The 63,254-nt window shown below is 46.1% G+C and overlaps 2 protein-coding genes across 4 annotated transcripts; one reads left to right on the top strand and one right to left on the bottom strand.

Moving 5' to 3' along the window:
• Positions 1 to 28,854: 28,854 nt before the first annotated feature.
• Positions 28,855 to 37,220, top strand: LOC117194505 (kinesin-like protein Klp61F). Of its 3 annotated transcripts, none has more exons than XM_033399056.1 (5): positions 28,855 to 29,049; positions 29,109 to 29,175; positions 35,524 to 35,757; positions 35,863 to 37,064; positions 37,130 to 37,220. In XM_033399056.1, exons 1-4 carry the CDS (start codon positions 28,961 to 28,963, stop codon positions 36,418 to 36,420), a joined length of 948 nt encoding a protein of 315 aa, XP_033254947.1. In that variant the 5' UTR covers positions 28,855 to 28,960; the 3' UTR covers positions 36,421 to 37,064; positions 37,130 to 37,220. The 3 variants fall into 3 exon arrangements, with proteins under 3 accessions (XP_033254947.1, XP_033254948.1, XP_033254949.1); XM_033399057.1 differs by having other exon boundaries at positions 29,109 to 29,344; positions 35,693 to 35,757; XM_033399058.1 differs by lacking the exons at positions 28,855 to 29,049; positions 29,109 to 29,175 and adding an exon at positions 35,120 to 35,424 and having other exon boundaries at positions 35,484 to 35,757.
• Positions 29,257 to 37,535, bottom strand: LOC117194504 (kinesin-like protein Klp61F). Its single transcript, XM_033399055.1, has 5 exons — positions 37,428 to 37,535; positions 37,133 to 37,368; positions 30,738 to 30,802; positions 29,413 to 30,632; positions 29,257 to 29,347 (listed from the first exon to the last, which is right to left on the bottom strand). Exons 1-4 carry the CDS (start codon positions 37,514 to 37,516, stop codon positions 30,057 to 30,059), a joined length of 966 nt encoding a protein of 321 aa, XP_033254946.1. The 5' UTR covers positions 37,517 to 37,535; the 3' UTR covers positions 29,257 to 29,347; positions 29,413 to 30,056.
• Positions 37,536 to 63,254: the final 25,719 nt, after the last annotated feature.

Raw genomic sequence — 63,254 nt, 5'->3', positions numbered from 1 at the left:
CAGCTTGCTGTCCAGTACTGTGCCTAGGTATTTCACCTGTGATTTTGGAGTCAGCCTAGTTTGGTAAATTTTCGGGGGGGGGGTCCATATCGGTACCTTGTACCTCTTGGTAAAGAGGATGAGGTCCGTCTTGTCCGCGTTGATACTGAGTCCTACCTCTTCCGCCCACTCACGTATCTCCCTGAGTGTACGTTCCATTATGGAGCTGAGGGTCGATGGACATACACCCGTAATAAGTATGCTTATGTCATCTGCATAGGCTGTTATTTTTGGGGCCTTCCTTTCAAATCTCTTAATGAGGTCGTCGACCACCAAATTCCACAGTAGTGGCGACAGGACTCCACCCTGAGGTGTGCCTCTGTGTGCCCCCTTTACCATGGAAGCGGTGCCCCACTCCGATTGCACCCGTCTACAACTTAGGAGGTTTTTGATCCAGACGTTGATTGCAGGGTGTATGTTATTCGCTTCTAGGCGACTTGTTATTGCGGTTGTTGCCACGTTGTTGAATGCTCCTGAGATGTCCACAAATGCTCCCAAAGCATACTTTTTGTTGTGAAGGGCGCTCTCGATGGTGGCTACTAGCGAGTGTAGTGCCGTCTCCACTGATTTCCCTTTAGTGTAGGCGTGTTGGTTTATTGACATCAGTCCCCCTACCTCATTCCTGATGTGTAAATCCAACAGCTTTTCTAGTGTTTTTAGTAGAAAGGAGGTAAGGCTTATCGGTCTGTAATCCTTGGGACTCACGTGGCTGTACTTTCCTGCCTTAGGGAGGAAGACAAGCCTCGAGGTTCTCCATTGGATGGGGATATAGCCTGTACTTAGGCATGCTGAGTATATTGAGAAGAGCCTTGGGGTAATAACCTCTTTGGTCAACTGCATCATGGCTGGGAATATCCCGTCCAGTCCTGGTGCTTTTATGGCCGCGAAGGAGTCTATGGCCCAGTGGATTCTCTTAGTGGTTAACAGACCTATTGGGGGTGCTGTTCCTCAGTAGCTAGTTCCTGATGCTCCTTGGCGTCAGTGAGCTCGGTGCATCAAGGGAAGTGCGCCTCCATTAGTGCTGTTAGGGCTTCTTTACTGCCCTCTGTCCACTGTCCGTTGTCTAGTTTTAGTTGGCTCTGTACTGTGGGCTGCTTTGAGAGCAGCTTCCGGAGCCTAGCGGTTTCGGCCACTTTCTCAATGTTGGAGCAGAAGTTTCTCCACGGGTTCCTTTGTGCCTTACGTATTTCCTTCTTGTAGCTCCTAAGTAGGATTTTATATTCCTCATTGACAATCTCTTCGTTCGCTTGTTTGGCGATCTTGAAGAATTCCTTGAGGTTGTTCCTTTGGAGAGAGAGATCTCGGTTCCACCAGAGTGGCTTGGACCTCCTCTTCGTTCTCGAGGGTTTGCACGATGCATGGTAGGCGTTCAGTAACTCGTTGGATAGGGTCTTTAGGGACTTCTCTATATCCTCCGCGGATTTCACTGAGCCCGGATTCGCGAGCTTCGAAGTAACAGTCTTTTTCTCTACCTTTGGACGACACAAATTAATACACACAAAAACATATTCCAAAACGTGAGCACAAATTTGTTTAATATAATAACTCTACATACCCTGGCCTTTCTTTTCCATTACTTTGATTTCAGTTTTTGAACTTAGTTTCAATTTGGTAAGCTCTCAAAGTAAACAAACAGTTTCCCGCGTTTTTTTCTATCGATTGCAGCTTTTCAAACAGCTGACTTTAAAACGTTGCAAAAAGGCCAAGGATGCATTAAAACAAAAAAGATTTTTGATTTTTATACCCGATACTCAAAATGAGTATTGGGGTATATTAGATTTGTGGTAAAAGTGGATGTGTGTAACGTCCAGAAGGAATCGTTTCCGACCCCATAAAGTATATATATTCTTGATCAGCATCAATAGCCGAGTCGATTGAGCCATGTCTGTCTGTCCGTCTGTCCGTCCGTCCGTCTGTCCGTCTGTCCGTCTGTCCGTCCGTCCGTCTGTCCGTCCCCTTCAGCGCCCAGTGCTCAAAGACTATAAGAGCTAGAGCAACGATGTTTTGTATCCAGACTTCTGTGATATGTCACTGCTACAAGAATATTTCAAAACTTTGCCCCGCCCACTTCCGCCCCCACAAAGGGCGAAAATCTGTGGCGTCCACAATTTCGACGATACGAGAAAACTAAAAACGCAGAATCGTAGAAGATGACTATATCTTCTAGAGAGCGAAATCTGAACCAGATCGTATAATTATTATAGCCAGAATCAAGAAAACAATTTAATTTTTTCTCGCCCTGTCTCTCTCTAACACACACGTAGCATAGCCGGCTTTGCTTAGAGTAAAACATTAGCGCCTAGATCTCATAGACTATAAAAGCTAGAGCAACCAAATTTGGTATCCACACTCCTAATATATCGGACCGAGACGAGTTTGTTTCAAAATTTCGCCACACCCCCTTCCGCCCCCGCAAAGGACGAAAATCTGGGGATGTTCAAAAATCTCAGAGAATATTAACGCTAGAGTAACCAAATTTAGTATCCGCACTCCTGTTAGATCTCACTATAAAACGTATATCTCAGAATTTCGCCTCACCCCCTTCCGCCCCCACAAAGGACGAAAATGAAGGACGAAATGAAGTCCTCAATCGACATACCAGCCTTTCCCGTAAACCGCAGTTTCCAATTAGCCATTATCTGGCTAACACGATCTGCCCGAAGGGATGAAGCGGAGGAACCTGTGGAAACTCCTGAGCCAACATTACGGGTTTGCCCCAAATTCGAGGGTGACGAACTATTTCCCGATTGATTAATCCCCGGCACTGGTACCTGTTCACTATTGGACAGCCGAAAAAGTTGCTCGATCGTTTGCTGTTCTAGTTCTGCTACCGGTTGCATCCGGGCTGCATTTATGTTCGGGGAGGGTACAGATGCCGTACTTTGAAGTCCATCGGAAATGGCTCGAACTAGCCGGTTAGTTTGATCAGCCATGCTGGTCGCCAAAATTCGGGTTTGCTCTACCATAGCTACTCTAATCGCGTCCACTATGGACTGCTGTATAGTTTTCGCCATAGTGGCCTGATTCTGTTGAGCGTCGACGGAGATTGGAGACCTGTTGGCATTCTCTGAGTTAGCCATCTCAAGAGGGCTTAACGCTTTAACTCTTTTGCTTTGACTTCTAGTCTGAAGGGACTGAGTAACAGATGGCATTCGTGCTCTAGACGTAGACGGACCAATGGGACTAAGATTCTCAGCTGAGGCCGATGTGATGTTCAGGTCTTGCTGACAAGTGGGACACTTCCGTTTGTTACCACTTTTAGCGGTGAAGCACACTCTGTGGAAGGTGTGCCCACAACTGGCCGACAATAGTTGTACCTGGTAAACGATTACTTCGGAGCAAATTTGGCAATGTTTCCCCGTATCTTCTGAGAGGGCTAAATTCTCCGTACTACGAGACACCACCATTTCGGTTTGGGCACCACCAAGTATGAATATATTAGATATATATAGCAAATGCAAAAAAAATAATACAAAAAAGTCACAGTCAATAGATATAGATATATGTAGATATCAAAACAGTTTAGGAGCCCAATCGTTTTTTGGGTAGGAATAGAGTAAAGCGGATTGCATTGTTTTCGGGTAGGGAAGGGAGAGGAATGGGGTAATCTACTTATAACTGAAATCTGCCTCACAAGTTAGGTCCGTGGCAGGATAAATAATCCCTCATCCAGCGAAATCTAAAAGGTCAGATCAGAAGTATTGGGGCTGAGAAAGGTGCTGGATTAGTTCCACTAATCATCAGGTAGTATGGGAGTCCGATGTCACCTAGGCTTACCGAGGCTTGCAACCTCAGTAATCTTCTCAGGGGTTCCTCGGGACAGCCAAAACCCAGTTAATTAGGGGCAATCTTCGTAGAATTTCATCCTAAACGATTTGGAATGCGCTCTCCTTTCCTGCAGTAGTGTTCTCGCTTAGCTCCTATAACAATCTTCGACTAGTTGATAGTCTAAGCTCGACCCACGGAGTTATACCCAATATAAGTTATAACACTTCCAGTGTATCGGACCTACTGCACGCCAATATACCCTGCACGATACTAGGCCCTGTAGGCCATGATGAGCTTACACGGATCCACAGTATCCACTGGATAAGTTGCAAAAAAAAAAAACGGTCTAGCAAGGATAAAAATCAGGTGTTACTTTTGACCAAGTTATTTCTTTAAATGGGGCAAGCCGGATCTGGCCCCACGTTGGGCGCCAAAATAAGATAAATGTAGCATATCACATGCAACGATTGTTGTGTGTGGCGGTGCCACTCGAGCTGGTCGGGGGTGTATCGGGCAGGACTGGTGCACGCGCTGGCTCCGGCTGTATGATCAGTAGTATGGGGGGGGGGGGGGGGGGGGGGGGGGGGGGGTCCTATACTGGTCCTTTCCTATACGTGCTCGCGTCGATGCCTTATCTTATTATTTTTGTTCGCGTGCAATACCCTGCGTATGACCGTACGACTAGTGTTAGGGGGTTGGGGAAGGAGGATGAGGAGGCTGGGGGAATTAGAAGGGACAAAGGAATTAAGGGGACAGGGAAGTGGGCTTCCGCGTTGCATATCCGAACCGACGGGTAGCTGTGCTGGTGTTGGATGCAACAGCCATGGCCCTCCCAACCTTGATCATCCTAATTCCGAAGAAAATATGGCTTATGGATGATCGCTTTTCTCGCCGGGGGTCATACCTCACTCTCCCTCATCGATCCCTGCATGGCTCCTAAACAAAAATCTTCTAACAAATCATTTCCAAATCATTAACAATATTTATTTTTAACGATAGTGCCTAAAGCTAAATACATGGGTAGAAAGAAAATGATATATAGTTATGGGTTGAGTATAAGCTAGGGCAATAAGAGAATTAAAACTATAGGAATAATAATTTTAAATAATAGGAATAAAGTATATGATCTCAAAAACAGATGGTAGGGTACTGGGAATAATTTCATGAATATTTAACTAGGAACTTTTGTAATTTAAGATTTCTTCATTTTCGTTATTTTCGTATTAATGCAAAAGTAAGGGTAACTAATCACCGTCGCATAGGTGTGAAGCACCTGCTGCCGCTGATCTGCGCTAAAGCTTAAAGCTTCCAAAGCTCTTGAGCTTTTCGTGGGCTTAAGGCCTCTTTACAACAAAAAAAAGCTCCAACACAATTTAGGGAAAAATCAAAGAATACGGGCGACCGGGCTCATGTATGGGTTTTTTTATACCCGATACTCAAAATGAGTATTGGGGTATATTAGATTTGTGGTAAAAGTGGATGTGTGTAACGTCCAGAAGGAATCGTTTCCGACCCCATAAAGTATATATATTCTTGATCAGCATCAATAGCCGAGTCGATTGAGCCCTGTCTGTCTGTCCGTCTGTCCGTCCGTCCGTCTGTCCGTCCGTCCGTCTGTCCGTCCCCTTCAGCGCCTAGTGCTCAAAGACTATAAAAGCTAGAGCAACAATGGTTTGGATCCAGACTTCTGTGATATGTCACTGCTACAAAAATATTTCAAAACTTCGCCCCGCCCTATTCCGCCCCCACAAAGGACGAAAATCTGTGGCATCCACATTTTTAAAGATACGAGAAAACTAAAAACGCAGAATCGTAGAAGATGGCTATATGTTTTAGAATGTAAGATCTCAACCGGATCGTATAATTATTATAGCCAGAATCAAGAAAACAATTTCATTCTTTCTCGCTCTGTCTCTCTCTAACACACAGGTTTCATGGTCGGTTTGGCCAATTGCAAAATATGAGTTCAAGGATCTCAGAACCTATAAGAGCCAGAGCAACCAAATTTGGTATCCACACTCCTGTGATATCGGACCTTGACCGTTTTGTGTCAAAATTTCGCCACACCCGCTTCCGCCCCCGCAAAGGACGAAAATCTGGGGCATCCACAAATCTCAGAGACTATTAACGCTAGAGTAACCAAATTTAGTATCCGCACTCCTGTTAGATCTCACTATAAAACGTCTATCTCAGAATTTCGCCCCACCCCCTTCCGCCCCCACAAAGAACGAAAATCTGTTGCATCCACAATATTGCACATTTGAGAAAACTAAAAACGCAGAATCATAGATAATGACCATATCTATCAGATTGCTGAATCTGCGCCAGATCAGATAATTTTTATAGCCAAAAGGAACAAATTAATTTGCACTGGCTTCGCAGCGCCCGACGTCACGCTCAGACTGATTTTCTGTCTCTCTCGCACGCACTCCTTGTCGTGTCGCTTAACATTAGCTGCGTCTGCCGGAGGAGAGCCATACTGACTTAGTATCGGGTATAACTGTAGAGTTGCGGTGTCCGCAGCAACTCACAACGTTCCCCCTCGTTTTGTCTCTTTATGTTAAAAGTTTATAAACGTTAACTGGGAGTTCGTTCACTTACGTACTTTCATGTTCCGGCCACGTCCAAAAGATCTTTCGGCGAGGGGAATACCTGTAAGTTTTAGAGAGAGAGCACACACGCATGGACACGCATGACCACGGCTAACACCAGATTATCTTGATCTTCTTTTCTTTTTCTTTTTGTTTAGGGCCTTTTTTTTTTTGAGCATATATAGTTCATAAATCAAATTATTCCATCTTTAACTTCTATATATTATACTATTCAGATTCGTTGGGGTAGGTCTTGATACATAGACCAAGGTGTGGGCGCACGGAAAAAGCTCCAAGCAGCTGGTTTCGTTTCACGGGCACAAAGGGGTCAACGGCCTAACAAGCGCACATTGTGGATGCAACAGATTTTCGTCCTTTGTGTGAGCGGAAGGGGGTGGGACGAAATTTTGAGATATACGTTTTATAGTGAGATCTAACAGGAGTGCGGATACTAAATTTGGTTACTCTAGCGTTAATAGTCTCTGAGATTTGTGGATGCCCCAGATTTTCGTCCTTTGCGGGGGCGGAAGGGGGTGTGGGGAAATTTTGACACAAAACGGTCAAGGTCCGATATCACAGGAGTGTGGATACCAAATTTGGTTGCTCTGGCTCTTATAGGTTCTGAGATCCTTGAACTCATATTTTGCAATTGGCCAAACCGACCATGAAACCTGTGTGTTAGAGAGAGACAGAGCGAGAAAGAATGAAATTGTTTTCTTGATTCTGGCTATAATAATTATACGATCTGGTTCAGATTTTGCACTCTAGAACATATAGTCATCATCTACGATTCTGGTCCTCTTTTTGGTTTTCTCGTATCTTTAAAATTGTGGATGCCACAGATTTTCGTCCTTTGTGGGGGCGGAAGTGGGCGGGGCGAAGTTTTGAAATATTCTTGTAGCAGTGACATATCACAGAAGTCTGGATATCAATAATGTCGTTGGACTCCCTTTCCTTTGTGACACACTTTATTCCCAAATTCCAGAGTGATACGAGTACTTTTTTTTTTTACCAGTGTTATAGTATATACATATGTGAGCTCCATGAGAAGGGGGAATAAAATTCCACTCCAGACTCCGTATACTCTGTGATTTCGACTGGTTTCCGTAGATGAAGCAAATGTTTAAGAGTTTAAGGGAAATTTGTGTTTTCCGAAGCTTTTCGCAATAAGTATAGATTACCTTGACTACATCAATATTTCTGAAAGTAGTGCTCTTAATTGCTAGGGTCAGATGCGACTGAGAGAGGAGTTGCTCACTTTTGAAATCGTTTGCTGTTAAGTTTTCTGTTAATTATTGTGATATTACGCCATTCTGTCAAACGATGTCTTAGTAAGACTTTGGGTCGAGCTTCAGCTTGGACAAACAATGAAATTGTTTGTCAATTGCTTGGGCAAATACTCGTACTCAGGTGGAAAAACAAATACCAGAATGGGGAAGAGGTTAAGATGGGAGACAAGAAAATATCAAATAAAGGGCCAATTAAGGAAGGTGATTGTGCGATTCTGTTTATCTTATCAACGACAAATTTTGACCCCAGGGGCGTCACTTACAATCCTCAATTTGTTTGCATACTAAAGCAACATTAGCCGAAGAGCTACCTACAAAAGAGAAGACGATGTTTCCTGATTCCCAATTCGTAGGCTATTGATAAACAATCAGTGGGGGAATATTCAAATTAGCCAGGTCTCTCACACATTTCAAGCATCAAAGCAGACAGCAGACAGAACGGAACAGAACAGAACAGAACACAACAAAGCGGAGAAGACGTTGAGCTGACGGCTGGAGGGATCAGATCCCACAGAAGAAGCCGCCTTGAAATTTACGAAAAGAGCCGCCTATAAATCGCAAGATTTCAGCACTGCCCAGGGCTTTATCTAAAGCTCCATTCGGAACAGTATTCGAAGCATAAAGCGTAACCAATTGATTGCTAATTGACATTGATGTGTCGATTATTTTATTATTATTCTTTATGATCGTTAAATTTTGATATACCAAAAGGCGAGCGAGATCGAACACCAAACTTGATTCAAATTTGTAGATCACTTTGAACAATCAAGCCACTCCCTGAGTACTTCTCAGGCCTTATCTTACCTTGTCTTCAGTTGGATTGTTATAATTTAATAACTACACGGGAGGGCAAATTAAGTCTGTAGTTCGGGTACCACAAAAACCACTTAAAGACGCTTTCTTTAATTGCCCCCAAAACGAAGATTTGGTTTTTGTTTTTCGAGAAACCTGTGGGGTAGCTTTCGTCTGCGGATGTGGCTGTGACTGTGGCTCTGACTGTGGCTCTGCCTCCAGCTGCTGGCCAGCTCCATGGACAGACAGTCATTTGTGTGAAAATCATCGTAGCATGTAGCGTTGTCAAATACCGTTTGTTGCGGGGGTCGGTCCACTCTCATGCTTTTGTTTCGGCCATTTCAAGGTCTGTACAGAAACCGTCTGTTGGGTCAGACCTCCCTCCATTGACCAGAGCAGAGCTCTAACAATGCGGGTTCTGGCATCATTTTCATAGAAACGGCATTAGAAGTTACTCATACGCAGCGTGGGTTGGATAAGATTAACGAAAGCCCACATAGACATAGCTCATCCTCCCCATTCTCACTTGACTCTTTGCAGACAGCAGAATGAGCTCTAACAACTGCGGTTTCATCGATCCGCAGGGCCAGTTGAGCGCAGCCCTCGCTAATCGGGACATACGGGAATTCCACACTGCCCTGGACAGCGGTGCCCAGGCCAATCGCCAGGACGATCGAATGCCTCTCAGGTGGGCTCCTGCATTCAGCTGCTGCTCGAGTACGGAGCCTCTCCGAATTTGGTGGATCAGGGCGAGTTCACGCCCCTCCACCATGTGCTGAAGAATAGAAAGATTGAGGCAGGCACTAAGCTGGAGCTGATCCGACTTTTCCTGAAACAACCACAGTTGGACATTGACAGCTATCGGAACGGGCAGGTACGCCAGATGCTGAGGGATCAGTATCCGGAACTGCCGTTGCCGGAGCTGCGCGAGGCTGGAGCAGAGATCGACTGCGAGCGACTCCTCCGCACGCTGCGGGACGGAGACGAGAACCAGTTCGAGCAACAGTTCGCGGAGTACCACCAGAACGTCAGCGGAAACGCAGACAACCAATGCAATGCCAACCAGGAGGAGTATCAGTCCCTGCTGGCGGAGAGTATCAAGCGGGGCAAGCAGCGAGCCTTTGAGGCCATCCTCGAGACGGGCATCAACATTAATCCTTCAAAATTGAGCGACATCAGCCCCGTGGAGTTGGCCGTAATCTGGGGCAACCACAGGGCGCTAGAGAAGCTGTTGAAGCAACCGCAGCTGAGGCTGACATCGAATTCCAAGCTGCTGAACGCGATTATCAGTCGCCTGGGTGAGCAGCCGCTGGACGACTTCTGTGACCACCAGCGCTGCTTCCAGCTGCTGCTCGAGAGCGATCGTGTGGACATCAATGAGGCGGACAAGGCTGGCCTGGTGCCACTCTCCTATGCGGTCAAGTATCGCAACACAAAGGTGGCACAGGAGCTTCTACGGCAGGGAACGAACATCGGGGCGAGAAGCGCGTTCGGAGATCTTCCCATACAGGAGATGGACCCGAAAGTGCTGGAGGAGCACTTCGATTCCTGCATCACCACCAACGGGGAGAAGCCCGTTGACCTGAGTTTGGAGATCATCATCAAATACAAGAATCTGATGAGACGCCAGCGAGAGCCCGGGCAGTCGGATAAGCGGAGCATTGGCCATCCTCACCAATTGGAGGACGAGATGACTCCAATCGCATACATCGCCGATTCCAAGGAGCTGCGTTACCTGCTGCAGCACCCGCTAATCTCGAGTTTCCTCTTCCTCAAGTGGCACCGCCTCTCGGTGATCTTCTTTCTGAACTTTCTACTTTACTCTCTCTTTACTGCCTCCATTATCACGCATACGCTCCTTAAGTTCAACGAAAGCGACCACACGGGCCTGACTGCCCTCTTCGGCCTGTTCTCTTGGATACGGATTGTGTATCTCATGATCCGAGAGGTCATACAGCTTGCCATGTCGCCGCTCCTGTACTTCAGGTCCATCACGAACCTGATGGAGGTGGCTCTCATTGTCTTGTCGATCCTAACCTGCATGGAAGCCAGCTACGACAAGGAGACGCAGCGCATACTGGCCGTCTTCACCATTCTGCTGGTGTCCGTGGAGTTCTGCCTGCTGGTTGGCTCCCTGCCAGTACTCTCAATTTCGACGCACATGCTCATGCTGCGCGCCGTCTCCAGCAGCTTTATCAAGAGCTTTGCTCTCTACTCGATCTTTGTGCTTACGTTTAGTCTGTGCTTCTACATACTGTTTGGCAAGCCCCAGGTGGATTCCTCCTCTACGAAGGACAGCACGCCAGAGCTAGCAAAGGAGGGAGAAGATGATGGTCACTTCAACACATTCTCCGTGCCCATCGAGGCGCTCATCAAGACGATTGTGATGCTCACGGGAGAATTTGATGCCGGTGACATAAAGCGCACATTGTGGATGCAACAGATTTTCGTCCTTTGTGTGAGCGGAAGGGGGTGGGACGAAATTTTGAGATATACGTTTTATAGTGAGATCTAACAGGAGTGCGGATACTAAATTTGGTTACTCTAGCGTTAATAGTCTCTGAGATTTGTGGATGCCCCAGATTTTCGTCCTTTGCGGGGGCGGAAGGGGGTGTGGCGAAATTTTGACACAAAACGGTCAAGGTCCGATATCACAGGAGTGTGGATACCAAATTTGGTTGCTCTGGCTCTTATAGGTTCTGAGATCCTTGAACTCATATTTTGCAATTGGCCAAACCGACCATGAAACCTGTGTGTTAGAGAGAGACAGAGCGAGAAAGAATGAAATTGTTTTCTTGATTCTGGCTATAATAATTATACGATCTGGTTCAGATTTTGCACTCTAGAACATATAGTCATCATCTACGATTCTGGTCCTCTTTTTGGTTTTCTCGTATCTTGAAAATTGTGGATGCCACAGATTTTCGTCCTTTGTGGGGGCGGAAGTGGGCGGGGCGAAGTTTTGAAATATTCTTGTAGCAGTGACATATCACAGAAGTCTGGATATCAATAATGTCGTTGGACTCCCTTTCCTTTGTGACACACTTTATTCCCAAATTCCAGAGTGATACGAGTACTTTTTTTTTTTTACCAGTGTTATAGTATATACATATGTGAGCTCCATGAGAAGGGGGAATAAAATTCCACTCCAGACTCCGTATACTCTGTGATTTCGACTGGTTTCCGTAGATGAAGCAAATGTTTAAGAGTTTAAGGGAAATTTGTGTTTTCCGAAGCTTTTCGCAATAAGTATAGATTACCTTGACTACATCAATATTTCTGAAAGTAGTGCTCTTAATTGCTAGGGTCAGATGCGACTGAGAGAGGAGTTGCTCACTTTTGAAATCGTTTGCTGTTAAGTTTTCTGTTAATTATTGTGATATTACGCCATTCTGTCAACCGATGTCCTAGTAAGACTTTGGGTCGAGCTTCAGCTTGGACAAACAATGAAGTTGTTTGTCAATTGCTTGGGCAAATACTCGTACTCAGGTGGAAAAACAAATACCAGAATGGGGAAGAGGTTAAGATGGGAGACAAGAAAATATCAAATAAAGGGCCAATTAAGGAAGGTGATTGTGCGATTCTGTTTATCTTATCAACGACAAATTTTGACCCCAGGGGCGTCATTTACAATCCTCAATTTGTTTGCATACTAAAGCAACATTAGCCGAAGAGCTACCTACAAAAGAGAAGACGATGTTTCCTGATTCCCAATTCGTAGGCTATTGATAAACAATCAGTGGGGGAATATTCAAATTAGCCAGGTCTCATGTGTGATTAGCCGATGTCTCACACATTTCAAGCATCAAAGCAGACAGCAGACAGAACGGAACAGAACAGAACAGAACACAACAAAGCGGAGAAGACGTTGAGCTGACGGCTGGAGGGATCAGATCCCACAGAAGAAGCCGCCTTGAAATTTACGAAAAGAGCCGCCTATAAATCGCAAGATTTCAGCACTGCCCAGGGCTTTATCTAAAGCTCCATTCGGAACAGTATTCGAAGCATAAAGCGTAACCAATTGATTGCTAATTGACATTGATGTGTCGATTATTTTATGATTATTCTTTATGATCGTTAAATTTTGATATACCAAAAGGCGAGCGAGATCGAACACCAAACTTGATTCAAATTTGTAGATCACTTTGAACAATCAAGCCACTCCCGGAGTACTTCTCAGGCCTTATCTTACCTTGTCTTCAGTTGGATTGTTATAATTTAATAACTACACGGGAGGGCAAATTAAGTCTGTAGTTCGGGTACCACAAAAACCACTTAAAGACGCTTTCTTTAATTGCCCCCAAAACGAAGATTTGGTTTTTGTTTTTCGAGAAACCTGTGGGGTAGCTTTCGGCTGCGGATGTGGCTGTGACTGTGGCTCTGACTGTGGCTCTGCCTCCAGCTGCTGGCCAGCTCCATGGACAGACAGTCATTTGTGTGAAAATCATCGTAGCATGAAGCGTTGTCAAATACCGTTTGTTGCGGGGGTCGGTCCACTCTCATGCTTTTGTTTCGGCCATTTCAAGGTCTGTACAGAAACCGTCTGTTGGGTCAGACCTCCCTCCATTGACCAGAGCAGAGCTCTAACAATGCGGGTTCTGGCATCATTTTCATAGAAACGGCATTAGAAGTTACTCATACGCAGCGTGGGTTGGATAAGATTAACGAAAGCCCACATAGACATAGCTCATCCTCCCCATTCTCACTTGACTCTTTGCAGACAGCAGAATGAGCTCTAACAACTGCGGTTTCATCGATCCGCAGGGCCAGTTGAGCGCAGCCCTCGCTAATCGGGACATACGGGAATTCCACACTGCCCTGGACAGCGGTGCCCAGGCCAATCGCCAGGACGATCGAATGCCTCTCAGGTGGGCTCCTGCATTCAGCTGCTGCTCGAGTACGGAGCCTCTCCGAATTTGGTGGATCAGGGCGAGTTCACGCCCCTCCACCATGTGCTGAAGAATAGAAAGATTGAGGCAGGCACTAAGCTGGAGCTGATCCGACTTTTCCTGAAACAACCACAGTTGGACATTGACAGCTATCGGAACGGGCAGGTACGCCAGATGCTGAGGGATCAGTATCCGGAACTGCCGTTGCCGGAGCTGCGCGAGGCTGGAGCAGAGATCGACTGCGAGCGACTCCTCCGCACGCTGCGGGACGGAGACGAGAACCAGTTCGAGCAACAGTTCGCGGAGTACCACCAGAACGTCAGCGGAAACGCAGACAACCAATGCAATGCCAACCAGGAGGAGTATCAGTCCCTGCTGGCGGAGAGTATCAAGCGGGGCAAGCAGCGAGCCTTTGAGGCCATCCTCGAGACGGGCATCAACATTAATCCTTCAAAATTGAGCGACATCAGCCCCGTGGAGTTGGCCGTAATCTGGGGCAACCACAGGGCGCTAGAGAAGCTGTTGAAGCAACCGCAGCTGAGGCTGACATCGAATTCCAAGCTGCTGAACGCGATTATCAGTCGCCTGGGTGAGCAGCCGCTGGACGACTTCTGTGACCACCAGCGCTGCTTCCAGCTGCTGCTCGAGAGCGATCGTGTGGACATCAATGAGGCGGACAAGGCTGGCCTGGTGCCACTCTCCTATGCGGTCAAGTATCGCAACACAAAGGTGGCACAGGAGCTTCTACGGCAGGGAACGAACATCGGGGCGAGAAGCGCGTTCGGAGATCTTCCCATACAGGAGATGGACCCGAAAGTGCTGGAGGAGCACTTCGATTCCTGCATCACCACCAACGGGGAGAAGCCCGTTGACCTGAGTTTGGAGATCATCATCAACTACAAGAATCTGATGAGACGCCAGCGAGAGCCCGGGCAGTCGGATAAGCGGAGCATTGGCCATCCTCACCAATTGGAGGACGAGATGACTCCAATCGCATACATCGCCGATTCCAAGGAGCTGCGTTACCTGCTGCAGCACCCGCTAATCTCGAGTTTCCTCTTCCTCAAGTGGCACCGCCTCTCGGTGATCTTCTTTCTGAACTTTCTACTTTACTCTCTCTTTACTGCCTCCATTATCACGCATACGCTCCTTAAGTTCCACGAAAGCGACCACACGGGCCTGACTGCCCTCTTCGGCCTGTTCTCTTGGATAGGGATTGTGGCTCTGCCTCCAGCTGCTGGCCAGCTCCATGGACAGACAGTCATTTGTGTGAAAATCATCGTAGCATGAAGCGTTGTCAAATACCGTTTGTTGCGGGGGTCGGTCCACTCTCATGCTTTTGTTTCGGCCATTTCAAGGTCTGTACAGAAACCGTCTGTTGGGTCAGACCTCCCTCCATTGACCAGAGCAGAGCTCTAACAATGCGGGTTCTGGCATCATTTTCATAGAAACGGCATTAGAAGTTACTCATACGCAGCGTGGGTTGGATAAGATTAACGAAAGCCCACATAGACATAGCTCATCCTCCCCATTCTCACTTGACTCTTTGCAGACAGCAGAATAAGCTCTAACATCTGCGGTTTCATCGATCCGCAGGGCCAGTTGAGCGCAGCCCTCGCTAATCGGGACATACGGGAATTCCACACTGCCCTGGACAGCGGTGCCCAGGCCAATCGCCAGGACGATCGAATGCCTCTCAGGTGGGCTCCTGCATTCAGCTGCTGCTCGAGTACGGAGCCTCTCCGAATTTGGTGGATCAGGGCGAGTTCACGCCCCTCCACCATGTGCTGAAGAATAGAAAGATTGAGGCAGGCACTAAGCTGGAGCTGATCCGACTTTTCCTGAAACAACCACAGTTGGACATTGACAGCTATCGGAACGGGCAGGTACGCCAGATGCTGAGGGATCAGTATCCGGAACTGCCGTTGCCGGAGCTGCGCGAGGCCGGAGCAGAGATCGACTGCGAGCGACTCCTCCGCACGCTGCGGGACGGAGACGAGAACCAGTTCGAGCAACAGTTCGCGGAGTACCACCAGAACGTCAGCGGAAACGCAGACAACCAATGCAATGCCAACCAGGAGGAGTATCAGTCCCTGCTGGCGGAGAGTATCAAGCGGGGCAAGCAGCGAGCCTTTGAGGCCATCCTCGAGACGGGCATCAACATTAATCCTTCAAAATTGAGCGACATCAGCCCCGTGGAGTTGGCCGTAATCTGGGGCAACCACAGGGCGCTAGAGAAGCTGTTGAAGCAACCGCAGCTGAGGCTGACATCGAATTCCAAGCTGCTGAACGCGATTATCAGTCGCCTGGGTGAGCAGCCGCTGGACGACTTCTGTGACCACCAGCGCTGCTTCCAGCTGCTGCTCGAGAGCGATCGTGTGGACATCAATGAGGCGGACAAGGCTGGCCTGGTGCCACTCTCCTATGCGGTCAAGTATCGCAACACAAAGGTGGCACAGGAGCTTCTACGGCAGGGAACGAACATCGGGGCGAGAAGCGCGTTCGGAGATCTTCCCATACAGGAGATGGACCCGAAAGTGCTGGAGGAGCACTTCGATTCCTGCATCACCACCAACGGGGAAAAGCCCGTTGACCAGAGTTTCGAGATCATCATCAACTACAAGAATCTGATGAGACGCCAGCGAGAGCCCGGGCAGTCGGATAAGCGGAGCATTGGCCATCCTCACCAATTGGAGGACGAGATGACTCCAATCGCATACATCGCCGATTCCAAGGAGCTGCGTTACCTGCTGCAGCACCCGCTAATCTCGAGTTTCCTCTTCCTCAAGTGGCACCGCCTCTCGGTGATCTTCTTTCTGAACTTTCTACTTTACTCTCTCTTTACTGCCTCCATTATCACGCATACGCTCCTTAAGTTCCACGAAAGCGACCACACGGGCCTGACTGCCCTCTTCGGCCTGTTCTCTTGGATACGGATTGTGTATCTCATGATCCGAGAGGTCATACAGCTTGCCATGTCGCCGCTCCTGTACTTCAGGTCCATCACGAACCTGATGGAGGTGGCTCTCATTGTCTTGTCGATCCTAACCTGCATGGAAGCCAGCTACGACAAGGAGACGCAGCGCATACTGGCCGTCTTCACCATTCTGCTGGTGTCCGTGGAGTTCTGCCTGCTGGTTGGCTCCCTGCCAGTACTCTCAATTTCGACGCACATGCTCATGCTGCGCGCCGTCTCCAGCAGCTTTATCAAGAGCTTTGCTCTCTACTCGATCTTTGTGCTTACGTTTAGTCTGTGCTTCTACATACTGTTTGGCAAGCCCCAGGTGGATTCCTCCTCTACGAAGGACAGCACGCCAGAGCTAGCAAAGGAGGGAGAAGATGATGGTCACTTCAACACATTCTCCGTGCCCATCGAGGCGCTCATCAAGACGATTGTGATGCTCACGGGAGAATTTGATGCCGGTGACATAAAGTTTGACAGCGTCTACACTTACCTGATCTTCCTGCTCTTTGTGTTCTTCATGACCATTGTGCTGTTCAATCTCCTGAATGGTCTGGCTGTCAGCGATACTCAGGTGGGTTTATATTTCCTTTTCTTCCTCGGCTTTATCCAACTGTTTTCTCTCCTCTCTTTTCCCACAGGCCATCAAGGCCCAGGCGGAACTGAACGGCGCCATTGTCCGCACCAATCTGCTGACCCGCTACGAGCAAGTTCTCACTGGCCGAGATGGACACGCTCAGACCTCATCGTCCCAGTTGAACAAAGGCAGTCGGTTCGCTCGAGGAAGACCATGAGCTAGTCACCGGTTCAATCGTAATTTTCTTCATGCTTTTCTTGAGTTTCACGCCCTCGTGGCTTTTCCCACACTTGGGACCCCACTAAGCAGAAAAGCGAAAGGAGAGAAAATCTTCACTGATGAATCGCCTGATCGGATCGGATGGGCTGTTATATACTCACAACACATACTCATTGGCCGCATTTGCGAATCGCTGGGCTGTGAACAAGCTTGAATTGAAAGAGTGTCGGCACTTCGGTGTGCCAAAGATACATATCTTTACCCCTTGAATCAGCTCGTGTTGATTTTTCTGCCGTGCATTGCACTTTTGAGCCCAGGTCCTAAACGAGAGTCACACACCACACACATGCACATTATTATCATTATCATCATCATTATGATAAAGACTGTGAGCGAACGAATGCTGATGAAGCCTCATTGTCAATGTCGAAAGTTATGGGATTGGTTAAGGAAACCCAAGGTGGGATATGAAAAGTATTGCGTTCTGCTCTGGCATAGGATCCCAGCTTTAATGTGTAACGTGTCACCTACGCACGTCTGTGTATTCCAGGCTAGCTGTTATTCAGCGAAGGGAAGCACACGCTTTGGGTTTCCGGCCTCTGCTCGTCGGCTATTGGAGTGATGTTCTTGCCCCCCTCCTGCTGGTGGCCTATACGCATTATACCGCGAATGAAGTAGCGTGCCACGACGAAAATGCTTAACCGGGAGACACTGTTTATCCCTGAATAGAATTGTGGATGTGTGCTGGAAAGGTATCTCAACTCCGCCTCTGGTGTTGTCGAGGTCGTGTCGCCCACCCTACCATGGCCATTCCAAACCGTTCGATTTAATGACGGAATGGCCCCTTTGTCCGGGGCGTCCTACATGGGGAATTTGCCAGCGAAAGCAAAGCGCTAGATTAATACATTATAAAGTTTATTCACTTACTGGCTAAAACAATAACATTACCCGCAAATACCATAATACCATACCAAATCACCCACATTAAAAGAATAGCTAAATGAAATATGTATAAAATTCCTACAAATACTTGGCTATGTGTCATACAAACGATACACTAAACAAGTCCGAAATGGACAAACTAACTTGCTTGCTGACTCCGTAATGTTACGAAACCAATTCGAGTGGGCACTTCTCCCTCTCACTCACCGACCGGCCCTAGTTCCCTTGTTTCAAGTTGTAATTTATCAATAACAGAATTTAAGTCCACTCATACCTTTTCTCCAGTTTATGGCTCCATCGGCGAAAGCGCTTTCCTCGATGAATACCTAAAGCTGCTGTGGTGGAAGAACACTTAAATGGGCACAAGGTTGGGGGAAATCATATTTGCAGATCGGCGAGAGTCACGAGAAGCCACTACCGAAATCAAATCTAATTCTCTCCTAATTAACTCCGCACAGAAATCATAATTAATTACACATTTACAAACACGAATATAATTACTCCGTCAATCCGTTGCTTCCTCTTTTTTTTTCTTTTCTCTTTCTCCCGACTGTTATCTGTGTTTCCTTTCCACCTCCTGGGCGAAAGGGAACAGCACAAATTCTTTCCCCTGCTTCTGCAGGTGAAAGGTACGCGAAAGCAAAGAGAAGGCCAAACGGCCAATCTCCGACGGTGCTAGATTAACACTTTCTCTCCGCCGATCTGCTCGCGACCAAGGGACGGGCCCTCCTTATCTGCCGCGTCGCGCTCGACTACTAAAGTGCCGACGCCAACGCCTAGGGAAGCTAGCCGCTTCCACGCTCGCTTCTCCGATGGCTGAGCGGTTTCCAGACAGTCCCAAAGGCTTAAACGCCACTTTGTTAGGCTTGCGGCTGCTGTTGTTTGCTGGCTGGCTTTCTTGGACGATCGAATCCGCACTGATTAACTCGATATACTAAGCGCCAAGACTACAAATGGGACAACTCTTTATTCTCCTTTAGCCCTTCTCTTCCCGCAGCACTCACCCCAACCGGACTCAGCGCTATACGGCTTCTGACGACTGAATAGCCCACTCGCCTTCAACCAAGAATCTCGCAGTCGAATCTTGGATTTAGATATTTAGATTCCCTAGAGTTTTTCTCTTCACTAAATTCTTGGTTTTTCCTTTCCGTCGGACCGATACGCAACCGACTCAATTGACTTTCACGAGGGAATAGCCGATAGGGACGCCAACGTTCTGGCGGCAAATCCTCTAACAGGTCCCAGGATGCATTTTCAACAGAGATAGCCTGACGTTTTGACCTGTTACCGTCTTTTTGGTTTTCCCTTGACCTGTCGTTCGCCTGCCACTCTGAGCACTAGATGGCGCCACAAAAAAACTCAGCATTTCCTGCTACAAGCGCTACAAAAGCACCCCCGAAAGATCAGGCTTGGGGGTCACACTCCCAAGAATGATAACAGGACAGCTTGAATCAGTTGGTTTACTGACGAAGATCTTTCGCGTGAAACCGTCCTACGTAACGATCCTGCAAATCCTCTAACTCATAGTAGGCCTGCCCTATCTTCTTTTTGACCCTGGCCTTCAGAAAGGCCGGACCCAACTTCGCGCTGTACCCTGACTGAAAATTGCTCTGCCTGAAATTTCTTCGGAACACCTCCTGGCCGACATTGTAGGATATGTCTCTCGACCGTAAGTTATACTGCCGTTCATTCTTATCGTTCTGTTTTTTCATGACTTCTAGAGCCTTGCTTCGAACCAAGTCTAATGAATCCTCCCGCGAGAAAACTGCTGACCTGTCGTCCATCACCCGCAATGCTCTCAGAAGCTTGTATGTTGCCCCGGACGTGATGAAATGCTGTCCGAACACCATATAATAAGGAGTTGCATTCAGACTTGCATGCACCGCCGAACGCAATGCGCAGCAAATGCTGCTGAGGTGCTCGTCCCAGTCGGATTGTTGCAATCACCGAGCGATTTACACGTTCGGAAGCATTAGCTTGGGGTGCGTACAGGGCCGTGAGAATGTGCGAAACTTTATATTCCCGGAGTAGCTTTTGGAATGCCTCAGACTTAAATTGTGTGCCATTGTCGGATACTATTGTCTCCGGAACCCCGAAAGCATGGAAAAGATCTTGCTGCATGTATTTGACTACCACGTCCGCGGTCAACTTCTTCACTGCCTTAAGAAACACATATTTAGAATAGTGATCGAGGACGATAAAGATGCCTATATGTCCACTTCTTGAACGGGGATATGGCCCCAGGAAATCTACATATAATTTCTGGATGAAACGTTGTGACTCGGGCGCAATTCCAATCTTCGGTCTCTGGATTGTATTGGGGCCTTGGTAGTCTTGCAGACATCACGAACCTGGATATACTTCTTCACATCGGCAACCAAACCAGGCCAGTAATAATACCGCCGTATCCTTTCTAGGGTTTTGTGAATGCCTCCATGGGAAGCCAGTGGATTGTCGTGCGCGTTACGCAAAACGTAACCACTAACCCTTGAGGAATCCAGAGTTTCCAAATCATGTAGCACCTCTCCTGTTGCGTGATCTGACCTACGATACAACAAGTTATCTACAATTTTGAGATCTGGCAACTTATCAATATTGCCCCTAACCCTTTCTCCGATCTCCACGTAATCTTCTGCCTTGAATTCTGGCGATTCCAAATCCACCAACAACCCATTGCTCGCGTCTAGAGTCGCCACTTCCTCCTCATTTACGCGAGAAAGAGCATCCGGAACCACATTAAGCCTGCCGCTACGATGCTCGATTTTAAACGAGAAACTCTGCAGCTTTAATGCCCATCGGGCTAGACGTGAGTGTAAGTCAGTTTGTGACATGAGCCACTTTAAAAAGGCGTGATCAGTGATTACAGTAAATTCATGCCCCTCGATGTAAGCTCTGAACCTATTTATGCAAACTATTGCGGCCAGACATTCTTGTTCGGTGACCGAATAATTCTTTTGGGCTTAGCTGAGTTTTTTCGATACAAACGCAATCGGATATTCGTCCCCCTCCGGCGTCTTCTGCACCAGCACTCCCCCAACGCCTGTCTTGCTAGCGTCACAGTGAACATAGAATGGTTTGCTAAAATCAGGACTACGCAAAACTGGTGCTGAGCAAAGCATCTCCTTCAACTTTTCAAAAGCCTCCTGACCCTCTGGAGTCATTGAAAATTTCTGTCTGGGTTTGAGCAAGTTCGTGAGAGGCGCGGCTACCGATGCGAAGTTGCTTATAAACTTCCTGTACCAGCCTACCATTCCTAGGAAGCGACGCAGAGACTTTAGGGATTTTGGCAAAGGAAAATCGGACATAGCCGAAATCTTATCCGGATCTGTACGAATCGCCTACTATATGCCCCAAATACCGCTCTGACTTCATGCAAAACTTGCTTTTCTCCACATTCAGCGTTAACCCTGCCGCTTTTATGTAACTTGCCACTTCACTCAACACCCTCCGATGTGACTCAAAACTGTCCGACACAATCAAAAGGTCGTCCAGGTACACAAAAACTTCATTTCTTAAACTGGCCGGAATTACCTTGTCCATCAGCCTTGTCATGGTCTGCGAAGCATTAGTGAGACCAAAAGGCATTACCTTATACTGGTAGAGAGGTTTCCCCGGAACCGTGAACGCTGTTTTATCGCGTGAGCTCGGCTCTAAGGCAACTTGCCAATAGGCATCCTTAAGATCCAGGCTCGAAATAAACAACGCCTTAGGAAGACGTCCTAGAATCCCATCAATTTGTGGTAACGGATACGCGTCTTTTTTGGTCACCGCGTTAACTTTCCTACTATCTAAACATAGCCTCACCTTTCCTGGCTTCTGCACCAATACTACTGGTGATGACCACGCACTATCGGATTCCTCTATCACCCCTAAGCTGAGCATCCGATCTATCTCCGCATATAACAATTTCTCTACCGCAGGAGATACAGGGAAGTGTCTCTGCTTCACGGCTTTTGCATCACCTACATCAATTGAATGCGAAAGCAGAGCCGTCTTTCCTAGACCGGAAACGGAAAACGAAGGAAATAAATTGATGGTCGCTTGCAACTGGTCCATTTCCGCTCGGCTGAGGTTCTGCGGTTCATGAACTATCTCTGCCAGCGACATGCTGGGTGGTAATAAATCGAAACTTGACCAAAAATCGATCCCTAAATACAAGTCCTGGCTGAGCGTTGGAATAATGTGCAGCTCAAGGTCCTTCACTGCACCCTTATACTGCACCGGTGTCCGTAGTCGTCCCACTACCTCTTGCCTCCGTCCATCCGCAGTGGAAGCATTTACAACTCCTCTCTTAAAAGGAATTCGGCTTTGGATTACGCGTTCTGCTAACTTTCCGCCAATAACACTCATAGCTGCTCCGGTGTCCAATAGACCAAGGACCGTTTGATCCAACAGGCGAACTTCCGCATATGGACGCTTGTCCTTCTGCTTGTAACGAATGCAATTTATCGCTTTCGCCGCCTGCCGGAACGCTCTCATCCTTCTTGCACTCCTTGTGAGGGACTTATTACTGGGTTGGTCGTTGGTGAAAAGCGAATGGGATCTGGCATGGACTAGTTGTGGCCAGACTAAAGCTTGGTGTATGTCGGATTCTGATTTCTCAGACGGAAGCTGGGCGGTAGTTTTAAGTATCCCTACTGGGATTTCGCCTCTGCACTCGACTGCTTGCGCTGAACACTGACCGGCTGGCGAGGCTGGGTGTTCACTTTGCCGTTTTTTTGGCATTTGCTACACGACGGCTTATATTTATTAGGTGCTCCGCACCCAAAGCAAAAAATTTTCCTTTTGCTATCGCAATCGTGGTAGCGATGCCCCTCCTTTCGGCAGTTCCAGCAAATCAGTGCCATGGCTGCCACCTCGTCCTCTTCTTCTACATCCGAGAATTCGGAGGCCTCCTCTAATTGGGCTTCCTCTACCAATTCCGCAACCTGTTTCCGGAAAGGAATCAATTTCTGGTACCCATGACTCCGCCCAATGTCGTCGAGAAAACCCTCCCTTCTACGACAGACTTCTCTCAAACGTTCTACGGAGTCGATTTGGGCATTCAGGAGCTCATGTCTAATTTCAGGTCGCAAATTGCGCCGTAAAGTTTCCACAATCGCTTTCTCTGACATGGGAGTTTCAAATCATCCATCAGCTGTACCAGGGCGTCGTGGAAGGAATCGAAATTTTCTTTTTCTTTTTGCTTCCTGTCCCTTATCGCTTCTCTGATATACACATCGGTTCGAGAATCCCTAAACTGCTTTCTTAGGGCTTGGCATAACCGGTCCCATCTCATCGATCCGGAAGTCTTGTGGTAACGCCAATAAAAATCTCTGGCCTTTCCGTCAAAAAGCAGACTGGCGTTACTGCACAGAACTGGAAAATTTCCCTCGAGAGTCTGATGCGTCAAAGCCTCTACCCTATAGAGAAAATTATCAATGCTCAATCCTTCTTGGGTCCCATTAAAACGTAATTTCCAACTATTGAGGATATGGGCGACTTTGTCCGGTCGCTGACTCAGATCTGAGACTGCACTGCTTGGACGGTCGTAGCTCGGAAACTGTGCTGAATACTGACTATTCAGTCCCTGTCGGAATGTTTCCTCCACTTCTCTGTCCCTATTTTGTTGGACGGGTTATCCGCTTCCCCACGTCTATTCCCTTGAGGAATGCTATTGCCAGTCTCTTGGAAATGTGCTGCTATGCTGGACTGAATGATTTGAGCCATTTTGTCCGTGAGCTGGGCTACCACCTCGTTTTGCATCGTGCTGATGGCCTGTGTAACCATGCTACTAACTCTTTCAGCGGTTATGGCTGCTCGTTTTGCTTGGCCTGGGACCTGGTATTATGAGGAGTACTTCTATCGACGCATAGCGTCTTGCATGTGGGACAGGTAGTATGGGTCTTGACATGTGACTCAATACAAGTTTTGTGAAACTCGTGGCTGCACTTTGTTTTCAATGTAGGAGCCGAAGCCAAAGTTTTCCCACACAACTGGCATTTTGGCGCCGGAGCCGGTTCAGGCTCGTTATCGGGGTTCTCCATTGTACAAAAAAATAAATCAAACTTAATTCCTAACTGTCCTGACAAGAATATATCCCACAAAAACTACACGACAAAACCTAAACACTTACTTATCAAACGCAGACAAAACCAAAGTTAAAAATGTATTAATAGTAAAACTAAATTAAGTATTCTAGTTAAAAGTCAGATAACTTATGCTAGCAAACCTAAGATGACCTAAAAATTCAAAAATAATAAGTAATTGTACGTGAACTCAAATTGCAAAGAGAACTGATTCCTCGTGTTATAATTCATAGCTTCCTACGTTGCCAACTTAGGGTCAATGGCCCAGCAACCGCCACAGCTGTTCTCAAGTCTCGCTTCCCTTGTACAGCGAGAGAGCTAGCAAATCAACAGCCCTACCAAATAACACACATGGAATGTAAACCACAAGAATAGAACGCAAAGAATATGATACGATAAAATAAAGTCATAAAAATTTTTGCCTTACGCATAGCTAATCCCCATGCGAAACGGACCCTATGCTAATTGAGACCCCAATTCCTAAGCACAAAAGAAAATTAAAAGAATGTGTACGCGCGCAGACGCCTTGCACTTGTCGCTGTCTAATCAAAACCAACAACAACTGCATGCGCGAGCCGTGGCCAGCTGCTGCTTTGATTCGCGCCGCTGTCGTCCAAAAATCTCGGCTCGGCACTCTATACCTGAAATGAGCATGCTGCTTCTGATTTCACTCGTGGCCAACGGAATTCTATAATCAAGATTAATCCGAGTATGTCCAACGCGCTAAAACTCATCAGCAGCAATGGCTAAGCCTTCCGCACAGTCCTTCAGCCGTGGGCAGGGTTCCGTAAGTAAACGAGATTCCCTCTGCAGTCCTATGCGCCCGAAAGACCATGTTTAAGACTCCTGCCTCAGAAAAAGTAGGGTATTATTAAGATCGATGCACTTTTCGAAACGCTCCTCAGACGTGGCCAGAAGACGCTCCAGAAGTCAAAACTTCTACTACCGTTTTCCGAATCGTCTGACGGACCCTCTACTTGGTGTTGAGAAAAGAAGATATTCTTGAGCAATGACCACTTCCAGAGAAACAATTTTGGTCAATGCCGTCTATGCTGAATCGGGAAGTTTTAAAAACAACAAAAAGGATGTCACAGTGTTGATGGTGTCACACCTGAATAAGGTGTGGCCCCACGTTGGGCGCCAATTTTTAGTTATAATACTATATCTATGATTCATAAATGTAACGTGTCACCTACGCACGTCTGTGTATATAAATCCTGCCAGGCTAGCTGTTATTCAGCGAAGGGAAGCACACGCTTTGGGTTTCCGGCCTCTGCTCGTCGGCTATTGGAGTGATGTTCTTGCCCCCCTCCTGCTGGTGGCCTATACGCATTATACCGCGAATGAAGTAGCGTGTCACGACGAAAATGCTTAACCGGGAGACACTGTTTATCCCTGAATAGAATAGTGGATGTGTGCTGGAAAGGTATCTCAACTCCGCCTCTGGTGTTGTCGAGGTCGTGTCGCGCACCCTACCATGGCCATTCCAAACCGTTCGATTTAATGACGGAATGGCCCCTTTGTCCGGGGCGTCCTACATGGGGAATTTGCCAGCGAAAGCAAAGCGCTAGATTAATAAATTATAAAGTTTATTCACTTACTGGCTAAAACAATAACATTACCCGCAAATACCATAATATAATCACCCACATTAAAAGAATAGCTAAATGAAATATATGTATAAAAGTCCTACAAATACTTGGCTATGTGCCATACAAATGATATACAAAACACGTCCGAAATGGACAAACTAACTTGCTTGCTGATTCCGTAATGTTACGAAACCAATGCGAGTGGGCTCTTCTCCCTCTCACTCACCGACCGGCCCTAGTTCCCTTGTTTCAAGTTGTAATTTATTAATAACAGAATTTAAGTCCACTCATACCTTTTCTCCAGTTTATGGCTCCATCGGCGAAAGCGCTTTCCTCGATGAATACCTAAAGCTGCTGTGGCGGAAGAACACTTAAATGGGCACAAGGTTGTTGGAAATCATATTTGCAGATCGGCGAGAGTCACGAGAAGCCACTACCGGAATCAAATCTAACTCTCTCCTAATTAACTCCGCACAGAAATCATAATTAATTACACATTTACAAACACGAATACAATTACTCCGTCAATCCGTTGCTTCCTCTTTTTATACCCGATACTCAAAATGAGTATTGGGGTATATTAGATTTGTGGTAAAAGTGGATGTGTGTAACGTCCAGAAGGAATCGTTTCCGACCCCATAAAGTATATATATTCTTGATCAGCATCAATAGCCGAGTCGATTGGGCCCTGTCTGTCTGTCTGTCTGTCCGTCTGTCCGTCTGTCCGTCCGTCTGTCCGCCCCCTTCAGCGCCTAGTGCTCAAAAACTATAAGAGCTAGAGAAACGATGTTTTGGACCCAGACTTCTGTGATATGTCACTGCTACAAAAATATTTCAAAATTTTGCCCCGCCCACTTCCGCCCCCACAAAGGGCGAAAATCTGTGGCATCCACAATTTCGACGATACGAGAAAACTAAAAACGCAGAATCGTAGAAGATGACTATATCTTCTAGAGTGCAAAATCTGAACCAGATCGTATAATTATTATAGCCAGCATCAAGAAAACAATTTCATTTTTTCTCGCCCTGTCCCTCTCTAACACACACGTAGCATAGGCGGCCTTGCTTAGAGTAAAACATTAGCGGCTAGATCTCAGAGACTACAAAAGCTAGAGCAACCAAATTTGGTATCCACACTCCTAATATATCGGACCGAGACGAGTTTGTTTCAAAATTTCGCCACACCCCCTTCCGCCCCCGCAAAGGACGAAAATCTGGGGATATTCAAAAATCTCAGAGACTATTAAGGCTAGAGTAACCAAATTTGGTATCCGCACTTCTGTTAGATCTTACTACAAAACGTGTATCTCAAAATTTCGCCCCACCCCCTTCCGCCCACACAAAGAACGAAAATCTGTTGCATCCACAATATTGCTCATTCGAGAAAACTAAAAACGCAGAATCATAGATAATGACCATATCTATCAGATTGCTTAATCTGGATCAGATCGGATAATTTTTGTAGCCAAAAGCAAGAAATCAATTTGCAGTGGCTACGCAGCGCCCGACGTCACGCTCAGACTGATTTTCTGTCTCTCTCGCACGCACTCTTTGTCGTGTCGTTCAATATTAGCGGCGTCTGCCGGAGGAGAGCCATACTGACTAAGTATCGGGTATTACTGTAGAGTTGCGGTGTCCGCAGCAACTCACAACGTTCCCCCTCGTTTTTTCTATTCTCTTTCTCCCGACTGTTATCTATGTTTCCTTTCCACCTCCTGAGCGAAAGGGAACAGCACAAATTCTTTTCCCCTGCTTCTGCAGGTGAAAGGTACGCGAAAGCAAAGAAAAGGCCAAACGGCCAATCTCCGACGGTGCTAGATCGACACTTTCTCTCCGCCGATCTGCTCGCGACCAAGGGACGGGCCCTCCTTATCTGCCGCGTCGCGCTCGACTACTAAAGTGCCGACGCCAACGCCTCGGGAAGCTAGCCGCTTGGGGGGACCAAGCGCTCCTCAAATGTCTTCTCCCTCTGCTTCCACGCTCGCTTCTCCGATGGCTGAGCGCTTTCCTGACAATCCCAAAGGTTTAAACGCCACTTTGTTAGGCTTGCGGCTGCTGTTGTTTGCTGGCTGGCTTCCTTGGACGATCGAATCCGCACTGCTTAACTCGATTTACTAAGCGCTAAGACTACAAATGGGACAACTCTTTATTCTCCTTTAGCCCTTCTCTTCTCTTCCCGCAGCACTTACCCCAACCGGACTCAGCGCTATACGGCTTCTGACGACTGAATAGCCCACTCGCCTTCAACCAAGAATCTCGCAGTCGAATCTTGGATTTAGATATTTAGATTCCCTAGAGTTTTTCTCTTCACTAAATTCTTGGTTTTTCCTTTTCGTCGGACCGATACGCAACCGACTCAATGGACTTTCACGAGGGAATAGCCGATAGGGACGCCAACGTTCTGGCGGTAAATCGTCTAACAGGTCCCTGGATGCATTTTCAACAGAGATAGCCTGACGTTTTGACCTGTTACCGTCTTTTTGGTTTTCCCTTGACCTGTCGTTCGCCTGCCACTCTGAGTACTAGATGGCGCCACAAAAACTCAGCATTCCCTGCTACAAGCGCTACACCCCGTAGATGTTGTGCCGCTGCTGGCGAGACTGTGCCGCAATCTGCTGCTGGCGGCGATTGCGTCCTCCACTGCTGCGGTAGCCAAACTCCCTATCATCGTAGCCGCCGCCGACGCCCCGCCCCATGATGCGCAGCTCCGGATCGGAATGGGCATGCCCCATGGAGGGACCGAACCCGGAGTCATTGATCGCCGGAACGAGGGTGGCGGCTGGGAGCGGGCATACCGCTGTCCCCTCACCGACCGCTACCTGGAGCGGGCATTCCTCGGCCGCTTGGCCGTCCGCGTGCACACATAGCAGCAGATGCGCCAGTAGAGAAAACTATGAAAGAGAGAAGTGGTGTGGAGTGGAGTCATTAGCGGCGGAGTCACGCAGCTGTAGAAATGTCAGCGCGCAGAGGCTCACCGGAATGACGTGGCCATCACATCCCCAATGTTGGACAGGCAGATGAGCATCAGCGGGATGCCGACGATGGCATAGAAATCGTTGTCACCTTGCCCCAGTCGGATTTTAAGGTCTTTTAAGGCTTTATTTAGCTGTCACAAAGTTGAAAAGAGTAAACGTGTACATTTCCAAGTGCTGGAAACAAAAGTTTCACACCATATTTTGGGTGGCATCATTTTTACGCGCTAAAAAGTGAATTTTGAGTTTTGTGCTGTAAAATGGACACATCGAACAACGTACGCCTGCAACTTCAGCAGCAGCAGGCACGCAAATCGAATCAAAACATTCAGGTCTATGTGCGCGTTAGGTGAGTGCCCCATCTACGGGTAGTAGATCGCCCAATAAGTACGATTTCCATCCCTGCAGGCCGCTGAATGCACGCAAGCGATGCATACGCTCCGCAGCGGTTGTGGATGTGCTCAATCCACGCGAGATCCTCACACGCCACACCCTCGACTCGAAGTTGACGAAGAAGTTTACGTTTGATCGGAGCTTCGGCCCCGAGTCCAAGCAATGCGATGTCTATGCGGTGGTGGTGTCGCCCCTGATCGAAGAGGTGCTAAGCGGCTACAATTGCACGGTGTTCGCGTACGGACAGACGGGTACTGAACAGAACAGAACAGAAATAAGGTTAAAACTGGCACAGGGAGAGCTTTTGGTCGTGGCTCACCCAATTCCTGGCTCAGATGCTGCTTGGAGATTGCTGCTCCAGATTGTCCTGCATGCGATCCTTGAACTGATCGCAGGCACTGCGTATCTTTTCATCGGTGTCCCTTCGCCGTTCGATGGTGCCATGAAGCTGCTCCGTTTCATTGGTGGCCAAATCTGCCACGGTCAGGATTTTGTGCGCCTGCGTCGTGAGCGTCTCCTCCGTTTTCATGTGCGAAGCCACCAGCTGTTTCTTCTCCTTGTAGTAGACTCCCCTTGGTGTCGGTTAGGTGCTGATCCGTTTTCTTCAGCTCCTGGGTCTTCTCCACGAGACTCAGGCTCACCTCGTTGAAGGTCTTCTCCTTCGACTGCAGCTCATCTTTGAGGGCCTTCAGCAGCAACATCTTCTCGTTGAGCTCTAGATGCCATTCTTGTCTCGCGCTGCGAGGAGATCTCGCTTCAGTTTGTCAATCTCCTCGGTGTACTCCTTGAGGACCGTTTTCTTGGTTAGCTTCTGATTGACTTCTGGCTTATTCTGAATATTCTTCGCCCGATGCGCGTACTCCAGCGTGCTGAGTGTCTCGTCAATGTCCTTGTGCCCTGGCGAGATGGTGGCATTGATCGAGGTCTTTGTCCGGCCGCCCAGCGACTCCTGCAGCAGGCGCGTCAGCTTCGATTCGCGGTACGGGACATGGACATGGACACGGGATTGGGGGCCCGATCCACCAGAGCGGTAATCACACGGCCCAGCGTCAGGAGGCTCTGGTTGATTTTGACCGTCTCGCGCACGCGTATCCCCTTCTCGTTGCCCGCCTTGGAGACGTTCTCGCTGGCCGCCAGATCCACCAGATGGAGTTTTCCGATCTTCAGCATATCCTCGCCATCGATGCCGTTCTCACGAATGTGCACCACTATGGAGAAGACGGTGTGGCTGCGCGAGGACTGCGCGTTCATCAGGGTGGTCGCGGTCTTGCGTCGCTCCTTGCCCTTCTCCAGGAGCTTGTAGCCATCGTCCTTGCTCTGGACAGTGATCTCCTCGAGGCCCTGGATGATCACCGAACCCTTCTTTGTGCTGTCGTCGAAGATGCGTATCTTTGTGGAGTCATCGGTGGAGAGGAGGTCGCACAGCTCCTCGTTGTACAGCTCCAGGTAGGAGATGCGCATCGTAAACTCAACTTCCATCATGCGGAGTTCGTCGAAAAGGTGACTCAAGGCACGCGGTATGATGCCCACATCAGAGTCCTACAAAAGGGCCAAAGACAAAAGACAGGTAGAGCAGCAATTAACGTTTGAACCGCCTCCCTCGTTCGATTCTAGGAATTAGAAAACTGGTTCCCCTCTACTCACATCTTCCCAAGAGGACTTCAACTCCGCGGTCTCATTCCCCACCATCGTGTGCGTCTTGCCAGTACCCGTCTGTCCGTACGCGAACACCGTGCAATTGTAGCCGCTTAGCACCTCTTCGATCAGGGGCGACACCACCACCGCATAGACATCGCATTGCTTGCACTCGGGCCGAAGCTCCGATCTAACGTAAACTTCTTCGTCAACTTCGAGTCGAGGGTGTGGCGTGTGAGGATCTCGCGTGGATTGAGCACATCCACAACCTCTGCATAGCGTATGCATCGCTCGCGTGCATTTAGCGGCCTGCAGGGATGGAAATCGTACTTATTGGGCGATCTACTACCCGTAGATGGGGCACTCACCTAACGCGCACATAGACCTGAATGTTTTGATTCGATTTGCGTGCCTGCTGCTGCTGAAGTTGCAGGCGTACGTTGTTCGATGTGTCCATTTTACAGCACAAAACTCAAAATTCACTTTTTAGCGCGTAAAAATGATGCCACCCAAAATATGGTGTGAAACTTTTGTTTCCAGCACTTGGAAATGTACACGTTTACTCTTTTCAACTTTGTGACAGCTAAATAAAGCCTTAAAAGACCTTAAAATCCGACTGGGGCAAGGTGACAACGATTTCTATGCCATCGTCGGCATCCCGCTGCTGCTCATCTGCCTGTCCAACATTGGGGATGTAATTTTTGATTTGTAAACTTGCTCAGGGCACTTAGTGTGACCCTGAAGCGTACTTTATTAATGTTCTTATTACTAGGTGCAACATTATTTATGGAAACATTACAATTTTTTTAACATTTAGGTATTTTTTTTTTTACTTTACGGTAACATTGATAATAACAGACAGAAAAATACTAGACAGTTATCGATTATTGCTCTTGTAAACAAAAGTTAAGTTAAGTCTAAGTCTAAGCTAAGTCTTTTTCTGACTGAGGCATAAAAATTTTGTGACGCCGCTCCTGGAACCCTCATCCGGTGCGAAACGGAGGCTTGGACGACAGGGAGACCTCCAAGCATCGGCAACGCAAGCGCGGCATCGTCTCGTCCCTCCCTTCCTGGCCGAATCCAGCCGATGCCACTCTAAGACGAACGGCGACGCATATGCTTCTTTCTGTGAATGATATGAAACTCCTGGCTGATTTTAATATTATTTTATTTTCAGGTTTATGTTTTGTAGGTTTGGCGATCAAGCGTCAGGAATCCGGTTAGGTAATTTGTGTTGTTATATTTATTGGATTTTTAACCTTTGTTTTGACTGATTTTAATTATTTTCTATTTACAGGTTCGATTGGTCCATTGGGAGGTTTGCGTTGAGTTTGGTAAGTAAGTCTATATGTGCTTTTCCTTTGGTTAATTTTAGCTGCATTTTATTTGAAGGCTAAATTAATTTATTTAGAGGTTTGTGTTGAATGTGGTAAGTCAGTTTATTTCTGTTTTGGCTGTTTTTGATTGTATTTTAATTGCAGGTTTTGATTGGTTTGTTTGGAAGGTAGCGTAGTAAGTGAATTAATTTGTGTTTTGACTGATTATTGAATGTATTCTATTTGCAGGTTCAATTGGTTTATTTGGAGGTTTGCGTTGTGTTTGGTAAGCGAGTCTATTTCTGTTTTGGCTGATTTTGATTGTATTCCATTTGCAGGTTTTGATTGGTTTGTTTGGAAGCTAGCGTGGTAAGTAAATTAATTTGTGTTTTGACTGATTTCAATTGTATTTTATTTGCAGGTTCAATTGGTTTATTTGGAGGTGTGCGTTGAATTTGGTGAGCGAGTTTATTTCTGTTTTGGCTAATTTTGATTGTATTTTATTTGCAGGTTTTGATTGGATTGCTTGGAGGTGATTTGGTAAGCGGTTTAAGTTATGTTTTGGCTGCTTTTAATAAGTTTTATTTGTAGGCTTATATTTTCTGGATTTGGTGATAATGTGTCCATTTTTGCTGTGCCATTGGACCAAGTCTTAACCATTCGGCTGGAAGACGCCTTCCTCTTCATCCCCTCTGTGGTCTGGCACTATAATTCTTTGTATACCCAATGGTTGGCCCCTGATTCTTTCAAGTATTGTTTCCCTAGTGTATTTCCCCTTAGCATACATTTTTCTGTACACGTTTATTTGTAGTTCGCAGAATCTGTACGGGTTTTAGCCTTTTCCAGTCTTTCCTGTTCTTCATTTTCTAACCTCAGCAGAGTAGGAAGTCCTTTCCTCAGGATGGGTACATACTTCTCTACTATAACTTTGCGCTCAGCTTCGGAATAGTATCGAGTCGGATCCAGATCTGGATTTGGTTGTTCCTGACGTTGTCCATTACTACGCGTGAGGATAAACTTCCGGAGTTGATTGTCATATCTGTGGCGGCTAGATTTCGATCTATTAGGGACATGGGGGTTGGTCAGCAGTCTGGCCACTTCGGAGTTTGAGTGATCCACGAGTGAGTTAGCCGCTAGCTTTCTCGTAAACCTCCTGTCGTTTCTTGTGTATCTTGTGGCCCTAACTGCCCTCCTCACTAGTCTTCTCTTTTTTGGTTTGTGATGTGCACGGGAACAAAAGTTTGTCAAGGATGGGTGTGGGTAGTGGGTGTGGTGGAGGAAGGGCGGCACGGCACGGCACACGACAGACACCACAAAAGAACAGGGCAACACAGAAAAACGTCAATGGCGACACGGCAAAGAACAACGAAAATGCGACACGAAACGGCACGAAACGGTTATAGCACGTCCGACGATCGCGACCTCTCGAGCGGGTGGACGAGATGAGAGTGGCGGACGAGGTTCATGGTGGAACTCTCACATGTCCACCAACTCTCACACTCTCCCCCCCACTCGGGAGACCCGGTCGCCGATCGTCATTTACCGGTGCTCTCACCCCCGGTTCCACTTTCACTCACCCCAATACTGAGTGAGATGAAAGTAGTCCGAGGGCAGCAGCACCGATAAGTAGGCAATGGAGAATTGGAATGGCCGTTTGTTATAGTGGCTGTCTGTGTTGTCGTTGGTTAATGGCTAGTGTCTTATGTTCTTTGGCTCTGTGTATTGGCTGCTCTGTTGTTGGGGGATGGATGGAAAGGGAATGGGGAAATTTGCCTGCTCCCGTATAACCACCCGGATACTTTCAACTTCCGGATGTTACGATCCGGGCGCGTGACGCTCCGAAGAGTCGACCGCATAGTCAAAACACAAATTAATTTACTTACCACGCTAGCTTCCAAACAAACCAATCAAAACCTGCAAATGGAATACAATCAAAATCAGCCAAAACAGAAATAGACTCGCTTACCAAACACAACGCAAACCTCCAAATAAACCAATTGAACCTGCAAATAAAATACAATTAAAATCAGTCAAAACACAAATTAATTTACTTACCACGCTAGCTTCCAAACAAACCAACCAAAACCTGCAAATGGAATACAATCAAAATCAGCCAAAACAGAAATAGACTCGCTTACCAAACACAACGCAAACCTCCAAATAAACCAATTGAACCTGCAAATAGAATACATTCAATAATCAGTCAAAACCCAAATTAATTCACTTACTACGCTACCTTCCAAACAAACCAATCATAACCTGCAAATAAAATACAATCAAAAACAGCCAAAACAGAAATAAACTGACTTACCAAATTCAACACAAACCTCTAAATAAATTAATTTAGCCTTCAAATAAAATGCAGCTAAAATTAACCAAAGGAAAAGCACATATAGACTTACTTACCAAACTCAACGCAAACCTCCCAATGGACCAATCGAACCTGTAAATAGAAAATAATTAAAATCAGTCAAAACAAAGGTTAAAAATCCAATAAATATAACAACACAAATTACCTAACTGGATTCCTGACGCTTGATCGCCAAACCTACAAAACATAAACCTGAAAATAAAATAATATTAAAATCAGCCAGGAGTTTCATATCATTCACAGAAAGAAGCATATGCGTCGGCGTTCGTCTTAGAGTGGCATCGGCTGGATTCGGCCAGGAAGGGAGGGACGAGACGATGCCGCGCTTGCGTTGCCGATGCTTGGAGGTCTCCCTGTCGTCCAAGCCTCCGTTTCGCACCGGATGAGGGTTCCAGGAGCGGCGTCACAAAATTTTTATGCCTAAGTCAGAAAAAAGACTTAGCTTAGACTTAGACTTAACTTAACTTTTGTTTACAAGAGCAATAATCGATAACTGTCTAGTATTTTTCTGTCTGTTATTATCAATGTTACCGTAAAGTAAAAAAAAAATACCTAAATGTTAAAAAAATTGTAGTGTTTCCATAAATAATGTTATATGTTGCACCTAGTAATAAGAACATTAATAAAGTACGCTTCAGGGTCACACTAAGTGCCCTGAGCAAGTTTACAAATCAAAAAATCACATCCCCAATGTTGGACAGGCAGATGAGCAGCAGCGGGATGCCGACGATGGCATAGAAATCGTTGTCACCTTGCCCCAGTCGGATTTTAAGGTCTTTTAAGGCTTTATTTAGCTGTCACAAAGTTGAAAAGAGTAATCGTGTACATTTCCAAGTGCTGGAAACAAAAGTTTCACACCATATTTTAGGTGGCATCATTTTTACGCGCTAAAAAGTGAATTTTGAGTTTTGTGCTGTAAAATGGACACATCGAACAACGTACGCCTGCAACTTCAGCAGCAGCAGGCTCGCAAATCGAATCAAAACATTCAGGTCTATGTGCGCGTTAGGTGAGTGCCCCATCTACGGGTAGTAGATCGCCCAATAAGTACGATTTCCATCCCTGCAGGCCGCTGAATGCACGCGAGCGATGCATACGCTATGCAGAGATCCTCACACGCCACACCCTCGACTCGAAGTTGACGAAGAAGTTTACGTTTGATCGGAGCTTCGGCCCCGAGTCCAAGCAATGCGATGTCTATGCGGTGGTGGTGTCGCCCCTGATCGAAGAGGTGCTAAGCGGCTACAATTGCACGGTGTTCGCGTACGGACAGACGGGTACTGGCAAGACGCACACGATGGTGGGGAATGAGACCGCGGAGTTGAAGTCCTCTTGGGAAGATGTGAGTAGAGGGGAACCAGTTTTCTAATTCCTAGAATCGAACGAGGGAGGCGGTTCAAACGTTAATTGCTGCTCTACCTGTCTTTTGTCTTTGGCCCTTTTGTAGGACTCTGATGTGGGCATCATACCGCGTGCCTTGAGTCACCTTTTCGACGAACTCCGCATGATGGAAGTTGAGTTTACGATGCGCATCTCCTACCTGGAGCTGTACAACGAGGAGCTGTGCGACCTCCTCTCCACCGATGACTCCACAAAGATACGCATCTTCGACGACAGCACAAAGAAGGGTTCGGTGATCATCCAGGGCCTCGAGGAGATCACTGTCCAGAGCAAGGACGATGTCTACAAGCTCCTGGAGAAGGGCAAGGAGCGACGCAAGACCGCGACCACCCTGATGAACGCGCAGTCCTCGCGCAGCCACACCGTCTTCTCCATAGTGGTGCACATTCGTGAGAACGGCATCGATGGCGAGGATATGCTGAAGATCGGAAAACTCCATCTGGTGGATCTGGCGGCCAGCGAGAACGTCTCCAAGGCGGGCAACGAGAAGGGGATACGCGTGCGCGAGACGGTCAAAATTAACCAGAGCCTCCTGACGCTGGGCCGTGTGATTACCGCTCTGGTGGATCGGGCCCCCATGTCCCGTACCGCGAATCGAAGCTGACGCGCCTGCTGCAGGAGTCGCTGGGCGGCCGGACAAAGACCTCGATCAATGCCACCATCTCGCCAGGGCACAAGGACATTGACGAGACACTCAGCACGCTGGAGTACGCGCATCGGGCGAAGAATATTCAGAATAAGCCAGAAGTCAATCAGAAGCTAACCAAGAAAACGGTCCTCAAGGAGTACACCGAGGAGATTGACAAACTGAAGCGAGATCTCCTCGCAGCGCAAGACAAGAATGGCATCTAGAGCTCAACGAGAAGATGTTGCTGCTGAAGGCCCTCAAAGATGAGCTGCAGTCGAAGGAGAAGACCTTCAACGAGGTGAGCCTGAGTCTCGTGGAGAAGACCCAGGAGCTGAAGAAAATGGAGCAGCACCTAACCGACACCAAGGGGAGTCTACTACAAGGAGAAGAAACAGCTGGTGGCTTCGCACATGAAAACGGAGGAGACGCTCACGACGCAGGCGCACAAAATCCTGACCGTGGCAGATTTGGCCACCAATGAAACGGAGCAGCTTCATGGCACCATCGAACGGCGAAGGGACACCGATGAAAAGATACGCAGTGCCTGCGATCAGTTCAAGGATCGCATGCAGGACAATCTGGAGCAGCAATCTCCAAGCAGCATCTGAGCCAGGAATTGGGTGAGCCACGACCAAAAGCTCTCCCTGTGCCAGTTTTAACCTTATTTCTGTTCTGTTCTGTTCAGTACCCGTCTGTCCGTACGCGAACACCGTGCAATTGTAGCCGCTTAGCACCTCTTCGATCAGGGGCGACACCACCACCGCATAGACATCGCATTGCTTGGACTCGGGGCCGAAGCTCCGATCAAACGTAAACTTCTTCGTCAACTTCGAGTCGAGGGTGTGGCGTGTGAGGATCTCGCGTGGATTGAGCACATCCACAACCTCTGCGGAGCGTATGCATCGCTTGCGTGCATTCAGCGGCCTGCAGGGATGGAAATCGTACTTATTGGGCGATCTACTACCCGTAGATGGGGCACTCACCTAACGCGCACATAGACCTGAATGTTTTGATTCGATTTGCGTGCCTGCTGCTGCTGAAGTTGCAGGCGTACGTTGTTCGATGTGTCCATTTTACAGCACAAAACTCAAAATTCACTTTTTAGCGCGTAAAAATGATGCCACCCAAAGTATGGTGTGAAACTTTTGTTTCCAGCACTTGGAAATGTACACGTTTACTCTTTTCAACTTTGTGACAGCTAAATAAAGCCTTAAAAGACCTTAAAATCCGACTGGGGCAAGGTGACAACGATTTCTATGCCATCGTCGGCATCCCGCTGATGCTCATCTGCCTGTCCAACATTGGGGATGTGATGGCCACGTCATTCCGGTGAGCCTCTGCGCGCTGACATTTCCACAGCTGCGTGACTCCGCCGCTAATGACTTCACTCCACACCACTTCTCTCTTTCATAGTTTTCTCTACTGGCGCATCTGCTGCTATGTGTGCACGCGGACGGCCAAGCGGCCGAGGAATGCCCGCTCCAGGTAGCGGTCGGTGAGGGGACAGCGGTATGCCCGCTCCCAGCCGCCACCCTCGTTCCGGCGATCCATGAAGATGACACAGCGATCGGGCAATGACTCCGGGTTCGGTCCCTCCATGGGGCATGCCCATTCCGATCCGGAGCTGCGCATCATGGGGCGGGGCGTCGGCGGCGGCTACGATGATAGGGAGTTTGGCTACCGCAGCAGTGGAGGACGCAATCGCCGCCAGCAGCAGATTGCGGCACAGCCTCGCCAGCAGCGGCACAACATCTACGGGGTGTAGCGCTTGTAGCAGGGAATGCTGAGTTTTTGTGGCGCCATCTAGTGCTCAGAGTGGCAGGCGAACGACAGGTCAAGGGAAAACCAAAAAGACGGTAACAGGTCAAAACGTCAGGCTATCTCTGTTGAAAATGCATCCAGGGACCTGTTAGACGATTTACCGCCAGAACGTTGGCGTCCCTATCGGCTATTCCCTCGTGAAAGTCCATTGAGTCGGTTGCGTATCGGTCCGACGAAAAGGAAAAACCAAGAATTTAGTGAAGAGAAAAACTCTAGGGAATCTAAATATCTAAATCCAAGATTCGACTGCGAGATTCTTGGTTGAAGGCGAGTGGGCTATTTAGTCGTCAGAAGCCGTATAGCGCTGAGTCCAGTTGGGGTAAGTGCTGCGGGAAGAGAAGAGAAGGGCTAAAGGAGAAAAAAGAGTTGTCCCATTTGTAGTCTTGGCGCTTAGTAAATCGAGTTAAGCAGTGCGGATTCGATCGTCCAAGGAAGCCAGCCAGCAAACAACAGCAGCCGCAAGCCTAACAAAGTGGCGTTTAAACCTTTGGGATTGTCAGGAAAGCGCTCAGCCATCGGAGAAGCGAGCGTGGAAGCAGAGGGAGAAGACATTTGAGGAGCGCTTGGTCCCCCCAAGCGGCTAGCTTCCCGAGGCGTTGGCGTCGGCACTTTAGTAGTCGAGCGCGACGCGGCAGATAAGGAGGACCCGTCCCTTGGTCGCGAGCAGATCGGCAGAGAGAAAGTGTCGATCTAGCACCGTCGGAGATTGGCCGTTTGGCCTTTTCTTTGCTTTCGCGTACCTTTCACCTGCAGAAGCAGGGGAAAAGAATTTGTGCTGTTCCCTTTCGCTCAGGAGGTGGAAAGGAAACATAGATAACAGTCGGGAGAAAGAGAATAGAAAAAACGAGGGGGAACGTTGTGAGTTGCTGCGGACACCGCAAACTTACAGTAATACCCGATACTTAGTCAGTATGGCTCTCCTCCGGCAGACGCCGCTAATATTGAACGACACGACAAAGAGTGCGTGCGAAAGAGACAGAAAATCAGTCTGAGCGTGACGTCGGGCGCTGCGTAGCCACTGCAAATTGATTTGTTCCTATTGGCTATAAAAATGATCTGATCTGATCCAGATTCAGCAATCTGATATATATGGTCATTATCTATGATTCTGCGTTTTTAGTTTTCTCAAATGTGCAATATTGTGGATGCAACAGATTTTCGTCCTTTGTGTGGGCGGAAGGGGGTGAGGCGAAATTTTGAGATACACATTTTATAGTAAAATTTAACAGGAGTGCGGATACTAAATTTGGTTACTCTAGCCCTAATAGTCTCTGAGATTTTTGAATATCCCCAGATTTTCGTCCTTTGCGGGGGCGGAAGGGGGTGTGGCGAAATTTTGAAACAAACTCGTCTCGGTCCGATATATTAGGAGTGTGGATACCAAATTTGGTTGCTCTAGCTTTTGTAGTCTCTGAGATCTAGGCGCTAATGTTTTACTCTAAGCAAGGCCACCTATGCTACGTGTGTGTTAGAGAGGGACAGGGCGAGAAAAAATGAAATTGTTTTCTTGATGCTGGCTATAATAATTATACGATCTGGTTCAGATTTTGCACTCTAGAAGATATAGTCATCTTCTACGATTCTGCGTTTTTAGTTTTCTCGTATCGTCGAAATTGTGGATGCCACAGATTTTCGCCCTTTGTGGGGCGGAAGTGGGCGGGGCAAAATTTTGAAATATTTTTGTAGCAGTGACATATCACAGAAGTCTGGGTCCAAAACATCGTTGCTCTAGCTCTTATAGTCTTTGAGCACTAGGCGCTGAAGGGGACGGACAGACGGACGGACAGACGGACAGACGGACAGACAGACAGACAGACAGGGCCCAATCGACTCGGCTATTGATGCTGATCAAGAATATATATACTTTATGGGGTCGGAAACGATTCCTTCTGGACGTTACACACATCCACTTTTACCACAAATCTAATATACCCCAATACTCATTTTGAGTATCGGGTATAAAAAGAGGAAGCAACGGATTGACGGAGTAATTGTATTCGTGTTTGTAAATGTGTAATTAATTATGATTTCTGTGCGGAGCTAATTAGGAGAGAGTTAGATTTGATTCCGGTAGTGGCTTCTCGTGACTCTCGCCGATCTGCAAATATGATTTCCCACAACCTTGTGCCCATTTAAGTGTTCTTCCGCCACAGCAGCTTTAGGTATTCATCGAGGAAAGCGCTTTCGCCGATGGAGCCATAAACTGGAGAAAAGGTATGAGTGGACTTAAATTCTGTTATTAATAAATTACAACTTGAAACAAGGGAACTAGGGCCGGTCGGTGAGTGAGAGGGAGAAGAGCCCACTCGCATTGGTTTCGTAACATTACGGAATCAGCAAGCAAGTTAGTTTGTCCATTTCGGACGTGTTTTGTATATCATTTGTATGGCACATAGCCAAGTATTTGTAGGAATTTTATACATATATTTCATTTAGCTATTCTTTTAATGTGGGTGATTATATTATGGTATTTGCGGGTAATGTTATTGTTTTAGCCAGTAAGTGAATAAACTTTATAATGTATTAATCTAGCGCTTTGCTTTCGCTGGCAAATTCCCCATGTAGGACGCCCCGGACAAAGGGGCCATTCCGTCACTAAATCGAACGGTTTGGAATGGCCATGGTAGGGTGCGCGACACGACCTCGACAACACCCGAGGCGGAGTTGAGATCCCTTTCCAGCACACATCCACCATTCTATTCAGAGATAAACAGTGTCTCCCGGTTAAGCATTTTCGTCGTGACACGCTACTTCATTCGCGGTATAATGCGTATAGGCCACCAGCAGGAGGGGGGCAAGAACATCACTCCAATAGCCGACGAGCAGAGGCCGGAAACCCAAAGCGTGTGCTTCCCTTCGCTGAATAACAGCTAGCCTGGCAGGATTTATATACACAGACGTGCGTAGGTGACACGTTACATTTATGAATCATAGATATAGTATTATAACTAAAAATTGGCGCCCAACGTGGGGCCACACCTATTCAGGTGTGACACCATCAACACTGTGACATCCTTTTTGTTGTTTTTAAAACTTCCCGATTCAGCATAGACGGCATTGACCAAAATTGTTTCTCTGGAAGTGGTCATTGCTCAAGAATATCTTCTTTTCTCAACACCAAGTAGAGGGTCCGTCAGACGATTCGGAAAACGGAAGTAGAAGTTTTGACTTCTGGAGCGTCTTCTGGCCACGTCTGAGGAGCGTTTCGAAAAGTGCATCGATCTTAATAATACCCTACTTTTTCTGAGGCAGGAGTCTTAAACATGGTCTTTCGGGCGCATAGGACTGCAGAGGGAATCTCGTTTACTTACGGAACCCTGCCCACGGCTGAAGGACTGTGCGGAAGGCTTAGCCATTGCTGCTGATGAGTTTTTGCGCGTTGGACATACTCGGATTAATCTTGATTATAGAATTCCGTTGGCCACGAGTGAAATCAGAAGCAGCATGCTCATTTCAAGTATAGAGTGCCGAGCCGAGATTTTTGGACGACAGCGGCGCGAATCAAAGCAGCAGCTGGCCAAGGCTCGCGCATGCAGTTGTTGTTGGTTTTGATTAGACATCGACAAGTGCAAGGCGTCTGCGCGCGTACACATTCTTTTCATTTTCTTTTGTGCTTAGGAATTGGGGTCTCAATTAGCATAGGGTCCGTTTCGCATGGGGATTAGCTATGCGTAAGGCAAAAATTTTTATGACTTTATTTTATCGTATCATATTCTTTGCGTTCTATTCTTGTGGTTTACATTCCATGTGTGTTATTTGGTAGGGCTGTTGATTTGCTAGCTGTCTCGCTGTACAAGGGAAGCGAGACTTGAGAACAGCTGTGGCGGTTGCTGGGCCATTGACCCTAAGTTGGCAACGTAGGAAGCTATGAATTATAACACGAGGAATCAGGTCTCTTTGCAATTTGAGTTCACGTACAATTACTTATTATTTTTTAATTTTTAGGTCATCTTAGGTTTGCTAGCATAAGTTATCTGACTTTTAACTAGAATACTTAATTTAGTTTTACTATTAATACATTTTTAACTTTGGTTTTGTCTGCGTTTGATAAGTAAGTGTTTAGGTTTTGTCGTGTAGTTTTTGTGGGATATATTTTTGTCAGGACAGTTAGGAATTAAGTTTGATTTATTTTTTTGTACAATGGAGAACCCCGATAACGAGCCTGAACCGGCTCCGGCGCCAAAATGCCAGTTGTGTGGGAAAACTTTGGCTTCGGCTCCTACATTGAAAACAAATTACAACTGCGAGTTTCACAAAACTTGTATTGAGTCACATGTCAAGACCCATACTACCTGTCCCACATGCAAGACGCTATGCGTCGATAGAAGTACTCCTCATAATACCAGGTACCAGGCCAAGCAAAACGAGCAGCCATAACCGCTGAAAGAGTTAGTAGCATGGTTACACAGGCCATCAGCACGATGCAAAACGAGGTGGTAGCCCAGCTCACGGACAAAATGGCTCAAATCATTCAGTCCAGCATAGCAGCACATTTCCAAGAGACTGGCAATAGCATTCCTAAAGGGAATAGACGTGGGGAAGCGGATAACCCGTCCAACAAAAAAGGGACAGAGAAGTGGAGGAAACATTCCGACAGGGACTGAATAGTCAGTATTCAGCACAGTTTCCGAGCTACGACCGTCCAAGCAGTGCAGTCTCAGATCTGAGTCAGCGACCGGACAAAGTCGCCCATATCCTCAATAGTTGGAAATTACGTTTTAATGGGACCCAAGAAGGATTGAGCATTGATAATTTTCTCTATAGGGTAGAGGCTTTGACGCATCAGACTCTCGAGGGAAATTTTCCAGTTCTGTGCAGTAACGCCAGTCTGCTTTTTGACGGAAAGGCCAGAGATTTTTATTGGCGTTACCACAAGACTTCCGGATCGATGAGATGGGACCGGTTATGCCAAGCCCTAAGAAAGCAGTTTAGGGATTCTCGAACCGATGTGTATATCAGAGAAGCGATAAGGGACACGAATCCAAAAGAAAAAGAAAATTTCGATCCCTTCCACGACGCTCTGGTACAGCTGATGGATGATTTGAAACTCCCATGTCAGAGAAAGCGATTGTGGAAACTTTACGGCGCAATTTGCGACCTGAAATTAGACATGAGCTCCTGAATGCCCAAATCGACTCCGTAGAACGTTTGAGAGAAGTCTGTCGTAGAAGGGAGGGTTTTCTCGACGACATTGGGCGGAGTCATGGGTACCAGAAATTGATTCCTTTCCGGAAACAGGTTGCGGAATTGGTAGAGGAAGCCCAATTAGAGGAGGCCTCCGAATTCTCGGATGTAGAAGAAGAAGACGAGGAGGCAGCCATGGCACTGGTTTGCTGGAACTGCCGAAAGGAGGGGCATCGCTACCACGATTGCGATAGCAAAAGGAAAATTTTTTGCTTTGGGTGCGGAGCACCTAATAAATATAAGCCGTCGTGTAGCAAATGCCAAAAAAACGGCAAAGTGAACACCCAGCCTCGCCAGCCGGTCAGTGTTCAGCGCAAGCAGTCGAGTGCAGAGGCGAAATCCCAGTAGGGATACTTAAAACTACCGCCCAGCTTCCGTCTGAGAAATCAGAATCCGACATACACCAAGCTTTAGTCTGGCCACAACTAGTCCATGCCAGATCCCATTCGCTTTTCACCAACGACCAACCCAGTAATAAGTCCCTCACAAGGAGTGCAAGAAGGATGAGAGCGTTCCGGCAGGCGGCGAAAGCGATAAATTGCATTCGTTACAAGCAGAAGGACAAGCGTCCATATGCGGAAGTTCGCCTGTTGGATCAAACGGTCCTTGGTCTATTGGACACCGGAGCAGCTATGAGTGTTATTGGCGGAAAGTTAGCAGAACGCGTAATCCAAAGCCGAATTCCTTTTAAGAGAGGAGTTGTAAATGCTTCCACTGCGGATGGACGGAGGCAAGAGGTAGTGGGACGACTACGGACACCAGTATAAGGGTGCAGTGAAGGACCTTGAGCTGCACATTATTCCAACGCTCAGCCAGGACTTGTATTTAGGGATCGATTTTTGGTCAAGTTTCGATTTATTACCACCCAGCATGTCGCTGGCAGAGATAGTTCATGAACCGCAGAACCTCAGCCGAGCGGAAATGGACCAGTTGCAAGCGACCATCAATTTATTTCCTTCGTTTTCCGTTTCCGGTCTAGGAAAGACGGCTCTGCTTTCGCATTCAATTGATGTAGGTGATGCAAAAGCCGTGAAGCAGAGACACTTCCCTGTATCTCCTGCGGTAGAGAAATTGTTATATGCGGAGATAGATCGGATGCTCAGCTTAGGGGTGATAGAGGAATCCGATAGTGCGTGGTCATCACCAGTAGTATTGGTGCAGAAGCCAGGAAAGGTGAGGCTATGTTTAGATAGTAGGAAAGTTAACGCGGTGACCAAAAAAGACGCGTATCCGTTACCACAAATTGATGGGATTCTAGGACGTCTTCCTAAGGCGTTGTTTATTTCGAGCCTGGATCTTAAGGATGCCTATTGGCAAGTTGCCTTAGAGCCGAGCTCACGCGATAAAACAGCGTTCACGGTTCCGGGGAAACCTCTCTACCAGTATAAGGTAATGCCTTTTGGTCTCACTAATGCTTCGCAGACCATGACAAGGCTGATGGACAAGGTAATTCCGGCCAGTTTAAGAAATGAAGTTTTTGTGTACCTGGACGACCTTTTGATTGTGTCGGACAGTTTTGAGTCACATCGGAGGGTGTTGAGTGAAGTGGCAAGTTACATAAAAGCGGCAGGGTTAACGCTGAATGTGGAGAAAAGCAAGTTTTGCATGAAGTCAGAGCGGTATTTGGGGCATATAGTAGGCGATTCGTACAGATCCGGATAAGATTTCGGCTATGTCCGATTTTCCTTTGCCAAAATCCCTAAAGTCTCTGCGTCGCTTCCTAGGAATGGTAGGCTGGTACAGGAAGTTTATAAGCAACTTCGCATCGGTAGCCGCGCCTCTCACGAACTTGCTCAAACCCAGACAGAAATTTTCAATGACTCCAGAGGGTCAGGAGGCTTTTGAAAAGTTGAAGGAGATGCTTTGCTCAGCACCAGTTTTGCGTAGTCCTGATTTTAGCAAACCATTCTATGTTCACTGTGACGCTAGCAAGACAGGCGTTGGGGGAGTGCTGGTGCAGAAGACGCCGGAGGGGGACGAATATCCGATTGCGTTTGTATCGAAAAAACTCAGCTAAGCCCAAAAGAATTATTCGGTCACCGAACAAGAATGTCTGGCCGCAATAGTTTGCATAAATAGGTTCAGAGCTTACATCGAGGGGCATGAATTTACTGTAATCACTGATCACGCCTTTTTAAAGTGGCTCATGTCACAAACTGACTTACACTCACGTCTAGCCCGATGGGCATTAAAGCTGCAGAGTTTCTCGTTTAAAATCGAGCATCGTAGCGGCAGGCTTAATGTGGTTCCGGATGCTCTTTCTCGCGTAAATGAGGAGGAAGTGGCGACTCTAGACGCGAGCAATGGGTTGTTGGTGGATTTGGAATCGCCAGAATTCAAGGCAGAAGATTACGTGGAGATCGGAGAAAGGGTTAGGGGCAATATTGATAAGTTGCCAGATCTCAAAATTGTAGATAACTTGTTGTATCGTAGGTCAGATCACGCAACAGGAGAGGTGCTACATGATTTGGAAACTCTGGATTCCTCAAGGGTTAGTGGTTACGTTTTGCGTAACGCGCACGACAATCCACTGGCTTCCCATGGAGGCATTCACAAAACCCTAGAAAGGATACGGCGGTATTATTACTGGCCTGGTTTGGTTGCCGATGTGAAGAAGTATATCCAGGCTTGGGAGGTCTGCAAGACTACCAAGGCCCCAATACAATCCAGAGACCGAAGATTGGAATTGCGCCCGAGTCACAACGTTTCTTCCAGAAATTATATGTAGATTTCCTGGGGCCATATCCCCGTTCAAGAAGTGGACATATAGGCATCTTTATCGTCCTCGATCACTATTTTAAATATGTGTTTCTTAAGGCAGTGAAGAAGTTGACCGCGGACGTGGTAGTCAAATACATGCAGCAAGATCTTTTCCATGCTTTCGGGGTTCCGGAGACAATAGTATCCGACAATGGCACACAATTTAAGTCTGAGGCATTCCAAAAGCTACTCCGGGAATATAAAGTTTCGCACATTCTCACGGCCCTGTACGCACCCCAAGCTAATGCTTCCGAACGTGTAAATCGCTCGGTGATTGCAACAATCCGACTGGGACGAGCACCTCAGCAGCATTTGCTGCGCATTGCGTTCGGCGGTGCATGCAAGTCTGAATGCAACTCCTTATTATATGGTGTTCGGACAGCATTTCATCACGTCCGGGGCAACATACAAGCTTCTGAGAGCATTGCGGGTGATGGACGACAGGTCAGCAGTTTTCTCGCGGGAGGATTCATTAGACTTGGTTCGAAGCAAGGCTCTAGAAGTCATGAAAAAACAGAACGATAAGAATGAACGGCAGTATAACTTACGGTCGAGAGATATATCCTACAATGTCGGCAAGGAGGTGTTCCGAAGAAATTTCAGGCAGAGCAATTTTCAGTCAGGGTACAGCGCGAAGTTGGGTCCGGCCTTTCTGAAGGCCAGGGTCAAAAAGAAGATAGGGCAGGCCTACTATGAGTTAGAGGATTTGCAGGATCGTTACGTAGGACGGTTTCACGCGAAAGATCTTCGTCAGTAAACCAACTGATTCAAGCTGTCCTGTTATCATTCTTGGGAGTGTGACCCCCAAGCCTGATCTTTCGGGGGTGCTTTTGTAGCGCTTGTAGCAGGAAATGCTGAGTTTTTTTGTGGCGCCATCTAGTGCTCAGAGTGGCAGGCGAACGACAGGTCAAGGGAAAACCAAAAAGACGGTAACAGGTCAAAACGTCAGGCTATCTCTGTTGAAAATGCATCCTGGGACCTGTTAGAGGATTTACCGCCAGAACGTTGGCGTCCCTATCGGCTATTCCCTCGTGAAAGTCAATTGAGTCGGTTGCGTATCGGTCCGACGGAAAGGAAAAACCAAGAATTTAGTGGAGAGAAAAACTCTAGGGAATCTAAATATCTAAATCCAAGATTCGACTGCGAGAGTCTTGGTTGAAGGCGAGTGGGCTATTCAGTCGTCAGAAGCCGTATAGCGCTGAGTCCGGTTGGGGTGAGTGCTGCGGGAAGAGAAGGGCTAAAGGAGAATAAAGAGTTGTCCCATTTGTAGTCTTGGCGCTTAGTATATCGAGTTAATCAGTGCGGATTCGATCGTCCAAGGAAGCCAGCCAGCAATCAACAGCAGCCGCAAGCCTAACAAAGTGGCGTTTAAACCTTTGGGACTGTCTGGAAAGCGCTCAGCCATCGGAGAAGCGAGCGTGGAAGCAGAGGGAGAAGACATTTGAGGAACGCTCGGTCCCCCCAAGCGGCTAGCTTCCCGAGGCGTTGGCGTCGGCACTTTAGTAGTCGAGCGCGACGCGGCAGATAAGGAGGGCCCGTCCCTTGGTCGCGAGCAGATCGGCGGAGAGAAAGTGTTAATCTAGCACCGTCGGAGATTGGCCGTTTGGCCTTCTCTTTGCTTTCGCGTACCTTTCACCTGCAGAAGCAGGGGAAAGAATTTGTGCTGTTCCCTTTCGCCCAGGAGGTGGAAAGGAAACATAGATAACAGTCGGGAGAAAGAGAAAAGAAAAAAAAAGAGGAAGCAACGGATTGACGGAGTAATTATATTCGTGTTTGTAAATGTGTAATTAATTATGATTTCTGTGCGGAGTTAATTAGGAGAGAATTAGATTTGATTTCGGTAGTGGCTTCTCGTGACTCTCGCCGATCTGCAAATATGATTTCCCCCAACCTTGTGCCCATTTAAGTGTTCTTCCACCACAGCAGCTTTAGGTATTCATCGAGGAAAGCGCTTTCGCCGATGGAGCCATAAACTGGAGAAAAGGTATGAGTGGACTTAAATTCTGTTATTGATAAATTACAACTTGAAACAAGGGAACTAGGGCCGGTCGGTGAGTGAGAGGGAGAAGTGCACACTCGAATTGGTTTCGTAACATTACGGAGTCAGCAAGCAAGTTAGTTTGTCCATTTCGGACTTGTTTAGTGTATCGTTTGTATGACACATAGCCAAGTATTTGTAGGAATTTTATACATATATTTCATTTAGCTATTCTTTTAATCTGGGTGATTATATTATGGTATTTGCGGGTAATGTTATTGTTTTAGCCAGTAAGTGAATAAACTTTATGTTAGGTATTATATTAATATCTATATACGGTCACACCATCCAAGTGAGATAGAATAAAAAGAGAATCTTGAAGACAACGCGTGCTTAAGTCTGAGTGTCAATACACTACATAATTGGCGACGAGCATAAAATAAAACGTATTAATATACATACACATGTTAAAAGTGCATATAATATATGAATAGCAACATGACGAAAAATGAAGCACCAACATTCTATCAAATGGCAACAATTGCTGAGTTTTCGCCACACCAAGAAACGTTCTGCATTTGGAAGGAAAAATTCGACATACATTTGTGCGAATTGAATGTGAAAGAGGAAAACACAAAAAAGGCAGTTTTGTTGAAGTCGATCGGTACAGCGGCTTACACTGTACTACATAGTTTGTGCAATCCGGTATCACCCGTATCAAAAGCATACAAAGAATTATGTGAAATTTTAAAAACACACTACACACCACCTACACTCATATTCAGAGAAAGAAAAAAATTTCACATGTCCACAAAAAGTGAAGATGAGACTGTAGCGGAGTGGTATGCTCGAGTTAAACAATTGGCATTGGAATGCAAATTTGGCTCAAATCTGGAAGCGTTTGTATTAAACCAATTTGTGATGAGCCTTCCCAACCCTATATATGAAAGAATATGTGAAGAAGACGAAAATCTAACTCTGGCTGATGCACTCAAGAAGGCGATGATCATGGAGACGAAGATCAGCACAAGGAAGACAGAACACAACGTCAATGGCAGAGGCAAAGAGGCGAGAACAGAGATCAAGCAAAGAGCAACGGCAGAAGTCATTTCAAGGGCAACCGAAACGTGAGTTACAGAGGCGGCAGAAGCGACGGTGACGGCGACGGCGAAAACGACTGCGACGCTGGCAGAGAAAAGAAGCAGCAGCCATGCACACACTGTGGCTGGCAAAATCATAACTCAAACAATTGCAAGTATAAGGCATGCAAATGTCACAGCTGTGGAAAAATAGGTCACTTGGCGAGCATTTGTAAAAATAAATCAAAAAAATCCGTAAATTATGTATCTCAAACAAAACATGACACCTATTCTGATAATAATTTTGATAATGATAATTATAACTTTTCTATCTATAGCGTTGATACAACCTCAACTAGTGGAGTATATTATTTACCTGTAAAAATTGATAGAAACATAACGAAAATTGCTTGCGACACTGGTGCACCGTGCACATTGGTTCCAAAAACATTTTACGAAAGCTTAAATACCAGCAGACCACTTAGAAAATGTCTAGTTCCATATGTAGATTACAATGGAGATTCAATCAAAGTTATTGGTGAGTACGATGCAACGATCGAATATCGAGGTCTAAAAAAACAAATTGTTGTTGTTGTAACCAATGCAGTGAGTCCACCTTTGCTAGGTAGAACATTTTTGAGAGCTTTTAATTTTGAGTTAATGCAGGTGAACAATGTGTACGTAAATGAACCAAATTCTGTAATTACAGAACAGATTAAATCGGAGTTTGCTGAAGTTTTTGAGCCTCGTTTAGGTTCATATACTACGAATACGATATCGTTACTATTAAAAGAAGATGCAAAACCAATATTTTTCAAGCCTAGGTCAGTACCATTAGCATGGAAAGAAAAGATTGAAGTGCAGTTACGAAAATTCATAGATGATGGAATTTTAGAGCAAGTTGTTAGTTCTGAATGGGCAACACCTTTGGTACCGATTTTAAAACCAAACGGTGACATACGAATTTGTGGTGACTATAAGGTTACATTAAACCGGTCTTTGATCGACGTAAAGTATCCACTACCTCGAATAGACGACATTTTTGCAGCGCTTGAAGGGGTATACTGTATTCAAAACTTGACCTGTCAAATGCTTACAATCAGCTAAATTTAGATGAGCAATCTCAAAATTTGTGTACTTGGAGCACACATATTGGACTATTGAAAGTTAAACGCTTACCATTTGGTATAAAAACTGCAGCAGCTATTTTTCAAAAAACAATGGAAGGGTTGTTTCAGGGTATGCGAGGAGTTGTGGTCTATCAAGATGACATAACAGTTACAGGACGAGATCTTCAAGAACATATTTCAAACCTAAAAGCTGTACTTAGAAAACTGAAATCAGTTGGACTTAAATTAAATGACAAGAAATGTGAGTTCTTTAAATCCAAAATTTGTTACCTAGGATTTTCAATTGACAGGATAGGACTGAGCAAAAACAATGATAGAGTTGCGAGTGTATTGTTTGCACCGGCTCCGGAAAACGTATCACAGCTTAGAGCTTTCATAGGCATGGTAAATTATTATTCAAAGTTTATCAATAATTTCGCTCAGATAATGAGTCCTTTATATGCATTATTAAAGAAAAATACAAAATTTAATTGGACACGCGAATGTCAGAGTGCATATGAAGAGGTAAAGAAAGAAGTAACTTCTGAACAAGTTTTAGTTCACTACAACCCAGATCAACCGTTAGTATTAACGACTGATGCTAGCAGTCATGCAGTTTCAGGTGTTTTATCACATAAATGCAATGAAGATATCAAACCAATAGCATTTGTATCAAGAGCATTATCCAAAAGCGAGCATAATTACAGTACAATCGAGAAAGAGGCCCTGGCTATAGTGTTCTGTGTGAGTAAATTAAGACAGTATCTTTTAGGAAACAAGTTCATCCTTCGAACAGATCACAAACCATTACTAAGCATATTTGGAGACCTGAAAGGACTTCCATTGATGGCCTCTGCACGAATGCAAAGATGGGCACTGACTTTGTCAGGTTTTCAATATACAGTTGAACACATAAAGGGGACCTTAAATATAGCAGATGGACTCTCAAGAATGCCTCAATGGGAAACGGCTGTACCAAACGAAGACTATAATTACATACATTTTATACAGTCCGAAAAGGTGTTCAAAATTAGCTTCAAAGAAATAGCTCGTGAAACACGACGTGACCCAATATTATCAAAAGTTTGTGAGGCAATTAACACTGGTTCGAAGACAAGATTAAAAGGCAGCGAGTTTTCTGCCTACATCTCTAAAACAAATGAACTTTCAGTGGAATATGATTGTATCTTATGGGGACACAGAGTAGTAATTCCAACCAAACTGAGACAAGCTATTTTAGCAGAATTTCATGCATCGCATTTGGGAATAGTAAAAACCAAAATGTTAGCACGTTCTTATGTGTGGTGGCCTTGCATGGATTCTGAAATTGAGAAATTAATTCGAGATTGTATTCCTTGTCAGGAACTACAATCAAGTCCAGAAAAGAGTCTGTTAATACCGTGGAAATCCACAGGAAAGGCTTGGAGTCGAGTACACATAGACTTTGCAGGACCAATTAGAGGTTTTCATTTATTGGTTATTATAGATTCTTATACAAAATGGGCAGAAGTATTCAAAACGAAGGAAATAACTTCATTGTTTACTATCAACTATTTTGTCGATATGGTTTACCAGACGTGTTAGTTAGTGACAATGGACGACAGTTTACTTCTGATGATTTTAAAACGTTTATGAAAAACAATGGTGTTAATCACATTTTTACTGCTCCAGGACATCCAGCGACTAATGGTCAAGCAGAAAATTTTGTAAAGACTGTTAAGAAATCACTATATGCAAACATAAAGGCTAATGAAAGACAAGATTTTAATACAATTTTAAATAGATTTTTGATCGATTACCGAAATACGATTCATTGTACTACGGGCGAATCTCCTGCTAAATTATTTTTTGGTCGTACACTAAAAACAAGATTTTCGTTGTTAAAACCACCTACGGTCGAAAGCATAATAAATAAAAAACAGACTGAGTGTGTTGTAAATCACAAAGGTAGACGAAGCACAGAATTTTTAAAGGGTCAAAAAGTTATGGTTAGGGACTACAAAAATCCTAACAAAGCAAGCTGGACTCAGGCAACTGTAAAACAACAACTGGGCCCGCGTTCGTATTGTTGTATTTTGGCGAACAATAACAGAGAAATAAAACGTCACCTGGATCAAATTAGAAACCAAAGCACTAACAATCATACATCGCCTAATGCGAAAACACCTGATGTCGAAAGCAATTGTTCAGTAGATGACAATTCCAAAACCAACAATGAACAAATAGTTTCTCAACCAACACCCACCAGGAGAGAGTTGAGACCACGTGAGGCAGGGAAGGTAGTAAAGCGTATTTAACAATAAAATAATATAAAGAAAGGAATTATGAAATCAAATTATGTACAAATTAAACACTGAAACAAATACTAAACAGATTAAGAAGAAAGAAAAATACGAAATCACATAAATTTTATATACGCTAATTAGATTAAGTACACAAATCAAATTGTTATAAGAAAATAGATTTGTAAATGACATGTATATTAAACATCTAAGGAGAGGCGTGTTAGGTATTATATTAATATCTATATACGGTCACACCATCCAAGTGAGATAGAATAAAAAGAGAATCTTGAAGACAACGCGTGCTTAAGTCTGAGTGTCAATACACTACACTTTATAATGTATTAATCTAGCGCTTTGCTTTCGCTGGCAAATTCCCCATGTAGGACGCCCCGGACAAAGGGGCCATTCCGTCATTAAATCGAACGGTTTGGAATGGCCATGGTAGGGTGGCCGACACGACCTCGACAACACCAGAGGCGGAGTTGAGATACCTTTCCAGCACACATCCACAATTCTATTCAGGGATAAACAGTGTCTCTCGGTTAAGCATTTTCGTTGTGGCACGCTACTTCATTCGCGGTATAATGCGTATAGGCCACCAGCAGGAGGGGGGCAAGAACATCACTCCAATAGCCGACGAGCAGAGGCCGGAAACCCAAAGCGTGTGCTTCCCTTCGCTGAATAACAGCTAGCCTGGAATACACAGACGTGCGTAGGTGACACGTTACACATTAAAGCTGGGATCCTATGCCAGAGCAGAACGCAATACTTTTCATATCCCACCTTGGGTTTCCTTAACCAATCCCATAACTTTCGACATTGACAATGAGGCTTCATCAGCATTCGTTCGCTCACAGTCTTTATCATAATGATGATGATAATGATAATAATGTGCATGTGTGTGGTGTGTGACTCTCGTTTAGGACCTGGGCTCAAAAGTGCAATGCACGGCAGAAAAATCAACACGAGCTGATTCAAGGGGTAAAGATATGTATCTTTGGCACACCGAAGTGCCGACACTCTTTCAATTCAAGCTTGTTCACAGCCCAGCGATTCGCAAATGCGGCCAATGAGTATGTGTTGTGAGTATATAACAGCCCATCCGATCCGATCAGGCGATTCATCAGTGAAGATTTTCTCTCCTTTCGCTTTTCTGCTTAGTGGGGTCCCAAGTGTGGGAAAAGCCACGAGGGCGTGAAACTCAAGAAAAGCATGAAGAAAATTACGATTGACCCGGTGACTAGCTCATGGTCTTCCTCGAGCGAACCGACTGCCTTTGTTCAACTGGGACGATGAGGTCTGAGCGTGTCCATCTCGGCCAGTGAGAACTTGCTCGTAGCGGGTCAGCAGATTGGTGCGGACAATGGCGCCGTTCAGTTCCGCCTGGGCCTTGATGGCCTGTGGGAAAAGAGAGGAGAGAAAACAGTTGGATAAAGCCGAGGAAGAAAAGGAAATATAAACCCACCTGAGTATCGCTGACAGCCAGACCATTCAGGAGATTGAACAGCACAATGGTCATGAAGAACACAAAGAGAAGGAAGATCAGGTAAGTGTAGACGCTGTCAAACTTTATGTCACCGGCATCAAATTCTCCCGTGAGCATCACAATCGTCTTGATGAGCGCCTCGATGGGCACGGAGAATGTGTTGAAGTGACCATCATCTTCTCCCTCCTTTGCTGGCTCTGGCGTGCTGTCCTTCGTAGAGGAGGAATCCACCTGGGGCTTGCCAAACAGTATGTAGAAGCACAGACTAAACGTAAGCACAAAGATCGAGTAGAGAGCAAAGCTCTTGATAAAGCTGCTGGAGACGGCGCGCAGCATGAGCATGTGCGTCGAAATTGAGAGTACTGGCAGGGAGCCAACCAGCAGGCAGAACTCCACGGACACCAGCAGAATGGTGAAGACGGCCAGTATGCGCTGCGTCTCCTTGTCGTAGCTGGCTTCCATGCAGGTTAGGATCGACAAGACAATGAGAGCCACCTCCATCAGGTTCGTGATGGACCTGAAGTACAGCAGCGGCGAAATGGCAAGCTGTATGACCTCTCGGATCATGAGATACACAATCCCTATCCAAGAGAACAGGCCGAAGATGGCAGTCAGGCCCGTGTGGTCGCTTTCGTGGAACTTAAGGAGCGTATGCGTGATAATGGAGGCAGTAAAGAGAGAGTAAAGTAGAAAGTTCAGATAGAAGATCACCGAGAGGCGGTGCCACTTGAGGAAGAGGAAACTCGAGATTATCGGGTGCTGCAGCAGGTAACGCAGCTCCTTGGAATCGGCGATGTATGCGATTGGAGTCATCTCGTCCTCCAATTGGTGAGGATGGCCAATGCTCCGCTTGTCCGACTGCCCGGGCTCTCGCTGGCGTCTCATCAGATTCTTGTAGTTGATGATGATCTCGAAACTCTGGTCAACGGGCTTCTCCCCGTTGGTGGTGATGCAGGAATCGAAGTGCTCCTCCAGCACTTTCGGGTCCATCTCCTGTATGGGAAGATCTCCGAACGCGCTTCTCGCCCCGATGTTCGCTCCCTGCCGTAGAAGCTCCTGTGCCACCTTTGTGTTGCGATACTTGACCGCATAGGAGAGTGGCACCAGGCCAGCCTTGTCCGCCTCATTGATGTCCACACGATCGCTCTCGAGCAGCAGCTGGAAGCAGCGCTGGTGGTCACAGAAGTCGTCCAGCGGCTGTTCACCCAGGCGACTGATAATCGCGTTCAGCAGCTTGGAATTCGATGTCAGCCTCAGCTGCGGTTGCTTCAACAGCTTCTCTAGCGCCCTGTGGTTGCCCCAGATTACGGCCAACTCCACGGGGCTGATGTCGCTCAATTTTGAAGGATTAATGTTGATGCCCGTCTCGAGGATGGCCTCAAAGGCTCGCTGCTTGCCCCGCTTGATACTCTCCGCCAGCAGGGACTGATACTCCTCCTGGTTGGCATTGCATTGGTTGTCTGCGTTTCCGCTGACGTTCTGGTGGTACTCCGCGAACTGTTGCTCGAACTGGTGCTCGTCTCCGTCCCGCAGCGTGCGGAGGAGTCGCTCGCAGTCGATCTCTGCTCCGGCCTCGCGCAGCTCCGGCAACGGCAGTTCCGGATACTGATCCCTCAGCATCTGGCGTACCTGCCCGTTCCGATAGCTGTCAATGTCCAACTGTGGTTGTTTCAGGAAAAGTCGGATCAGCTCCAGCTTAGTGCCTGCCTCAATCTTTCTATTCTTCAGCACATGGTGGAGGGGAGTGAACTCGCCCTGATCCACCAAATTCGGAGAGGCTCCGTACTCGAGCAGCAGCTGAATGCAGGAGCCCACCTGAGAGGCATTCGATCGTCCTGGCGATTGGCCTGGGCACCGCTGTCCAGGGCAGTGTGGAATTCCCGTATGTCCCGATTAGCGAGGGCTGCGCTCAACTGGCCCTGCGGATCGATGAAACCGCAGTTATTAGAGCTCATTCTGCTGTCTGCAAAGAGTCAAGTGAGAATGGGGAGGATGAGCTATGTCTATGTGGTTTTTGTGGTACCCGAACTACAGACTTAATTTGCCCTCCTGTGTAGTTATTAAATTATAACAATCCAACTGAAGACAAGGTAAGATAAGGCCTGAGAAGTACTCAGGGAGTGGCTTGATTGTTCAAAGTGATCTACAAATTTGAATCAAGTTTGGTGTTCGATCTCGCTCGCCTTTTGGTATATCAAAATTTAACGATCATAAAGAATAATCATAAAATAATCGACACATCAATGTCAATTAGCAATCAATTGGTTACGCTTTATGCTTCGAATACTGTTCCGAATGGAGCTTTAGATAAAGCCCTGGGCAGTGCTGAAATCTTGCGATTTATAGGCGGCTCTTTTCGTAAATTTCAAGGCGGCTTCTTCTGTGGGATCTGATCCCTCCAGCCGTCAGCTCAACGTCTTCTCCGCTTTGTTGTGTTCTGTTCTGTTCTGTTCCAGAACACCTGCGCTAATTTATGGCTGAATTGTTTAGACGCGTTGCTTTGGGAGAAATTGCGAACGTAAACCTGATCTCCGACGTTGATTTGTATGTTTCTACTCCTCAAATTGTATTCCCTCGCGTTGGTTGCATGAGCCTTTGCATTGTTGACCTTTGCTGCATACCTTGCCAACTGCAGAGCTTTGGGGTAATTAACTCTAGAATCATCTGATAGCAAGTTAAGTTTCCTGAGCAATTCGTAATCCTTGCCATTCAAAATCATGTTTTGCCCAAACGTAAGGAAGTAAGGAGAATATCCGGTGGTTGTATGTAGACTGGATCGAATAGCACCGTTAATCTCATTCAGTCGTTGATCCCAGGTAGTGTGATCTTTCCCCACGTACGCACGGATCGCCGCCAAAACCGATCGGTTTAAGCGCTCGCTTGCATTCGCTTGAGGCGAATAAAAAGCGGTACAAATATGTTTAATTGAAAATCGAGTTAGAAAAGCCTCAAAGAATCCTGATCGAAATTGAGAACCATTGTCCGTTAAGATGGATTCCGGCACTCCAAACGTAAAGAAAATGGAATTTTCTAAGTACTCGCAAATCTTTCCGGAAGTGAATCGTTTCAATGGACAGAGGAAATGGAATTTTGTACAATGATCCACGATTATTAATAATCCGATATTCCCTGCCTTTGAACGAGGGTATGGACCGAACAGATCCATGTAGAGTCGTTGAAACGGTCTCTCTGATTGCATTGGCTTTCCCAATGGTGGTCGTAATACTATATTGGGACTTTTGGTCTGTTTACAAATGACACAATTATTCACATACTCTCGGATTTGAACCAACATCTTGGGCCAGAACAGGTATCTCTTAAGTTTTTCAACGGTTTTACCCATCCCGCCATGTGATGCGCTAGGAGAATCATGGGCTTGTTAGATAACACTACTGACTAGGCCAGAGGGTACCCATAATTTCCACGACTGGTGGTCAGATTCAGAATCTCCAATCGAAGCTTCGGTGCGTTTGTATACATAGCCATCTGTTATTTTTAAATCTGGAAGTTTCTCTTGGTTCTGCTGAATGCGTTCAATTAAATCAAGATATTCCAACGAAGTGAAATGCTCGGACTCTAAATCGATGATCGGCCCTAGATCTATAAACTCATCTACGGACGATTCATTTTGCCTTGACAGAGTGTCAGCAATAACATTTTGTGAACCCTTCCGGTGTTCAATGCGAAAATCAAAACCCTGTAACTGTATAGCCCATCGCGCGAGCCTTCCAGACAAATCCTTTTGTCGCATCAACCACTGCAATGCTGCATGGTCGGTTATTACTAAGAATTCCTGGCCTTCTATGTAAGCTCGAAATTTCTTAATTCCCTTAATAACTGCTAGACATTCTAGTTCTGTAACGGAATAATTCCGTTGAGCTTTGGATAACTTAAGCGACATGTATCCAATTGGCATTTCGAAGCCTTCTTCATTCTCTTGAGCTAGGACGCACCCGAGACCAAAAGAACTAGCATCACACAATAAGATGAATTTCTTAGAAAAATCAGGAGTTCTGAGGATTGGAGCTGATGTTAATCTTCGTTTCAATTCTTCAAAAGCATTGGTTGCGGTTTCATTCCATATTAAGGAAGTATTCTGTTTCTTAAGCATCTCGGTCAATGGATAGCTCACGGAGGCATAATTCTCGACGAAACGTCGATACCATCCGGATAAACCGAGAAACCGTCGTAACTGCTTTACCGTTGTTGGAATTGGGAAGTCGTTGATTGCCTGAATCTTAAATGAATCAGTCTTGATCTGACCATCCGAAATTATGAAACCGAGATATTTAATCTCTCTCATGCAGAATTTAGATTTTCGAACGTTGATAGTGATATTCGCTTTTCTTAAGCATAGTGCGATTTCTTGCAAAAGAATCAAGTGCGAATCAAAGTCATCCGATAGAACAAGCAAGTCATCGAGATATACAAAAACTCGATTCCGTAAATGTGGGGGTATGACATGGTCCATTAAGCGGCATAAGGTCTGAGGTGCATTTGTCAGACCAAATGGCATGACCTTATATTGGTAGAGTGGACGATTCGGAACGGTAAACGCAGTATACGGTCGTTATGGCTCGTCCAATGGTATTTGCCAGAAAGCATGTTTCCTATCAAGACCAGTTATATACCGCGCTGGAGGTAAGCGGCTTAAGATCCCGTCAATATGTGGTAAGGGGTAAGCATCCTTCCTCGTGTATTTATTGATCTCGCGAGAGTCTAAACACAACCGAACCTTATCACCTTTTTGAACAAGAACACAATTACTACTCCAAGGACTGCAAGAAGGTTCTATGATATCGAGAGCTAACATGGTATCTACCTCAGCAAACATAAGTTTTTCGCGCGCAGGGGAGATTGGCCAGTGTCTTTGTTTAATCGCCTTAGCATCACCTACGTCGATCGAGTGCGAAATAATGCCCAATCTGCCCAATTCTGCCCAATCCGTCTCGTTCGTACGAAGGAAAAATTTCGACGACACCTTGCAGTCTCTCCTGCTCTTTACTAGAAAGTTTGTGTAACTTGGGTGAGCTTTCCTCATCCTCCGTGGGACCTATATCTAACTCAGACACACTTTCGCTCATGAGTCGATCAGCAAGTTTAAATTTCCTAAAAAAGTCAATTCCTAAGTAAACCTCTTGGGTTAAGTTTGGTATGATGAAAAAATCTATACTTTCCGTGAGACTACGATATGTAATAGTCGCTGTGAAAATGCCCTCAACCGAGCATTTGGTTCCGCTGGCTGTTTTAACCCTTCCCGAACACTTACGTGATTTCGGATGGTTAAGGAGAGCACGGGCGGCATTGTTGCCAACGCAACTAACCGACGCTCCAGAATCTAACAAGGCGTTGTAAACCTTGTCTTCAATCGTGATGGGTGTGTACAGACGGTTATCTCCCGTACTGAATATGGAAACAATTCAGCATTGTCGAGTGCTAACAACTGTTTTCCAAAATTTTCGTAATCGAAGGGTAGATCTTTTAGATTTTGTACATATTTTTGATATGGTACAAAGATCGCCAAATATCCTATTTCTAGCTTTCTTGTAATTTGACAGTCTTACATGTAAGGGTAAATATCTAGTTGGTCGTTTATCCGATAAAAATCCTGAGTCCATAGCGGTTTTAGCTAAACCCTCATCTATAGTCTGACTGATGCTTTCGCTATGTTTTGGTACGGATGTGCCTACAGGGGGTTCGTTGACACATCCCGCAGCCGGTTTTCCGAAGGATGGCACTTAGAGCAACGTGGCTTGTAAACATTCTTGGTTCCACAACCGTAACAAAATATGCTTCTAGGTTCCACACAATCATCCCATCTATGCCCTATCTTATCACAATTCCAGCAGGACATCTTATTACGCATGATCGCTGATATTATTGGTTCAGGCTCCTCAAGGTGTTCCCTCTCCGGAGAGATCTCGGAGATGTTGCGCCGGTTTACAAAAGGCGTTTTGTAAGAAGGGTTTCGAAGTTCCGAATAAAATTGTTCGTGCTTTTTAACCTCTAAGAGTAATTTCTTTATCGAAGTGATATTCAAATGTAGTAACTCGTGATGAAGTGTACTTTTCGAATTGTCAATCAACAGCTTAACAAGGTCGCATTCTGGTAGGCTACGCTCGAGTCTATTCACCAACTCTTCTATACTATTCTGATAGGAATCAAAAGGTTCATTTTCCCCTTGCTTTCGTTTCGCGATTCTTCGCCATATGTCGCCATCAGTGGCAGCATCGTCATATTTATCCCTAAATGCCAGACAAAAAGTCTCCCACGCGAACTCTTCATGTTTACGATGGAACTGCCAGAACCAATCACCTGCTTTTGCGGATAACAATAAGTGCAAATGATCGCAAACCAGCTGGACTAGCTAGACCGTCCTTACTACCGTCAAACTTTACTTTCCAGTTTTGAATAACATGTCCTACCTTTTCTGGTGAAATTGAAACTGAAGAGCGATTGCTAGTATTCCTTAAGTCTGCCTCTTGGCTTGCTCTACTCCTAACGTCTGCTGGTACATGCTGATAATTCGAAGCCTGCTCCGCAAGTCCCGATCTCAATTGAAACGAACTCAGCTGATGGCTCAATGCTGTCTCTATATGAGCGGTTAGCTTCTCCAACAACGTCTTTTGTTGGGTGCCCATCATTGACCTTACCAAATTAACAATTTCACTTTTATCCATGGCGTTAGATGAATTCAGTTATTGGCTAGTTGGGTCTGTAGGGGTAGGATTTCCCTCCCTTTGCTTAGATCTCGTTACTATATTTGACTTGGGAATAGCGACTCTGCCTCTACCTCGAAATCTACTTCCACTTGGCCCTGGCGCATCGAGGGGAATTCCTTCAGTGTTCGAATCTCCTACCTCTGCAAGGTCCGCGTTATTTAATTCCGTCGCCAAATCAACATTTCCCCGAACTAACAATTCTGTAGTGCATAGTCCGCGACAGGTTGGACAACTCGGTGAACTCTTAAGCCAATCGGTCAAACAGGAATGGTGAAATTGATGTTGACACGGTGTCGTGGCAAACAATTGATCTTTCTCAAGTTTATCGTGGCAAATGCGACAATAGCCATGCTGATTTAATGCAGTTTCAAAGCTATTATCTTTACTGGCCATATTTCCTCTTAATTTTATTTTATTTTTATTTTATTTTTTTCAATCAGCAAAATATTTTCTGTCTTTTCCACAAATGCCAATTCTACATCGATGTGTAACTCCTCTCTTCTGCCTCTATGATTATTGAATTAAATGGATATTAAAGGTTCCTATTAGACTATGTTTAATACTCGTCGGTAACTCAAAGTTTCTCTAAGACCCGCCATTCCAACTACCGAACAAGTCATGTTCCTATAAAGTTGAAAGTGGTCGTGCGTCTGGTTGGGTCGATCAATACAAAATCCTGAATTGCAATCGCAAATTCCACAGCTCAGATACACGGCACTAACATCTTTATTCTATTAAAATATTTTCTTCAGACATCTATACAGTTTACGCCGTCATTTCTTGGTAGACCAATCCCTACTCAGTCGAATTGAAATCTCCATTACAAAAGCTGACTACACGTCTACACGATATACCGAATTTTCTAATTAACAGGCTAATGGATGTATTAACAGAGCTTAACCGTGAAGCACGAAGGTTACTCCAACCGTTCGGAATTATCCTCATCTGGAAATAATCGTATCTTTTCTACACTTTTCCGATTATAACACGTCGTTTCGTCTTCGGCCCCACGTTGGGCGCCATTTTATAATGTTACGACTACGGGCTGGTTAAATCTTGTTGGCAATGCAGCCTCAGCAGGAAAGGGAATCGGGGTTAGTGCACTATACTGCGCTCTGGGCTCAGCTCGCCGGATGGGGTCGGGGTCTTTCCTATCCCTATACTTCCTTGTTCTCGCCATATTATAAAAATTTAAGTGCACTGACACAGAATCTACTTTGATCAAAACAAAAAAGATCAAAACAAAAAAAAAACAAATGTAATCAATCCCCGGTCGGCCTAGATGGCAAGAAGGAATCCGGTAGTCACGTATTTAATTTAGTGATCCTAGGTGTAGGAGATCACTAGTTCCTCTATACCCTCCCTACCTTCGTCAATGCGTGGAACGATGTTGGCATGGCCCCTAACGTAACTACCGCTGCATTATTACACTCGATGCATCATTGGCATTATGTACTTAGACAGAATGGTTGTTATTTATTCCAAATTCATGTTAATTCAAAATAGTTCTATTAATCAAGATTCAAAAGATTCATATATAACAAAAGGTTCATTAACTTAAGAATATAAAATACAATTCATAGCAAAACTGAGCCTTTTTACTCACGAAGGTCAACATTTCCATTCAATACGAAATTAATGATCATTACCAAATTCAAACACTTTCCTTGACGAGCTCGTTGGGCCCAATGAACTTCTTCGGTAGCTGTGGAACAATATTAATTATATAAAAATAGTAAAGAATTAAAGAATGATATTTTGGCCGACATTGCCAGAGTGAATCAAGGCTTAACATTGAGTTGATTAGGAAAGGACTTATGACATATGATAAAGAAATTAATTCTATAGGAAAGATATTCCTTAATATAACTGTATATTTTTATATGATTTTACATTTTAAGTCAAATTTAATTGAAGTGCAAACACAAGAATGCAAGCAAAAGAAAAGAACAAGACAAAGCAAAGAGAATGTCGATGATCAAATTAATGCACGTTTATATGTGTGTGCATACGCACGCATATGTCCGAATTCTCTTCGAACGAAAGCTCGCTCTTGGCGTGTGAGCTATCACGCTCTCCCTTTCATTACGCTGCACCGCTGCTATACCCTGCTATTTCGCGGGTATGTTCGTACTCACGAATCGATGATCACATGTTGTCCACGACCCAGGTCACCCTAAATTCCGATTCCTGATCTTGTATTCACATCTTCTGCACAATTTTAGCTGACATAAATTTCCACTTTAATTCCTAGGCGTTGTCGATTCCGCATCAAGGATGTTGAGTTGCATCTCGCAAGATACGCTTATAGGGCATTCAAAGGTCGATACAGATCGTCCGTACAACGGAAACGCTGGTAATTCGAAGCGGCCAAAAATAAGACACT

The sequence above is a fragment of the Drosophila miranda genome (genome assembly GCF_003369915.1).
Source record: "Drosophila miranda strain MSH22 chromosome Y unlocalized genomic scaffold, D.miranda_PacBio2.1 Contig_Y3_pilon, whole genome shotgun sequence".
NCBI lineage: Eukaryota > Metazoa > Arthropoda > Insecta > Diptera > Drosophilidae > Drosophila > Drosophila miranda.
This window is presented reverse-complemented; position numbering and strand designations above follow the sequence as displayed.

What these genes read in the sequence shown, in the direction of transcription:
- LOC117194505 (XM_033399056.1), top strand. Translation starts at nt 28,961, where the DNA reads ATGGACACATCGAACAACGTACGCCTGCAACTTCAGCAGCAGCAGGCA. An exon ending in ATGTGCTCAATCCACGCGAG is followed by an intron (nt 29,176 to 35,523) that starts ATCCTCACACGC and finishes CGCTATGCAGAG; the next exon opens with ATCCTCACACGCCACACCCT. An exon ending in TGAAGTCCTCTTGGGAAGAT is followed by an intron (nt 35,758 to 35,862) that starts GTGAGTAGAGGG and finishes GCCCTTTTGTAG; the next exon opens with GACTCTGATGTGGGCATCAT.
- LOC117194504 (XM_033399055.1), bottom strand. Translation starts at nt 37,516, where the DNA reads ATGGACACATCGAACAACGTACGCCTGCAACTTCAGCAGCAGCAGGCA. An exon ending in GTTCGCGTACGGACAGACGG is followed by an intron (nt 30,803 to 37,132) that starts GTACTGAACAGA and finishes ACGGACAGACGG; the next exon opens with GTACTGGCAAGACGCACACG. An exon ending in TGAAGTCCTCTTGGGAAGAT is followed by an intron (nt 30,633 to 30,737) that starts GTGAGTAGAGGG and finishes GCCCTTTTGTAG; the next exon opens with GACTCTGATGTGGGCATCAT.